Here is a 71,663-nt window from a genome sequence, read left to right as displayed (position 1 = left end):
CAACACACTGTTAATATACCATACTTCCATAGCAGTGGCAACGGCAAAGGCCTGGCTATTGAACTGGTTGCTGCCTGTGAGCTATTTCTACTATGCAGTACAGATCAGGAAGCAGGACCATCTGTTGACTTCATTTATCCAGGGCATTGACTGCAGCGCCCAAGGACTCTGAAATGTTATTGATGCTATTAGCAGTATATGTACGCAGCTCTATGTAGCCATTATGAAGACGTGCTATACAACAGTTATGGGAAACAGTCCTCCTGAAATGGCGCACCACCGCAATGAGATGATACCTTTTTGTTTTGCTTTGTTTCTTTCCACCACATAGCCACTAAAAACTTTTAATGGCTTGTCTGAACTCATTGCCTTCTTGAGATGATAGTAAAGGCAAAAAAAACTAATCCAGAACTCTCTGAGCACGATCCAGTAAGGTTAAACACACTTCTAAATGTGTTTATTTGTTTATTACATTTAGATTCCACCTTCTCCTCCAAGAAGCTCAAGGTGGCACCCATGGTTGCCACCTCCTCATTTAACCCTCAGAACTACCCTGTAAGGGAGGCTAGGCTGAGAGCAGGTGACTGGCCCACAGTCACCCAGTGAGTTTCATGGTGGAGTGACGACTAGAACTATAGTCTCTTGGAAAGAATTGAACTACGGCATTCTCTTTCTCCATTGATATGTTTACTTTTGTCTGGATTGTGTCCTTGATTTGCATCCGTTACTTTACTACACATGCCAGTGCCAATGCTTATTCTAAATTCTATTCCCTTAACTTTGTTGCACAATGACATTGTCCTTAGTTTTACTACAAACCATACTATTCCAATTCAGTGCTGAAGAAAAACATGAGCTACAGTCTACAAATAATGGAGCTCTGGTATACAGTGCAATTTTGTCTTATTGAATTTCCGCCTTTGTGTCACGCTGCAGGCTGGTTCTGATTCCCCACCTCCGCCCAGCAGGCAAAGAGTGGATGCTCAGTTTAGTTGGAATCCATCTGATTATAATGAAAACAGCACTGTCAGACCAATGCAAATAATCTCCTTCAAGAAATGTATCAGATTTAATAGCAGATCTCTGGAAGAATGTTAAATTATAACTCACCCTTCTTTTTCAAATTGGGTTAGAGAGTTGAAGTGCTGTGCAACCCAGAATTAAGAATCACAGAATTAGGCAGGACTCCCAGATGACTCAGAGAATTCCTAATTTAGTCATTCAAATTGAACCACAATCAAGGGCATGAATCGGTAGCTTTTTTTAGGCAGCTTTCTGAATCAAGTTTCCTTACAGGGTGGGTATTCCTGTTAAACCACTGAGCCTCTTGGCTGATCAGAAGATTGGTGGTTCGAATCCCCACAATGGGGTGAGCTTCCATTGTTCTGTCCCAGCTCGTGCCAACCTAGCATTTCAAAAGCACACCAGTGTAAGTAGATAAATAGGTACCACTGTGGCAGGAAGGTAAACGGGGTTTCCGTGTGCTCTGGTTTCCGTCACGGTGTCCCATTGTGCCAGAAGCAGTTTATTCATGCTGGCCACACGACCCAGAAAGCTGTCTGTGGACAAATGCCAGCTCTCTTGGCCTAAAGCGAGATGAGCATTGCAACCCCATAGCCGCCTTTGAATGGAATTAACCGTCCAGGGGTCCTTTACCTTTTTTTTTTTTACCTTACCCTTAGTTTCAAGGTTTGTTTTTTTACCTTACCCTTAGTTTCAAGGTTCAGGACCTTCAGAGTGCTCAAATTGAAAGGTGAGAAGGAAAGAAAGAGTGTACAGTAATATGATATCTTATCTTGTCTATTTGTAGTTTTCAAATGTCCTACCCACAACAACATTTCCATGTGGACTTGCTTGCTGAGGAGCCCACACACATCTACCTGGGTATGTCAGAAGATTCCAGGCTCAATTAGGCTCCATACTTCATTCATGAACAATGACAGCCAGGCTTCCTGTTGCTCCAGTGAACTGAAAGCATACTCAGGATATGCCTAGTACTTTGCTCATTGCTTACTATTCGCAATAGTAAGGCAGCTGTCTTCAATAACAACTCATCTGCTGTTACTAATCTTATCTTAAAATGAGAACTTGCTGGAAAAAAAACTGGGGGGGAGCCCCTGTTCCGCTTCAGAGGAACCCCAGAATTTCCACACACAAAATTGAGAGCCACTGCTCTGCATCCCTTAGTTATGTCTGTCTATCTCATGGGTGGAGGACATTTTTTGAAATCAATGTCCACATAGAGTGCCAAAACCAAAGGTCCCTGGGGAATCCCTTCTCTCTCAGCCATCCACCTTATTCCAGTTGCCACATACTGTGCATACTGTACTTTCTACCAGATTTTTCCCATTCAGCATTACTTCTGTGTCGGGTGGAGAAGCAGCTGTTTTTCTGTCTTCCAGACCAGCAAGTGTGCTAGGGCAGGAGAAAGGCAAAACAAACATCTGTGGGAAAGGGCATGTGCAGGGCAAAAGAAGCAGGCCAGAGATCAGGTGCACATGGTGAAGCCAACTGGCCACAGGCAGAAGGTCTTCCCTACCTGCTCTAGCTGAAGAGTGAAGAGCTTAACTCTAGCTCAGATGGTCTACCTCCTGGTTCATTTGCACAGAGAGCACCCTCTTACTCCAAGATAAAGGAGAGACCTTTCAGAATGCCAGGAAGAAGTACGTCTTTGGAAAGTACTGGTCTGGACAGACCACTAAAATACCGTACCTTGACAGGCCAGACTCAACCTTTGGGTTCATCACCCCTATGCTAAACCATGATATGATGCAATGTAAGCCCCAAGGCTTACATGTCACCCCTACCTTTTGCATGGCTAGGAAGAGGAATTCCAAATCTTTCCCACTTGATTTCCATTAACTGCAGGGTTGTTGTTTTTTGTTTCCCAGCTAAGGATCCTGATTTATCCCTAACAATGGTTAGTTGCAAAATAAGCTAACTTCAGACAATGGTTGGTGGGGTGGGGGATGAGAGGCAGCTAGGGTTGCTTCACGTATCACTAAGCCGTGGTGCCCAGATGCAGCCTAGGCCAAACATGTCTAGAAGCCAATGGGCACAACCTTACTTTCCCTCTTCTGCACACATTCAGATGCATGTCTGAGTGATCCTGTATTGTTTAGCCTGGTTGGTTTGTTGGTGGGAAAAATGCACATATAGACACCAATCCATCTGGAAGTTATACGAGTTTCCTTTCCTGAAAGTGTAATGTAGCTCCATTTACACAGGATTTATTAGAAAAGCCATCCTATACTTTTGCCCTAATTTGGCATTGCTTCATCTGTTGCTGCCACTATTGAATTTTCCTCCCAATGATCCAACACTGGGGACCACCCTTTAACTCCATATGGGACATGTTTGGCATCTGCAAGAAATCAAATGCCAACTGGAATGTTTTCGGCAGCAGCAGCTGGAACTGAGTCTCTCTCTACTTGGCTGCTTTCCTGGATGATCTCGGTTTCTTTTCCTTATTCAACTGCTGGATGGGGTGGTGCCTATAGCTCTGCTTAAGGGTTAATCCATGCTGTAACATAACCAAGAAGCTCTGGTCCGCCTGCCTTCATAAAAGCTAACAATGGGTTCTTTGGGCAGCAGAGATTTTGCTGTCGGGCAAGAGATCAATTGCACTCCTATGTAAAACAATGGGCATTTTAACATCAGGACTTCCAGTGGCATCAGGCCAAGGTCTGCATTGTTCAATTTATTGCTATAGTGTATCTAAATGTTTTGTCTTTAATTCAGCTGAATTTGGCTTCAATTAGCAAATGTGGTTCTTATATTTATGAGCATAGCTCAAGAGCATTCAAGGCAGCCGGCAAGGAAAGCACAGCCCTGTCCTGATCTCTTTCTAGGTTCTTGCAAACATTGAACTTGATATATTTGCTACAGCTGTTTAGAATAGATCAGACTAAAGCATGGATGGCCATATTGTTGAATTCCAGCTCCCGTCAGCCCCTGCCAGCTTGACCAATGATGAAATGTCATGTGAGTCTTGAGTCCAACAACAATTGAAGGGTCACAGGCTGTACATTCCTGTCCTAAAGTATCTTCAACCTTAGGGAAATCTATTGGAAAGGCTGCCAATCATCTAAGAATCATTTTAGAACACTAGACACGACTAGCAACTGCATACGTCTGGTCAATGGGTGATCAAGCCACTAGCCAGGGAGCAGGAATCTTGTAGAGAAGGGAGCTGAAGACAGTAACCAGGTCACCTTTTATTTAAGTAATTAACAACAGGCTGGGTACTTTACAGTGCTAATTTTGTTCACAATGCTAACTGCAGTACATTAATGCTTACACACAGTGCTTTTTTCCTAGAAAAATAGGTGTCAGTACTCACCGTGAAGCTGTTACAGTAAGTGCCACACTTTTTAACAACAAAAAAGAGCTGGTGGTACTGTGTACCCTTGTGTACCCCCTGAAAAAAGCACTGCTTACACAAGCACTCAACTGGGGGAGAGGGCAGCTTCAGTGTTGGTGATTTGGGCTAAAGGGGAGTCATGGACAATGCATCGCATAGCTTTAACCAGAATCTTGTTGCTGGGTTGGCCACCAAACCCAAAGTTCTTGACAATCTTTATACTGGGAGTTTATGTGACTCAGGTATCTGGGCTAGGAAATACCTCTCTGGTTGATTGACACCAATGGCCTGTTTTCCACATTCCATTAGCTGTTTCTCTATGGCTGAAGTGTCCTTTGAGCCTCTGGTTCTGGTTGGTGTTATGACATCCTGTTGGTTTCTTCAGCTTTTCTCACTTTTCTGGTACTTCAGAGACTCTCAGCCCCTTAACCCTTTCTCTTCAGCCTTAATAGTGGGGGTGGGGGGGGGACTCTTCTCCATTTGCACTCTCACTCAATTATTTCTATGCTTATAATCATTTTTCATGGGTGAGTGTAAAACCATGGTTTGTGTTGACCGTAGTTAAGGACCCACACCATAGTTCTTTTAAAAAAATTATACACATGCACACTGAGCTTTATCAAAATGGATTCTCAGGTAGTTTATAATGATAATATATGGCATTATCCATGTAAAAATATTGCACACAAAGTATCATGGACAAATATCACCTGGAAAGTAAATAATACAATATTTGAAATAGCTAGCAAAAAAACCAATATTTACAGCTTGGCACCTAAAAGATTAGGTGAGCCTCCTTAGGAAAGGCATTTCACACCAGGGGTGTCACAGGCAAAAAGGTCCTGGAGGCTGAGCTTCTAGATGGACGAACTATGCTTTTGAGCTCCTTGTTTCCCATCTATTCAGGACACAGGTTTCAAAAATCCACTCCTATCTCCATGACTCAGCAGCTTCCTGAGCAGAATAACAGCCCTAACTAACTGAGTTTTGTCAATGGTCTGTGAATACAGATTTATTATGTTTTAAAAAACTTAAAGTTAGCACAAACTTCTGGTTTGCAAACTGCTTGAAATTGTGATTCCAGGGCCTAGTTTGCAGTCCCAAACACACCACAACTTGTGAACAGGGTCAGATTCAGATACTGAAATGAAGCATGGTTTAGTGAAGCAAGAAATGAAGCATGGTTTTGTGTTAAATCTAAATAATAATAATAATAATAATAATAATAATAATAATAATAATAATAATAATTTATTATTTATACCCCGCCCATCTGGCTGGGTTTCCCCAGCCACTCTGGGCGGCTTCCAAAAGAATATTAAAATACTCTGGTACATCAAACATTAAAAGCTTCCCTAAACAGGGCTGCCTTCAGATGTCTTATAAAAGTCTGGTAGTTGTTGTTCTCTTTGACATCTGGTGGGAGGGCGTTCCACAGGGAGGGCGCCACTACCGAGAAGGCCCTCTGCCTGGTTCCCTGTAACTTGGCTTCTCGCAGTGAGGGAACCGCCAGAAGGCCCTCGGTGCTGGACCTCAGTGTCCGAGTAGAACGATGGAGGTGGAGACGCTCCTTCAGGTATACTGGACCGAGGCCGTTTACAGCCATAGTGATCTAACCACTATTTCTAGTGTCCTAAAGCAAAAGATAGGGACCATGGGCTGTAGCATGCATGCCGCAAACTTCTCATATTGGAAAAATATCTGATGTGTACTGTATTTCATTATGTTATGCATTGGAAATAATATTACATAGATATATTTCAAATCTGCAACGAATTAAATAAGTATTGCAGAAATCTCCTCATGACCAGAGACTTCACAATGCAACATAATAACTGGAAACATATGGCAATAAAATCTCTTGGTGAGGCAACAAGAACTCTACGCTTCCATGATTTGCCATACTCACACATCTGAGCTATGACTGAAGACAGTTTGGGGGGTGACAGCAAAAAGACTGCTAAATCGGGTCCTCCTCACAGACGGCACGTGTTGTCGTTAGATCATCAGGACTGAACTCATTGTTGTGTGGGTGGGAATGATTGGATAGCCACAACAACCCAATTGGTGGTCCCTCGGTTGCTGGGCAGATGTGGCCAATGGGATTTTTTGTGTATTAACCGAGGGACCTTTATATATACCGCTGCACATTGCGTTGAGCTTCCGTTTTTCACTTCGTGCATCGGATCACCTGCCCACCCTTCCTATATTTAGGGTCTTGCTATGACCTTGCTATGCTATTGCGGGTCATCTGTTCTTGGGATAGGGGCCCAGTAGGAATTTTCCCATTTGGTTGATTGGCTGGTGCCACTTGGGTTTCACCTGCTGTGTAGCAAATCATCACAACTTTGTAAGGTTTGGCAGTTAGGTATTGGTTCAAGGTGGTCTGGAGGGGAGGTCATAGAACCTGGCCCCTCCAATGAGCAACAGGTATTCCATTAAAAGAACCCAGGGACTCGGCATGCTTTTGTCGACCACTTTCAGGGGGTAGGGCCATGCAAGAGTCCCTGGGAGCATTTTGGGGTGAGCTTGAGTCATGTGACCGTACCAATGCTCCCGCACGGTGTACTGACAATATGGTGGGGCCCAGTCGTCAGTACTGTCCTGCTGAGGTCAGGTGCAGCTAGTCGGGAAACAATGCCTAAACATACCACTCACTATCTGTAATCAATAAAGTTGTGGCCAAAATTATGCCAATAACCTAAAACTAAATTCTGTGTCAATTGTGTCTTTATTATTGGGAAGCTCCTGGGGATCTTAACACGCAAATAGATAAAGCCATAGGAATACCTGGATGGACATTGGCATGGAACAGCCAACATGGAAGAGCCAGTGTGGTGTAGTGGTTAAGAGCGATAGATTCACAATCTGGGGAACCGGGTTCGTGTCTCCACTCCTCCACATGCAGCTGCTGGGTGAACATGGGCCAGTCACACTTCTATGAAGTCTCTCAGCCCCATTCACCTCACAGAGTGTTTGTTGTGGGGGAGGAAGGGAAAGGAGAATGTTAGCCGCTTTGAGACTCCTTCAGGTAGTGATAAAGCGGGATATCAAATCCAAAATCTCTTCTCTTCTCTCTCTATTGTAAGGATTATAATTTAACAATGCACCATTGGAGTCTGCTTCAGAGACCAATACCCCAGTCTTGGGAATGAAGAGTTGTAAATTAAAATTGCACCACATACTTCTTTTGTGTACCATAGCACCTTGCTCTCAACTCTTGACGTGTTAAGGTCACACCATGTTTATAATTTTTTTACTGTACTGTTCTGGATGAGTTTACACTTCCTCTGAAAGAACATCTATATAGCTTGGGAGAACTCCTTAGTCCAGAGGCTCAGATCTCAAGGATTTGATGCAGCACTAGATTTGAGATGACTAACAACTAAATCTCCAAGCCGCTGTGGGATCTATAATAATAGAAAATATGCGTTGTAATTTGCACCAGGCATTTTACAAGATGAGCTTTTTCAAATGTTGCAGCTGAAGCCTCATAAAAGCTCAAGGACTTTGAGAGAGTTTAGTTTGATGGATCACAAAGGCTTGAAAGTGCTTGCTTCTCTCTTCCCCTTCCCCCCAAACCTAGAAGGCTTTTGAACGGGCCAAGACAGCAGCAGGTGCTCCCAAAACCCAGGTAGAGCATCTTTTTCCACCAGGAACTGATACTGGTCCCAGTGAAAAGGACCAACACAGCTTGATTGGAAAACCTGCCACATATTTTTGTTTCATTTGTTTGGGTGGTATATTTATTGCCTTGCATTTTCAGATAAGAGCTCATGTCCTTACTGGAATGTGCATTTAATGCTTCATTCACATTTAAATAACTGTAGAGGGAAAGCTTTTAAGAGCATTACATAGCTCACACTATAAATAGAGTCTTATATAAAAGAGGAAGTTTCCTAATTTAATGAGTTCCAATCAATATTATCAACTTGACTCTGACTGGATTCATTATGCTGCCACAGAAGGACTATATTTACCTTTCGAACCAGCTATCATCCTACTGGTGTCAGTTAAAACTCCACTGAAATAATATGGTTTGGGGTTGCTAATCTCACATGGTTTGGTATATCAGATGCTGCCACTGTTTGTATTTTCCAGAAGTAATGCTTTGTTCCAGAACACTTCAGATAAGTTCATGCAGTTCTACTATACTTTTGCTCAACTGCTTTCAGGCATGAGTTATATGATGTGCCATCATCTCATAGACATAGGTGCTTTAGCTAGGCTCCAAAGGCAAATTTAGATAGCAGGTTAGTCTGGGAAGGGATGGGGAATCTGTGGTCCTCCAAATGTTGTTGGGCGACAACTCTCATCATCTCTGGCCACTGGCAGTGCTAGCTGGGGATGACGAGAGTTTGTTTTATTCATATATTCCCCAAAATGTATTCAACTGAACTGCCAGGTGTCCTCTAACCTCCCATCTTGTTTACAAAGAAGTTGTAACTGCTGGCTTTGCAGGGAGAGACAAGGCAAAAAGAGGAAGCAGTAGGTAGCAACAGGGATTGCTTATGCTAAATGCTGATAGCCAATAGAATCATAGTAAGTATTAACGAATGTAATTTAACTGTATAAATTGCATGAGGATGCCATGAAAAGATGTGCAGGATTTGGAACTTGATTCCCCTGTCCCTTCTTACCTCAGTCTGAATAAGCCCTTTCTTTTTCTACCCCGGTGTGATTATTGACTCGTCACCCCAGCATTGGACTTTTGTCCGTAACAACATGGTGGTGTAACAGCAATATATACAATAAAATATAAAACACAGTTAAAAGGTAAAGGTACCTCTGCCCGAACGGGCCAGTCTTGACAGACTCTGGGGTTTGTGCGCCCATCTCACATCTATTGGCCGGGGGCCAGCGCTGTCCGCAGACACTTCCGGGTCACGTGGCCAGCGTGACAACGCTGCTCTGGCGAGCCAGAGCCGCACACGGAACGCCGTTTACCTTCCCGCTGGTAAGCGGTACCTATTTATCTACTTGCCCCCGGGGGTGCTTTCGAACTGCTAGGTGGGCAGGCGCTGGGACCGAGCAGCGGGAGCGCACCCCGCCGCGGGGATTCGAACCGCCGACCTTTCGATCGGCAAGCCCTAGGCGCTGAGGCTTTAGCCCACAGCGCCACCCGCGTCCCTAAAACACAGTTATATGAGTACAAAATGATCATTAAATGACTGAGTTCAACAGTATATGGAAGGCCACAACTTCCCCATCTCTGGCCTAGCGTAAGGTGTGCACTGATTGCACATGTGTAAGTTTTTGCCCTGGGCCCTTCCAGAGAATTTTGTGTCTAAGTGAATTGCTGCAAGGGCAATCAAACACTGCAGCTCTGTTCTAGGCATACACAATGAGCTGATGCATGCATGTTTCTCCAAACAGAAATCTTCATCACACAGTCTCAATCAGATTTTAATACTACCACCACAGGCTTGGGGGGTCCACTGAGCCCTCAATAAGTGATCAGTATTGTAAGCTACAAACTTACTGGGGTTGCTCACAGGCAAGTGTGGATCCAATAGGTTTTTATCCTGGAGAAATGCACATACAATACCTTGCTTGTGCAAGTGCCTTTGGGGGCTGGTATGACAGTAGAAATGCATGGGCAAAGTGCATATGGCCTAGGCAGACCACGGTTACAAGAATGCCAAACAAGGACAGATCCCACTGTGGACCTTACCTCCCAGTAGCGGTGTCACTGCTGTATACCGGGATTGGGTGGGGCAGGGCCATGGTGAGGTCAGGGTGATTTAGCGATTCTGGTGCTCCTACCGGTGTGCCCAAACCATCTCAAGCTTGCCACCATGCACTGTCCCAACACTGTCCCAGTGTGCACCAGTGACAGCACTGCCAGGAGGCCAGGTCCTCTGTGGGGTCCCTACCTGCCAGCCACTCCTGACAGTTACTATGGCAAGGTGTGAGAAAGTGAAAGTAAGGAGAACAAGAGTAGATTTAGTTGAACGTTCAATTGTAGCCACTGGTCTTCTTCTGTCTTTTCCCCAACAATGGAGGGAGGTTACATTTGGCTGGGCATAGCTTTACTGCTAGGGTATATGATGACAGCCTCAATTAGCAGCCACAGAGCAGAAGCTAAAAGATGACTATAAAATGTGTTGGCCACAATAATTCTTTAGTTATCTGAAGTTAAGGTGTTCACAGTCCAGTTGTGTGAATGGGAGACTTTGGAAGCTGCTCTGAGATTCCCAAAGGAAGAATGGCCCAGGAGTATAGTAAATAAATGCACAATATGGACAAAATGTTGCACAACAGAGAATGCTATGTTAACTTAGCCATATTTAAAGTTTACAATGCATGTTCTAAAGCTCAAGTAAAAGTGTGATAGGACCCATTTTGGTTCATCTTTTCATTCTGGGTTCACCTCCAGCATTTTGTGGCAGTGGCGTAGTGTGGGGGGGTGCCAGGGGTGCCAGCCGCACCGGGCGCAACTTCTGGGGGGGGCGCGCTCGCTGCCTCCGGAGTCGCCAAAGAGCCTCGGGCGCAGGCTGTAGCTGGCAGCGGCTCTCAGCGCTCGCCGCGGTCCCCGCGCGTCAGGGCCATGGAGGGCGCGCCAGGCAGCCCCTCCTCACCGACGGGCAGCGTTCGCCTGCGGGGCTCGGCCAGCGCGCTGGGCTGGCCGCGTGGAGTCGCCGAGGAGCCGCCGCCTGCCATGCCGCCCTGGCTGCTTCAACCGCGTCCGACAGCCGGCTCGAGGCTCCTTCCGGCCGGGTCTCCCGACGGGGCGCTGCGGGCGGAGGCTCCAGCACCAAGCGCCACGCCGCCCAGGCTCGGGTCGCTGTCTGGATGCGCGCAGCCCGCCAAACGCGCCATTGGCGGCGCTCTAGTGCCTGCGCGCCAAGACCGCCCACCCGCCCCGACGGGGCCCCCCCACCCGCGCCGGAGGTCGGCCTCCTCCCAGTCGCGAGGCTTTCCTGCGCTTCTCCTCTGGCAGGGGTATGGGCTGACAGATTACTGTCTGGGGTATGGGCTGCCTCCTGGGGCGAAGCTGGATTCCCCCTAAGGGCAAAGGACCTTTTGCTTGAGGGAGGGGGGAGGGAGGGGAGCCCTGGATCGCCCTCTGTTTCTGTCTTGCAAGAAACAAGGAAACAGGAGGATGCATTGTATCCGCTGTTGCTACATTTTGCAGCGCGCTTCTTCCCCTCTTTCTGCTCTCGGTTTCTTGCGCTCTCCTGGCGGATCGCGCGCTCCAGACACGGGGCTGCTGCTTCCTGACTTCGGATTGGCTGCCTCTCACCTTGGACGATGCCCATTGGTCAGCGATGGTTCTTTGAGAAATCCTGATGTTTCATTGAGGGGTTTCGGGACTCCATTGAAGGGTTTACAAGCCTCTTCGCTGCAGATCACTAGGAGGGGAGTTTATAGGTGGAGGGGCCCACTCTGGCTCGTCGTCCTGCGTGGGTGAATGGGATTTGGGGTGTTTGGATGGCCTCTTAGTCCCGGCTCTACCAACAGCTCGAGGGGTGAAAGCAGTGGCGTAGCGTGGGGGGTGCAGGGGGGCCGGCCACACCGGGCGCAACATCTGGGGGTTAGGGTTAGGGGCGCAAATCCACTGGTTAGGGGGCGCAAATTACTTGCCTTGCCCCGGGTGCTGACAACCCACGCTACGCCACTGTTTTGTGGAAAGGATTCTAGCACATGCTGAAAACACAGGGATATGCAATTAAAGTGCTCTGCTGCTCTAGCACAGGATATGCACATAAAAAACAACAACAGACTTTTTATGGTTAGGAAAATGACTGGGAAATGCATTGAAAAGTGTGGGTTGAACGAATGATAAAGGGAAGATGTATAAACACAGCACAAGCAAATTAGGAGGAATGTTCAGTCAAGACTAGGCGTGGTCCAATCCCTCTGTAAGCCTTGTACAAGCAAATCTGGGTGAATGCTTAATTAACAGAAGACTTCCCTCATCAAAGCCTTTCTCCACCCAGTTTGTGAGGCAATCTCATTTGGGCAGCCTGCTATGAGCTCTTCTTGTGTGCTTCATCTGAGATAATTCTTTACTCTGGCATGATTCACACATTCAAGACATGCCATGGTTCATGAGTTGTTGTTATTGCTTTGGCTCTTGTTTATATGCATGAGCATGGGCACAATCCTTTCCCAATCACAGACCACGTGTCTTTCAAAAGGAAATCAGAATAAATGTCACCTCTGATGCTTTACTCATATTCTGTAATCCTCCTGCTTCAAAATTCCAATATGGCTTAGATGAAATGGTCCTTGTGAAAGGGACATAGCCCAGTGACAGAGCACAGGCTTTGCAAGCAATCATTCCAGGCATCATCCCTCTCTCGTCCTGGAGAACTGTAGCAGGCAGTGTAGGCAATATTGAACTGGATGCGCAAACGGTGTGACTTGGCCTTACATGGCAGCTTAGTGAGTTCCTATAGCCTCTGAGAAGCAAAGATACATTACAGTCTTATTGTTATTTTTACATGTTTTGCAAATCCAGTGAGATACGACATGGCAAGCTTACACTGCTGTCCTCTAGATTGCTCTCTCAGGCTTTCCATTGCCACATACTAGCATACTGTGCCTCCTCAGATTCTCCTCTCCTTGGGCTTCAGCAGGAGAGCATCCTCCCACTCCTCTGTCCAATCAGGCCTTGCCGGCTTGCCCCCCCCCTTCTCAATCACGCAGAGAAGGAAGAGAATTAACAGTTGGTTCCTTGTGTGCGATCAAGTTGCAGCCTGCTTGGATTGTAAAGAAAATGAAGAACTGATGTAGCCTGCTTGTTGGATGAACGTGGCGCAGTGCGAAATATACTGTAAAAGCTAAATGGCTTGGAATGAGAATCAAGAGTGAGCATCCTTCAGTGCTGACAAGCTTTGTTCTGCAAGACCTGTAGGGCAGGTTAACAAGGCCTCCAGGAGCTGATACAACACAGTTAAATGGAGCTGAAGTAAGTCAGAGAGCAGGAAGACTGCAGTGAGCTGCTTAGCATCTGCCACAGTCAAATTCAATATAGTTATCAGTTCTTTGGGCTGCCTTGTAATGACTGGGTCTGAGGACAAACGTCAGCCCTCAAGCACAATAGCACCATTTTATTACGACTTGCAGGAAGAAACCTCTCTTCTTGATCCTTAACCCATCATTGCACATGTGAGAACTTCCAGTCTCAATCGTAATGCAGCGTCCTTGTTATCTCAAGTAGGCATGAAGGAGGCAGGACCCAAGTCAGTGGTCCTTTTTCACCTGTAACAACTTCTAAAGCTTTCTTTCTTCCTAGCAGGGTTTACAATCAGCAGGGAAATAAAGAAACCAAGAATTTTCTACAACTGATAGGTGATGGGTTAAGCCATGGGTAGGTAAACTAAGGCCCGGGGGCCGGATCTGGCCCAATCGCTTTCTAAATCTGGCCTGTAGATAGTCTGGGAATCAGTATGTTTTTACATGAGTAGAATGTGAGCTTTTATTTAAAATGCATCTCTGGGTTATTTGTGGGGCATAGGAATTCATTCATTCCCTCCCACCCCCCAAAAAATATAGTCCGCCCCCCCCACAAGGTCTGAGGGACAGTGGACCAGCCCGCTGCTGCAAAAGTTTGCTGACCCCTGGGTTAAGTTGTCACCTCTCACCTGCCCAGCTTTAAACGTTCTCCCTTATTTGATAGGGATCCAGCAGCAGACCACTTCTTCATGCACATGTGCTGCTATCATGGCTAGATCGACTCACATTCAAACTATTCTCCTGACCTACAAGTAAGCTTGCACTGCTAATTCCCGGTTGGCAACAGGCTGCTGTTCCTTTAGCACAGTCATTTCCAAACTATGCACTGTGAAAGAACAGCTCGTGTACTTTGAGAAATAAGCTCATTCAATCATTAAAAGCTGCTACGAGCCCTAAGTATCCACCCACAAGGGAGGCAGTATATGCATCTATGGGGGGATTACTATTCTGGCCTTGCTTCCTTTTAATCAGTTTCCGCTTGAGACGGGCAGTTTTGCTGTGTCTCTGCCCTGGGTGTGATTGATTTAATCACTCCTGAGCCACACACGGGCAGTATTTACCTGCCCTCAGAGGAAGCTGCCTCCCGGTATGAGTTGCTGCTCTGAGATGGCCTCCTGCTAATTAGGAAACACACACCAGTGACCTACATAAACACAGGGGTTGAATATCAGCTGCTTTATGGTATCATGCAAAATGGGGTGTTTCCCCCCTCTGTATATGTGTGTGTGTGTGTGTGTGTTTTGGCAATTTCATTGCAGATTGTAGTTTTGTTTTTTGTTTGCTTGTTTATTGGCTGAAGATGCTGCAGTTTAACACAGTAATCTCAGCAGTGAACATAGCACATGCATAAAATGGCAGAAAAATACTTAGCAAACATCTGGATTGTGATGCACAATAAACAATGGTTGAGCTAGACACCAGAAAGGCCCTGTGTAACCAAAAGAGAGCCCTTAAGCAGCCCTCCAAATTGAAATATTGAATGGTGCTTGCCTGCTTGCCATTCTTGCGAAACAAGAAGTTTTACAACCTAGGTGCCGCTGCACTAAATGCTGTCTGGCAGAAGCAAGGTAATCATCATATGGCACCTTTAACAGCACCTCTCTGGTTGAATGTTAGCACTGTATATATGGGGCAAGTAAACTGACTTTACATACGAAGACCTTGAATCTGGCCTGGTAGTGCAGCTCCTTAAGCAGGGTTTAAGCTATTCATGGAGTGTTTGTTTCTTTTAAAATACAAAGCCTAATAAATAGAAATGAGAAAGAAAATAATTTTACAAACAAATCTTTCTAGATTGTGATGTGGAAGAACAAAAAAGCATCAATCACAAATGCATCTTGTGCATCCCTGCCAAAGTGAGTAATTTGGGGGTTGCATTTTCTTCTTGCTGCTGCCAGACTCACTCTCAAGCTCATTAATTCAGCTTCAGATAGTGGCAGCAATATAAAGCACTTTTTCTATCAGCAGGTTCCATACAAAGAGGAAAAAAGGTAAACGATAAGAGACCCAGTTCTGTTTTCTGCACTACAATAGAAGAGTGCAGTCCAATTTCCATCTCTTCAAACCACTGTTCACTGTGGAAAGGAAGTAGAGAGCCAGCCTTATCATTAGGCAGAGTTAGGCAGCCATCTTAGGCATTGAATGTTTCAGGGTGAGAGCAGCTGCTGCAGACCTCTCCCCAAGCTATTCTGCTTTGATAGTCTCTTTATGATGAAGCTGTATATGCCGTTGTAAAAATAAATTAAATAAATACTATACTCCCAGGACGCACACTCCAGCAAGCATCGTATATGTATCTGCATTGCTTTTCTCCCATGATGCATGCCTTGAGCTGGCACCGGCATTGCTGCAGTGCAGCATTGCACCAAGTAGTGAGTAAGCACTGTCTGGAACAGGGACCAAGCAGCAGACAGCATCAAATTATAGTGATATTAGCTCTATGGTAGGGTACAAGCTGTCTTTTTGCATAGGAACATTGGCCCTGGTTGTTAGCATCCATTTGAAAGAGAGAGAGAGAGAGTACAAAGAGTGTGAATCACAGCAAGATTGAAACCAGAGCCAAGAGGGAATGCTGGTAATGAAGGGGAATGCAGCTCAGTGGTGGAGCTCGTGCTTTGTATGCAGAAGGTCTCAGATTCAATCTCCAGTCAAAGGGATTGCACCAAGGAGAGCTGCTGCCAGTCTGGGGCCTTATACATTTTTGGGACTCTCATCTTTCCCAGCTTGGCCTCATGACCTCTGGATCAAGCAGCAGTCTGGGTATGGAGTTGGGATTGCAGGGGCACCAGGCTTATTTCAAGGCTCTACGGTGATGTTTGGAGATCAGGAGACCACTGCACCTGAGGCTGGTAGACAGGAGACCCCAGGAGGACCTCCAGGGCCTGTAGGACCAGAGCCAGAACCCTCACTTGCATGAGGAACCCAGTGCCTCCCACTCTACCTCAACGGTCCAGCAGTGCAGGGCATGCACCAGGCACAAGGTTAGGAAATGTAAGATAAGTCCATCTTCAGGCCAAAGGGTTGACCCTTTAAGAATCATCCTTTCTCCACAAGGGGTTAGAGGTAGAGCCTAGAAGAAGTCATATGGAGGCAGAGGCTTAAAAGACCTATTTCCGCTCTCTGTCTTTGTTGTTGCAGGTTACGTACCTGGAGCTATCTGTGGTTCTCCTTGCCGTTCCTGTGGAATCCCACATCAGACCAGAACGTGACATCTCCAATGGCTGTGCTAACTGGGGCTGATGGGAAATGTAGTCCAAAATACCTCAAGGACACTAAGTTAGGGAAGGCTAGAGCTGCCAATATGGGGCTGATCCAACTGAAGTAGCTTCATCTGACCAAACGTTTAGGAAGATCCTAGGAGAGCTAGCCCATGGGCGTGCTGGTCGAGCTGGAACGTGAATGGATGAGGCTATTTGAAATGGATTGGGCAATGAAGCTGGGAAACACCAGGCAGGAGACAAGAGAAAGAGATGAGACTGTGAAGAAGGGCAGCAGGCCAGCCTTGAATAGTGCCAGGGCTCAGTCCCAGCATTTGTTTTCATTGCCAAGGCTCAAATCCCTGGAATTGATGAGCTGATAAAAGTGCCTCTGAATAATAGAGCAAAGTGCATATTCCTCACCCCCAAGTTAACTACACAGAGTCTTCATGTATCAAGGACTACCTACATAAGGGCTTTCCCGAGGCTTACTTGAGACCCACATCCTTTTCAAGAAAGCAAGCATGGAAGTCAGGCAGGAAGAAGAGACTTGCAACAGTGCAGACAAGGCAGGAAGGTGCCGCTTAAACAAAGATCCAGGCAGGGAAACATTTAAAGTACAGTAGTTTATCATCAACCTCCATTTTCTTGTCAAAGCAATCCTCTGCCAAAAGCAGTTACTGTATATGTTACTGTATATGTTGCTGTCTTATCATGAAATAATTTAAAAGCCTGTTATCTACTACTCTTCTCAGGGTGGTTCAGTGAGGCTGTTTAGTCAATAATGCGACACATCCTCTCTCATTTTCCCTTGGGCTAGGAAATTAGATGAGGGGAAGAAATCAATGCATGCAGACAACGCAGTAATTTTACCTCATGTTCTCTGTGGTTGCCCTTCTGATACCTTGGCCTGTAGTGGTGCTTTCACTTATGTAAATTTCTCTATGAAGGCTGAATGGTAATTCAAGACACTAAAGCTCTATTAGGCTTCAGAATTAATCCAATGACTCAGCTTTTATATGGCTAACTAAAACTGGAAATAATGGAGGAAAAAAGTTTTTAAAAAACACAAACACCAATAGGCAAGCACTTTGGATTACTGCACTGTATTTTCCTTGTATATTACACAACAGCAGCGTGCTGCCTCTTGCATTACATCAGTTTGCTTCTCCTGGGGTTAATTGAGTTTGTCTCCTATCTAAAGAGAACAGTCTAGACCAAAAGACAAATAATTATAACAGGCATCCCATGCACATCACTGAATCGTATCTCCCAGAAAAGAGAGTATCTGGCTTTTAAGGCAATTTTCTATAATTTTAAGGGAATTTTCTATAAATTATAAGGTTTATGATTACACAACCCTTCTGTGCTCCCCAACACTCATTTTTTCACACATTAAGAAATGCTTGATTTCTCAGAACTTTTGAAAAGTCTCCAGTTTGCAGCTGATGTGATAAACCATGAATGATCTTTATCATTCTTTTAATTTTGTTTTATGATTGACATTATCTTACAGATTTTTATGTACTGTTGTTCAGCTCTTACATGTTTCGGACAAGAACAACTCATCACATGACAAAATATGGCACGTGGAAGGACTTTTAAGTCTTAAGTAGTCTTAAGTAGTCTCCAAATGGAGCTTGTGAACTACAAATCAGCCACAGAATATTTGCTTATATTTTGTTTGCTTATAGATAACATAGTTTGGGTAACGAGTTACATGTTTGCAGGAATATGGGGATCCCACATACACCATATATTACTGTAAGCAACTCTGAGTGTCCTTGACAGATAGATGGTTAGGATATAAGATTCAAAATGCTTGATCAAGTGTGAGATAGGATATTAATACCGGTACTTTCTTTAATAAACCCAACATGCTAGTTACCAAAGTGTATGAGGGCTGACACTGACTGATGTCTGTACTCTAACTAGTGAACCACTGAGGATCCTGTCACAACTTTGAGATCAGATGAAAATGGCTCAAGGTAGTTCTTGCTTTGAAAGGCTATCTGTGAAAAATGATGATTGGCTGATCCTTGGCTACATACACACCATATATTTAAAATGCACCCCCCACCTCACCCCGAAGAATCCTGGTTACTGTGGTTTGTTAAGAATCCTGGGAATTGTTGCTCTGGGGAAAACTACAGTTCCCAGGATTCTTGGCAGAGGTGTGTGCTTTAAATGTATGGTGTGTATGCAGCCTTTTTTTATATATAATCATGAAGTATCTCCTCCCGCACCTTCCTGTCAGACTGCTGTACACTCAGCACATACAATTTTCACATGGATAGTTTGCCCAAAGCTTGGCCAAATTTCAAGTTCCTCTTCAACATGTATTAGAACATATGAGCAAAGCAAATGGAGGAATGTAAACATGACCAAAACCATATTTTCCTTGCCATTCCTCCACCCTCTCTGCTCTTAAATTCTCCTTCTGGTATTTTCCACAGGCCTCGGGGATAGCATTTTACCATGGAAAATTAATTAGTTGTCATTCTCTGGGATTTTATTTTTATTTGTCTTAAGATGTTTGTCTTTCTTTGGCACAAAAATGAGCTGTTGCATTTGTGAGACTAGCTCAAAGAGGAAATTCTAAACACATTTTGTGAAATAATAAATGGAACAAGCTATAATCTGCCATACAACTGGAGGAAAACAATTATATCGGATATCCTCAACGCCAAATGCACTTTTTAAAAATAAAAAAATAAAAAAGTAGTAACAAAAATCAAGAGTCGCTGCAGATGCTCAGGTCATGTCACAAAGAGATACATGCCAGTTTAAAACTGTGTTAATGAGGGAGTTTGTAGCTAGTTAAGATGCTACATTAAGAAATGGTTGTGGCCTCTCTCTCTCTCTCTCTCTCTCTCTCTCCATATTTCCACATTATCAAACCCTTTCTGCACAAACACTCTATATGTGCCATTTCATTCCAGATACTTTTGCTTGAAGATAATGCAGGTATAAAACTTCTGCAGCCTGCCACCTCAAGAAACAGTGAGGGCAAGGACAGATTTGATCTGGACTTGAAATGTCAACAAGATTTTGTTGCAGAACTCATTCGTTGGTTTAGATTACAGAGTTGTATGCTACACTTAATGATTATATATGAATGGGAGGTGACGGAAGATGCAAAAGCCTTTAGCTGATTGTAGTTTCACTTGCCCAGGAACAACATGAGAGAACGAATATTTCAAAAGGCCTTGTTTCACGTTGGTTGACAAGATTAAAAGTTAAAGAAAAAATAAAAAACATATTTAAAATCCCCCTAAAGGTCTAGTTCAGATTATTTTATTCTCCAATGCAGAAACATCTATCTATGTATTCAGGGGCTATTTCAGATTTCATGACGGGAATGTGAAGAGATTTGATAATCAGTGTTTAAAGGCCCACACAGTGGCATTAACAGTTAAATCTCTCCCCACCCCCGTCCATGCAATATACTTTGAATACAGTTGCTGTGGTTAATAAGATCTGCAATAATTAATGTAATTGTACAATAACCTCTCTTAAAAAACTAAACAAAAATACAAAGTCACACCCACATGGGCTGGCAAACCTTTCCTATTTCCTTCATTGTACAATGTCACTTTGCCAACAAAGGTCCGTATAGTTAAAGCTATGGTTTTCCCAGTAGTGATGTATAGAAGTGAGAGCTGGACCATAAAGAAGGCTGATCACCGAAGAATTGATACTTTTGATTATGGTGTTGGAGGAGACTCTTGAGAGTCCCATGGACTGCAAGAAGATCAAACCTCTTCATTCTTAAGGAAAACAGCCCTGAGTGCTCACTGGAAGGACAGATCGTGAAGCTGAGGCTCCAATACTTTGGGCACCTCATGAGAAGAGAAGACTCCCTGGAAAAGACCCTGATGTTGGGAAAGATGGAGGGCACAAGGAGAAGGGGACGACAGAGGACGAGATGGTTGGATAGTGTTCTTGAAGCTATGAACATGAGTTTGACCAAACTGCGGGAGGCAGTGGAAGACAGAAGTGCCTGGCGTGCTCTGGTCCATGGGGTCACGAAGAGTCGGACACGACTAAATGACTAAACAACAACAACAATGTCACTTGTATTCTTATACCCCATTTATAAATTTATCCATTTCATTCACTCCTGATTTTTTATTTTTCTTCTTCTGACTTTATTATCAAAAGGTCCTTGTGTTGAACTTACTTTGCTGATAATGTTTATTTTTCACTTCATGTGCATTGTCCATTTTTGTTGCTCAGTTATAAAGAAACTGGGCAAAAAACAATGGAACAACAACAAATTGATTTAGGTCTTGGGCATATATACCAGAACAGAGCCATGTTATTGTATGGATTACACCGAATGGGTGAATTGGATCCAAATTAAGTATTTTCACATTTATTTCAATGAGATCCAGATTCAAGTAATGTAGCCCAAACCCCAGTGAATTGTCCAGAAAAACCAGTGCTTCTGAGGTATAATCACATTTCATCTGAAACACAGCCTGACTTCTTCCAGTCTTTCCTAAATGAACCCCCTATTCTGTCAGGAGTTACTTCCTTTGTGAAGAAGGTTCATCCCATACAATGGAGGAGGGTATCCCATCGACATGTGTTTAAAGCTGGAGAAGTTGCAGGTCAGCAGCTGAGTCCTTTGTGCCAGAGATGGCAGGTGCCTTTGCTGGTTTCAACACTTCAATTCAGCCCCTATCAGGTTTGTAAACCACATGTTGGATTTATTTCAATGGCTATGTAAACCGCAACAACACATTTCAAAAGCAAGGCAGCATAAGAAAGCCTTAATATGTGTTTGTGGCTAATTTTATTTTCAAAAGGGCATACATCTGCACCAAGACACAGGATGGGAAAGTGGAGAATGCTGTCTTGAGTCTAGAATCCCCCTCCCAATCCAGTTGCTCACCAGATATATTGAACTACCAAATCCATCAGTTCCAGCCGGAATGGCCATAGTGCCTAATTGTTACATTTCCCCCACTAACTTAAGCTGCTACAGGGTCTTGGGAAAGAAAATGACTTTAGTTCAAATTACTAGTAACTGGTAGACCTTCATGCCACACTACTTTCCGTCCTCGGTTTTCCCTGAAGTACCCTTCCCTGAAGTACCCTTTCCCTTCTACCACCAACTTCTTTTCCTAACCCTGTGATTATGGAATCAACTCAGAATTGGTTGGCTCAAGGCTGTCGCAGGAATCGGGGAAGGCATGCTGAACCCATCACCAATGTCATGGTCCTCTGTGTCTCAAACTATTGTCTGTGGTCTTCTTTACCTCTGAAACTGTCCTCCCAGAAACAATTTGGGTTGCTTCCTTGGAATTCCCAGCAGGACAGCACCGCATATTTGAAACTGTACACCACACATTTCAATCACAATCCTCCTTTATACACTCAACTGCTAAAACATTTCATTCCATCGTTGCTGCTTAGAAGAGCTATAGCTATCAGATCAGACTGAAGCTTCCTTTGCAAGCCATCAGCTGCTGTTTGCCATGACAGCTCCATTTAAACAGGCTTAGTGGAAGCGTCTAAAATCAACACAGCCAATGAACAATCTACCTATCTGCATATTGAATTCAAATGCCAGGTACTTATCTAAAAGCTAAAACAAACAAAAAATGGACTACACGTTATTTAATTGAGGAAAGGAGAACATCCTATTCAATTTGCCATTGATCGATTTAAAATTAATTACCACAAGGGTTTCTTATGGTGTAGTTCAGTAAGTAAATACCATTGAGTTCAATGGGACTTTCCAGGATAAGTGGGTATAGGATTGCAGCCTTAATTAGGTCTATATACAAGGGGATGCTACCTACTATTCATTAATCTTACATTGTAGCTGTCATTTGGTAAAGTGGCAGAAATCAAAAGCAGACTAAGCTACCATGCTATCATTTGATGAACAAGCTTTGAAAAGATAAGCCAACATAGGTTAAATGGAGGATTTACTTCATACAAGAGTGCAGCAACCTTTCCCACAGTAATTCAAGCATTGACATAGATTTCCAAATGGTTTTCCTGTCTTTGCCTTCAATAGCCTCTTTTGGCATGAACCTGCTATGGATTAAACTCCACATCTGAGACCCTCCTTTGGATTTCACCTCTGAGACAGGTTTGGAGAGCAGCAGCAATAATAATAATTATTAATTATTATTAGTTATTAAATTTGTTAGTTGCTTAATCTTAGTTGCTCAGTTAATTTCATTGTACACTGGTTGTACATTGACAATAAAGGTTGTATTATTATTATTATTATTATTATTATTATTAGTAGTAGTAGTATTATCTTGCCCAGGGCAATCCAAAGCAATTTACAACCAAACAAGGGACGGGGCCTTTTCGTTTGTGGCTCCCTGCCTATGGAGCACTTTTCCCACTAAGGCCTGCCTGGAACAAATATTACTATTTTTGATTTATTTATTTTTTAAAAGAATCAGGTGAAGACATTCCTCTGCTCCCAGCCATTACAATAGGGTGTTTGTTATTATCTATTTCTGATGATAGAGGGACGCGGGTGGCGCTGTGGGTAAAACCTCAGTGCCTAGGACTTGCTGATCGTATGGTCGGCGGTTTGAATCCCCGCGGCGGGGTGAGCTCCCGTCTTTTGGTCCCAGCTCCTGCCCACCTAGCAGTTCAAAAGCACCCCTAAGTGCAAGTAGATAAATAGGTACTGCTTTATAGCAGGAAGGTAAACGGCGTTTCTGTGCACGGTGCTGGTGCTGGCTCGCCAGAGCAGCTTCGTCACGCTGGCCACGTGACCCGGAAGTGTCTTTGGACAGCGCTGGCCCCCGGCCTCTTAAGCGAGATGGGCGCGCAACCCCAGAGTCGGACACGACTGGCCCGTACGGGCAGGGGTTCCTTTACCTTTTTTATTTCTGGTGATCTTTGGCTATTGATTCTTTCTTGTGCTGATGCTGATTGTGTCGATTTTTATGGGGTAGGGTGAGGTTTTTTATATGTTGCTCTTAGAATCATAGAATCATAGAGTTGGAAGAGACCACAAGGGCCATCGAGTCCAACCCCCTGCCAAGCATAATGGTATTATTTCAAATGTTGTATGTTTTGTATTTATTGGAAGTCACATCGTCTTTTTTTAAAAAAATGTGTCGGGAGGAAATTCAAGTGATGATTTCCCCAATATGCCTAGTGGTAGAAGCTTCACCAGTGAACTTTTACATGCCATGAAACTTGTCACGAAATAAGTTGGCTCCTGTAGATTAGTCTCATGTTAATTAGAGGGGCGGGGGAATCCTCTCTGATACCTCACAGGCAATTTTTTAAAAGTTTTTATCATAATTCATTCACAAGGCAAGTCAGCTAGATCATACGTTGCTTGTTCTGCCAAGAATTGGTACAATTCTACAGTGTAATCTCTGGTCACTTTTCAAGTATTCTGTGAATGTTTCTGTCAAAAAGAAAACTGCACAGTAAATAGTCAGCATGATTCCCCCTTCAGACAAGATCAGCTCGTCTGTGGGATCACTGTGAAACGGAAATAATTTGGAAGAGGAATAATGGTGCACTGGTGCAGGTGTACACAATTACTGACTGTAAAACTCTCATGTAGCAAGTGTTCCCTCACTCATCAGCTGCTAAACATATGAAGCTGCCTCAAAGTAAGATAAGATTATTGGTCCATATATACCAGTACTATTACCTGAGATTCTTTTAAGCAACAGATCCTGAGGACAGATCTGTGCTTGTAGAGCTGGAGAAGCTTCTGAAAAAGGCAACCAAAATGACAACAGGACTAGAGCAACTCATTTGGGGCTTTTCAGTTCAGAAAAAAGTTGAGTAAATGGGGGTGGCACACCTGATAGAAGTGTATATGTTTACACATAGTGTGGAGAAAGTGAATAAAGAGAGGCTTTTCTTCCTCTCTGCTAATGCTAGAACCCAGCATCATGCAATGAAGTTGAATGTTGGTGAGATTTAGGACAGACTTCTCCATATCATGGAATTCAATGTCATGAAATGCCGTGGCTTTAAGAGGATTAGACAGATTTGTAGAGGATAAGGCTACTAGTTGCAATATTGAGGTTCTATCTCCACTGCTGGAGGCAGTATGCCTCTGAACATGTTACTGCAAATCCTAAGTGAGGGGTCTGCTCCTGCACTCATATCCTGCTTGTGGGCTTCTGGTGGCAACCGGGTGGCCATTGTGAGAACAGAATTGTTTTAGCTTTCAAATCAGTGGTGGAGGACCTGTGTCCCTTCAAATGTTGTTGGACCCACCAGTCCTAGCTAGAACAGTCAATGATAAATATTTCAAGCCAATAAAATGTTAGGGTCTGGTCTGTTGGTGGGTTAATGTGGCAAAGAATTTTGATTTCTTCTTTTTCTTCAAGAGGGGTGGTGTCTGACTTTTCTCATGAGAAGAGTAATAGTGTGACTATTTTGGACCGACCTATTTCCTTAAAAATATTACGTTCACCCTAGTATTCCATGTGGGTTGCTGTTCATTTCTCCTGCAAAATTCTCAGAGAGATGAACATTCACGACAATGAAAGCAGCATTTTTTAAATGACACTTAACAAGGCAGTTCAGGAGGATCTATATTTCATTCAGACTCTTAGGAAGAGTGTATAAATTGAGCTACGCACATAGCATATTAACAGCCAACAACATAGAGACAGATGATGGCAAATACATGCTTCTAATGCCATCAGTCTAGGATTTCTGGCACCACAGCAATCCTATCTTGATGCAATATTTATGTACTCTATGTCAGGCTTCTGCCAGAATGAAAGCTAACCTCATAACCGAGAGCCACTCATAGCGCTCATGGGAGCAGAATGTGGCAGTTGCCTTGGCTCTCTGAAGTCCTCCAGTACTTCATTGGTTGATAATTCTTCTGCTTTCATTTAAAATGAAGTGATGAGCTCCATCTTGCTAGACTTGAGACTTTGACTGCAGCCTGGACAATCATAATGGGGGAGGGAGTGGGGATTGGCTCAAAAGCACAGCTTAGGTTAAGCCCTGCCACTTGCCAAAATCCTAACATTAATGGTAAATATGACTTAGCTACACTTTTATTACAAGTATTTCAGGGGAAGTGGAAGTGTGCAGAACCAGCATGCACTCATGTTTAATAATAATAATAATAATAATAATAATAATAATAATAATATGCTGTTGCCCCAGCCACTCTGGCATGTTCTCCTTCATGTCATGGAGTTCATCTTACTACATGTCTGGGCAGCATCAGTGTGTGTTTCATCATCTCAATTCCGCATCGCTGACAGCAGTCAGCAAGGAAACCAACATGTCAACATGTGGGTTAAGTTGTACTAGCAGCCCTGAGGCCAGTGAAGGTATCGTTCTGCCCTAAAGCTTTTAAAGCCAGGATTTGCCTGACTTCCATGCACCTGTACACAGCCTTCATGCACGTAGGGAAACAAGCCTGGAAGCAGTATCAACCAGAGTTCCCACATGTATGTGACCCAGGAACTCTTGTTAATGGCTTCCAAACAAGCAAGATTCATAGGTTTTAAATCATGGCTTGTTCAGAAGCCATTAACAATTGCTTCCTGGCTTGTTTCTTTGTTTGCATAAAGGGAGGAGCAAGTGGCAGGAGGGAGCTGCACCAAGCTCTAGCATAGTGTGGTTTATAAAGTCAGGATTTGATAGTGTAAGTGCAGCTGTTGTCTGGATATCCGTCTCAATCTTTCTCCTCTGTTCAACACACATGGCCGGTTGAACAAATCTCTTAAGAGTCCAGTCACTGAGTAATGTTATAGCAAATGGCAAGCACAAGCATTATTTTTTGGAATGTCTGTGCACTGATAAAGGCCTAATGTAGGTGTAAACACTAGGTTTTTAATTCTGAAACATAAGCCTAGCATAGTAAAGTTTAAAGAAGTGACGTTTAAATAAGCATTAATGAAGACATGATTCACTGAGCAAAACTGCTCCTGGTACATACCATAAAATGCCTTTTCACTACAGTTACCCCCCAAAACGCATTTCTTAGTTTTTGTATATCAAATACTAGACCTGTGAAACCTGTAAAAGATATACAAAATATTATTATTGCCTAGGCTATATGCTGAACTTTCAAAATAAAACAGAAACATTTTTATGTGTATATGCAAGTATATAAACAAATGTTATAATTTCAATATCAGCACTGGAACTGAGTTTCTCTCACCTAAATACAGTTATGCTTCCTATTTCAACACATGCACCTACAAACACATGATCATGCATACAGCATTTCTTCCTGCTCTTTGTGGGGAAAGTAAGAATATACAGGATTATACATTATGTAATTTCTTTTTTAAAAAAAGATTGAGGCGATAACTATTAGCATATGTCATCCAAAGGAAAAAAATGGTTGCGAATTATAAAATCATATATACATATGAGGAAGGGGCATCCTTATCTAGTTGATAAAAACACTGAAGACTGTGGAAGGATGGTCTAAGAATTGAAACAGTGACTCCAACAAGTCCAAGGGCAAGGTCACTGTTGACCAAAATACGATTACACAGATCTGGTTGTGGTCAGGAACGTGGAAAAGAGAGTCCATATGGAGATTTAATAACAGCACCAGATCCATTCTTGAGTTCAGAACCACTGAGATCCCACAACAGAAGTTCAAGAAAGTTCGTTCAAGGCAGCTCTTCTCACAGCTGGTGGGGCTGATGGCGACCTGGAGGCCCACCTGGAAGGCAAACACCTGTTTGCTGGCCGAGCTGGCCGAGAGAAGCCTTTCGCATTTGACTGCTTAGCTGGCGCAGACACCTACAAATACAAATGTGGCTGCTTGGGTAACAAAGTCAGAACAAAACTCCTCAAAAAGCATTCGTGGAATTTAAAGAGAATGACTAGCCTTACAACAGGTGGCCGCTGGCTATTAAAAGGTCCAGAGAATGTGTTGTTTACGATAACATAGCATTGCAAAGATGTAAGGACAGAGGAACTCCTGCATGTGTCAAAGAAATATGTGGCACGCTAGCAAGACACAAAATATGCATGGGAGACTCTAAATGAGAGCTAAAACGAACAACCCTCTCTCTGCACACGGCCAAAGCTGGATGAAGTCAAGCAGGTTGCGGAGCAAACTGGTTGTGTGGTGGCTCCATCCCTGATGCCACTCACACCTCTCAGCGTACAGTCAGGTTTTCAAAAGCTTATTGCATGTTGATGGGAAACTGACTGTGTGATGCAACCAAATGCCCACTGTCTTGCAGGGACAGCTGAGCTGTGGCTAGGCACAGAATTATGGGTGGGCAGACTCAGCACCCAACTTCCTATTCTGCAGTCACAAATTTAATTGTGATGACTTTGGAGCACATCTGGTGACTTATCTGAAAGTAACCTGATGTGTTCATTTGGAATCAGTAGGGCCTCTGGGGACCATTGCACTCCCAATGACACCTTTCAGAGCATGACAGAGTCTAGAAGACTCTCTGAAATGTTTCTCTGCCACCACCTTTCCCTAATTTATCATGGTGGGTGTTGATAGATGACTCTTGGGAAATCATACAGTAATGGCTCAGGCTTCAGGCCATTCAGTGGCGGGGGTAGAGAGCAGGTGGGGGCATGGCTGGAGCATGGCATACTGCCTGGGGCATGGCATGTGTTGCAGGGGTGTGGCAGGCTGCCTGCAGGGGCATGGTGTGCGTCCTGGGGGTGTGGCGCCCAGCGCAGAGGGAGGGCAACCGTAATGGCACCCCACTGGGATCGTGGTGCTGGGGGCAGTGCACTCCCCCTCCCCCTCTTCCTCTGCCAGTGAGGCCATGGTCAATGCTGTGAGCATGTCTAGGAATGCTCTGAAGTAGACAGGACCATAGGAAGCCGCCTCATACTATTAGACCATCTACCTCAGTATTGTCTACCATGACTGGCAATTGCCCTGCCTGGAGATGCCAGGGGTTAAACCTGGAGCTTTCTCCATGCAAAGCAGTTGCTCTGAGAACATAAGAATGGAAGAAGAACCTGCAAGATCATGCCAACAGCGGTCAACCAGACGCCTGTGAAAAACCTGCAGCCACAAGAGCATTCTCCCCGCTTGTGGTTTCTGACAACTGCTACAGCTCTTCCACAGAAGTACACTCCTTAAAATTCCCCCTTTTTTAATTTGAAAAGCTGTTTTTAGAAAAGGACTTTTGGAGTGGGAGAGTAGGGAGGGATATGCTCCATCTTTTCCCGACGCAGTTGCTTCTCCACCCCTAAGCACCCTATCTTTCAAGCAACTTTCCAAGCTAAACAAGGACAGCTAGGCTACCATTTAGCATGTAATGTCTAGTTTCTGCCCTACTCTTTACCTTCTTCCTATGGCCAATGTGGATATCTGCTCAGTGGCAGCTTGCGGGGGGAGGGGCAGGCAGAAGCAGTGGCGTCCCCTCATTGGCAATAGCACTCATAGAACCATAGAATTGTAGAGCTGGAAGCGTCCAGATGGTCATCTAGTAAAATCACCCTGCAATGCAGGAATCTTTTGCCCAATGTGGGGCTCAAACCATGTACTGATTGAGTTATCCATCATGAGCCATTGTGCTAACTGAAACAGGGATGAGGTGTCACCACTGTGCCAAAGACTCCCCAGTCTCACCATCTAGCCTCCCCCCCCCGCCATCCTGATGAGTGCAGCAGTGTCCCAGGAGAATGCCACTGTCTTCACACATGGACACCCTCAGCCACCGCTGAGTCTGCTGTTGCTTCCATTATCAATCCTTTTCATTTCCTGGCTCTTGGGATACAACAGCAAAATTGCTTCTGTATTGTATTCCCAGAAGCCTAATGACATGGCAAGGAACTGGTAACAGCATAATAAAATTACTTCTCCTTTACCAGGACCTTGTTATCTAACTGCTGTTACAAAATGAATGGCTAAGATATTTTCTTGCTGCCTCGGAAGTGGAAGAATTATTAAAACAAAGGCAGACTCTTAAAGGAACATGGCAAGCTTCTCCTCTTTGTTCTCTCTATGTGCATCAAGGTCTTTAGACCCTGGAGGAGTTTTGCTCAGAAGGGCAGCCTATAAATATTTTAAGGAAGACAAGTAATGAATAATAAAATGAAATGTTAGCATGGTTCCAGTAAAATCAATGGAATATCAGCAACAGGGATGAAAATGAACAATCTGTGGGTTGCACAAAACGTATATTCTTCCCCGCTTTGGCCAATTTGGGGACTATTTTTACAGGAACTTTACAATCAATTCAACCTTACTCCAGCCAGCGATCATTTCTGGCTTTCAACATGTACTATTTAAAGACATTTGATTAGATGATGAATGCCAATCCACCTTGCTTGTACATTTATTTTCTATTATTTTTCATGCCTTTTGAATCCTTTTACATCAAGGAGTTATTATCATATCCTTGCACTAATCCTGTGATGTCTTATGGGGTCAGGGCTCCAATGAGCAGATGGAAAACCCACTCTGCAGACCATTGTTCCTAATTCACACAGTCTGTTCCACAATGGACTGAGCATCCAGCAATTGGGAAGCACTTTCTGGCAGCGTCAGATTGGGAATTGTAATAAATCATCCTTGAGAGCTCTGTCTAAAATTTCTCCTATAACAGATGGTGCAAAATGCAAATGGAACACTGAGAGAGCTGTGTATGCCGCATCCGATACTGTATTTGATTTGTTAAGGAACCAACCCACCCATCCCACTCATCTCTGAAGCTCACTAAGCAACTTGGGCTAGTCACTCCCTCAGGCTAGCCTACTTCACAGCACTGTTGTGTGGGTGCAAGAGGCCCAGGGACTAAGAAACTCAAGGAAGGCCATATTGGACAACATGTGCCGTCTCAAGCTTCTTCAAGGAAGCATAGGGTCAAAATGTGACAAATGGGTCAACTTTCATTATAAAGGCATACCTCGGGAAATTTCTGCTTCTCTTTGCCATGCTTGGCATAAAGCCCCACATGCCGGGTTGAATTCTTCGGCTGCTCCTGCTTCCCTTGATCTGTCTGGAGCATTTCAAAATAGTGGCCCAATTTCTCGCAGCTGCCACCCACCAATTCCGAACTGGGCGGCAGCCAGCGCTCTTTGTGGAGCTTTGAGTTCCATGCAGCGGTTGACTTTTCATAGTTCTTCAGAAGCTTCTCGACAACCCCATAGTTGGATCTGGAGTCTGCGGATCGCGGGCGGCCAGACAAATTGCTTGGCTTCCAGTCGTGTTCATGGAGCATATGCTGGTAACCACTTAGGAGTCCATTGAGCTGCCTCTGCTGCCCTGTGGCTTTGGCATTTTTGCTGGGCTTGGAGGCTTTCTCGTCCAGTCTCGAAGAGAGCCTGGGATTCAGAACACAGGCTGGCTCTTCCTTTTGCGCCCTGCTGGCCACACCGTCCTGAACTATGGGGCGGGGTTTGGGGTCTCCAGACAGCACTGGCACCACGGGGTTCCGTTCCACACACTTGTGGCCTTTATCTGTGTGAAACACGGTTCTGTTGAACTCGTCAATTTTTGCCTCCAGCGTTTCATTTCGTTGAGTCTTTCCAGTTCCATAGCCAGAATCACCCAGGGTGTTGCACACAGGGGCATATAAGTCACTGCTATAATGCACACTGCTTTGCGATATAGGATGCTGTTGTTTCTGGGGCACCATATTTCCGTCAGAACAGCTCTTCTGGACAGAATGTGAGGCAGAGTCCTTTTTAGGACTATTCCCAACCTTACTTGCATCATGAGACCAAGTGTTATGAGAAAACCCTGCAGGCAGCTTGCATTCAAGGGACTGATCCCTTTTCTCAGTGGGTACCGTGGTAGCCATAGCAGGCCCACTAACAGATTTCCATTCATTTGTCAGTGGCATTGGAGCATCACATTGCTTTGCAAAAGGCAGGCGAGTCAATGCACTTTCTTCCTGGTCCTCCTGGGTCTCGCAACTGCTTTTGTGCCCTGTTTCTTTTGCTAATGCTTCAGAAACCTGTGCGAGAGAGCTAGCCAAGTGCCGGGAAGTGCTTCTTGGAGGCACAGGAGGGGCTTCTCTTTTCTGCCAGGGAAAAAAGCCTGTTTTCTCAACTCCAGCAAGAGCGCTCGGTAGCATCTCCTTTGAACACCTGCTAATGCCCATCAAGTTCTTCTTGTTGTTTTGCTCTTCTGTATCAAATGCAATTGAAACTGTTTGTGGGTCATGGTTACACCCATGGTTCATCTCTTGTGTGATCAATGCGTTTTCAGTTTCGGCAGATTCTCCCAGGAAAGGAAACAACTTCTTTCTACATATGTAAGAAAAATATTTTAAATTAATCAGCAGTGATTTAACTATTCTCTCCATTACACAAATCAGTCCAGCAACAGTTTCAGAATGTCAATGTAGGACTTGAAGTGGGGACTCAGTCCATGTTCTGTTTGTTTGTTTGTTTACCTACCTACCTACCTATATCAATAGGCCCACACCTTTATGAAGCCCATGAGGAGAGTGATCATTCTACACAGCAAATATCTCGAAATCTCTTTCTTTTCAACGTGCCAGGGTACCGAATCAGCAGCACAAATAACAAAACACATTGTTGCCCAAGGTTCTTGTAATCTCATCTTTGATCCCTTAAGAGAACTATCCTAGGAGCCCACCAGCATCCCCCAGAAGAACTGGCTAACCTGAGTGATGTTCGTATATATTTTTGGCAAGCCGTTCCTTGGAGAGAAAAGGAACTTTAATCAGATAGCAACAACACTTGCTGGATTACAGAAGCACTTCCTACTTCTCTGTGAATCAAATCCTGTTACCAAACGAGAACTTAGGTTAGTCACAGCTATCCAAGGCACTCGAGTGTGACTAACTGTCGCTGCCTCAGTGCGAAAGAGATAAGACCAATGTGTCTTTCACCCTTGAGCTCCACAGGCAGCTAAAGCTGGGGGACAGCCTATAAAGCATGCCATTCTTTTTATAATGTCTTTAATGTCGGAGGAAGAACTTTTGGGAGCGAGTCCCTTGAAAGGATTAAAATGTGGTTTCACTGCTCAGCTGCCTCAGATGAGGGGAGGATTTTAACAGGAGCCTCAGGCCACTGTTTCTTTCATAACCAGATCTAATATGTGATGTGGGCATAGCTTTCAACCGGATTTAAGGTAAAGCAATTTTATTACAAGTAGAAGAGGCTAGAAATTTCTCTCTCTCTCTCTCTCTCTCTCTCTCTCTCTCCAAGGACACTTAAAGTGATGATGGGGGACCTGTGCCTTCCCTGCCCAGATGTGGCTGAACTACAGGTCCCATCATCCTTGACCATGCTGGCTGGGGCTGATGGGAGTTGGAGTCCAACATTTGGAGGGCCACAGAGTCTCCACCCCTGATTAAAGACTGAAGTATTGTCAACATTTCTCCAGCTCACATTCAACGTTTCCCAGTTGCTTGTGTGTGGCCCTGTGTCTCCAATGTGCCCAAGTAAGAACATCTAATGTAGTGATACCTTTTGTGGTTGGACTTCTTGCGGATTTCCTCTTGGTAGCTGCACAAGTCTTCGCTTACTTTGGCAAGTTCTTTAAGAGCCTATAAATGCAAATAGCAATCTTTTAGTGTGATCAGGTTCTTATCAAATTTCTAGAACGGCTGTAAACACAGCTGTAGCCTATGTTTTCCATTTCAGAGGTAATTAAAGAAGGGCCACAACACAAAAGATACAGACCTGGTAGAGCCATAACTTCTCCTATCTGCTATTTACATTATTGTGTTGTTATGTCTGTGATTTTGATCTTTTATTCTACTGCAAGCCACCTTGAGTACTTTTTGTAAAAAGGCAAATAAATAAAGCAAAACCCCTGCACACCATGGTTTACCAAATCAGAAGCTAGCCTTATGAACAGGCCACAACCTTGCCTCACTTCCTCCTCCTTCCCTTTCCAAAGTATCTTCCCCTTTCCCCAAGACTTGGTCATCAGCCCAGGTCCTCCTACAAATTGTAAATTGTAATTGTAATTTCTGGAAATCACAGGTATGAAGGAATCTGTGACTTGAACTGATATGTAATGGCAAACCAAGAAAAGGAATAACCGGGAGAAACTGTACCACATGGGAAAGGAGGAATCGCAGAGGGCACTTATTTTTGAGGTTGACTTCCCACTTACAAGTACAGTTCACAGCAAATCAGTGTTATGTCTAAACCAGACCACAAAATGCAGCAAAAAGGCTATGCTATCAAATATTTTAAACAAAAAACAGCAAACAGAAGAGTCTGCATGGCTTGACTGACAAGCCCCGGAATCCTCAGCACCCAGGAGATATATTTTGGGGACAGAGGGCAGCGTGACATTCATTTTCTTAGATCTGTAGTTAGCATGTTTTCACACATATTCAGTTCAGCTCAGGACAGGCTGATCTGATCTTGTCACCTTCCAGTGGACTCGGAATAGACTCAGATGAGCTGAACACATCAAGTCCATCCATTAAACAGCCACTTATAAAAAAGTGTTGACAGGTAAGGGGTTGAAGCCTCAGCTACCTTCTCTTTCCCTAACTGAAATACCCATTACTGGTTTACTCACAATATTGAGATCCTGTGTGTAATTCTTGGTTGTTTTCAAGCCTGGGCAATCTTCAGATTCCTTGTAACTCTCAAAGGCCAGAGTATCATTTGCAAAAGCATGGTTTCTTCCCTTGTTTTTTGCATCCTTGCTCTCCTTTTCTGCCTTGCCGAGAAAACTCTCTTTGTCTCCTGAACAAGAGTTCAGTCCTGGTGTGTCACTCCATACTGAAGAGGGGGAATGTATGGGTCGTGTCTGTGCCTTGCTATGAATGGCCTTAGTCTCAGAGGCATTCATATTGCTCTCACGCCTTAATTTTACCTCCTGGTAAAGCTGGAAAGGAAACAAAACGCCTCCTATTAGACCACAGTGATCTTACCAGTTTGATGAACAAAGGATGATATCTGCTTTCATGTTGAGCTTGTGTCATCAGACTCCAAAGTCTGGATTCCTCAGTGGGGTGGAATATCTGGAACTTTTTTTGCTACAGCATCATTTCTTTTCACAAGGAAGTACTGCAATTTCCAAAAATGGTGTCGGTTTCAAACATAAAGCACATGAGTATGTGGCTGTTGCATACTGGAACAAGGTCTGAAAAGATTCCCATTGTACCACACTAACTCTCAAATGAAGCATCTCCCAGCTGGGCCAACTCTTGGACATCAAAACCAAACCAAAGACATGGTGCACCACAACAGGACATGATAATTGGTACAAGACTGTGTAGAGAAGGCATGTGATATGAGAAGCAGAGCAGAAGAGCCACTCAGATCCTATTTGTGGGCTTCCAATCAGCACCAGGTTATCCACTGTGAGCACAGGACTCGACTGTGTGTGTGGTTACTGTTTTAGTTTGTTACTATGTTATGTAGTTTTGTGTTTTTATATTGTAAACTGACCTGTGATCCTTGGATCAAAGGTGGTATATAAATTTAATAAATAATATAATAATAGATGGGTCTTTGGCCTCATCCAGCATGGTTCTAGCTGCTCTTCCATTCGTTCTCAGACTTGGAAGCAGTATCCCTAAGGATTCCTGACCAATTGCTATGGGAAGCATGAGTTCAGCTGTGACCTCTACCACCATAGGCACAGATTGCACAACAGCCTGTTAGGCTTCCTTTCCAAGGGGAACAGACAGATTTAACAACTGGTGGCTGTTCTGCATTTCACCTCTGCAGTGACTGACAGATATCAATTTCACCTCCCTCTTCAAATTCTACCTTTTCATCTCAAATCAGTTTACAGATTTAGCAAGGCAACAATATGGAATGGTGATGCTCTTCCATGGACGAACGAAAGATCTGATGGGCGAAGCAATGGCATCATTATTACAAGGAATACGGCTAAGGGAGCTTGTTAAACAGCTACACTTCACTCTGAAGGCACAAAATGGCAGAGATCCAGTGGGGTGCATCAGCCACCTCAGCTGCAAACCGCCAGGCAGATGAATCAATGCAGACACATATTGTGAATGTGGAAAACCAACAAAGCAGATACAGAATCACCAGCAGGAATAAATTCCATGTCCTGGTAAACAAAATACACTGCTAAAATGGCAACTCAAGGGAGCATCAGCAATAATTATACTAAACTCGTCCCATGGGTTAGAACTGTGCGAAGACTGGCAGAGAACGAATGAGTGAAGGGTATATAAATACAGTTTGTGTCTAGCCTGCGGTATGTTGTTTATTGTACTCTCTTGCTACTGAATGCCATCAATAAATATAGCAGGGCTGAGCCAGAATAAATGTGTCCTGCTCTCGTGTCCCTGGATTCCAAATTCAAGACATTCCTTTACATGCTACCAGTTACAGATGGGTAGCCGTGTTGGTCTGCCATAGTCGAAATAAAAAGAATCTGAAGAAGTGTGCATGCACACGAAAGCTTATACCAAGAACTAACTTAGTTGGTCTTTAAGGTGCTACAGGAAGGAATTTTTTTATCTTTACATGCTAATAAACAAGGTTGCTCAACATTAATCTCAGAAAGCAATGTCCAAAAAGGCACACCTAGATTTGGGGTGGGCAGTGGGTGGCACCCCAGAGTGTGTTGGACTTCATGACCAGGCATGATGGAAAATATAGTCCAACAGCACTTGCAGGGCCGCAGCTTGCTACGTGGCACCTTTTTTTTTTGCATGGATTGCTGTTCCATAATACAAGGGTATGCTCATGACCCCTTTAGTTTTAAAAGCACAGTGCAAATTCTTCCAACACCCTTTCTGGCATCCATATCATGTTAGCATTAGCATGCTTTCTACAGCAATGTCCCAAAAGGCATCATGCTTCAATGTTTATACAATAAATGGTGCCTGAAGAACTCCCCACCACCACCCCTGCTTCTGAACAGTGGCATAGACACAATGGCTGATTCATTCCAACCCTGTGGATTCTTTGGTGAAATCATCTTTTTAAGTTTTGGGACTTTGCTTAAGACAGTATCATCATGTTAGTTGCTGACATGGAAAAGAACCCAAAAATACCTCTTCTATTTTCTTCTGCATGACCTTCCACTGGCATTCCCACTCTTTTCTTTCATTGTCAAAGCGCTCCAGAAGCTCCATCTTCTCTTTATTCCAGTTCCTCTCAGTTGTGCTCTCCAGTTGTGTCCGTAGGTCCATAGCTGCAGTGGCTGAACAGAGAAATGTCTGTGCACCTCTTTTTTCTTCTAAGACTTTCCTGGAATGTGTGGGAGTTACGGAACGGCAAGCCTTACTTGCCCCTGGCTCCAGCTTTTGGGTCAAGCACAAAGGAGAAGAGCAAAGAAAAAGGGAAATCAAACAATATGCATTAAAGGTTGGTTGCAGAGTATAATTCTATACCTTTTGCTTTAAAATACATACAATACAACAACAGGGCAATCTGCTCAGTTGTCCTGCCTGAGCTGGCCTCCTACTGAACAAGCGATACACAGGTGGATTTTTCACTAGTGGAGACCAGAGAAAGCTCTGAAACAGGGCCTTCCAAGGGAAGGACTCAGCTGGCCTGGGATCCACTAGATTCCAAGCCAGTCTCACTGTCATCACATGATGGAATTGGACTGCTGCAAGAACTGGGCTTGATCATCCACTATGGCAGCTGGCAGGAAGGGTGGGCGTGAGTTTGGATTCTGCTCTTAATCTCTGGCAAAATGGAAATGGAGGAAATTCAAAATCTGTGGAAAAAGAGCAAATGCATGACAGCTCCTGTAATCTCAACACATGCAGGGACCTTTTTATTTTTATTTTACTCCAATGATATTTTATATTCACAAGACTACTAAAAATGCAATGCTGAACATGTTGATTTTTTAAATATTTCTAATGGTTTTGCAAAACCATACAAGGTTCTCGGAAGATGTTTCAAAGATGAAACAGGAGCTGCATAATCTATATTCGCCAGGCAGAGCATTTACATGATTTGCACAATTTAATTAAAAGCAGGCACAGGATCTTGGTAAGTAATTTCTTAGCAGGTGCAAAAATGCTTATCGTAGAAGCATGGTGCAGAAAGATATGGAATGTTATGATGGGTAAACTACTTACTATTATTAAGACATGGTTCAGCACTAAAGCTCTGATTAACTTTATGAATGCCTCTGATTAACTTTATGAAAAACATACATTATGTTGGATGAAAAATAATCCAGACATGTCTATACATGTCTATAGATTAGCAATGTCATAAAATTAAGCATTTGGTCTATCAGAACACAAGCACAGTTGATTGACTTATTTAAGTATTACATTTTTGCATTTGCAATGTTGTATTTGGAAAAGTAGTTTCTTTGTCTTTAATTTTAAACATATTTTTACAAAATACAAATATTTTTAAAACCTATGCAAAAAGAGATGTGTGGCATGATCACCAAAGGATCCTCTATTTGTCTAAATTAAGAAAGAGAGAGTGTTCATTAAAATAAAAAGTACACATTCAAACGTGAGCAGCTGTCCAGGATTGTGATACTCAGTCTTGCAAGGTAATGCTGAGCAACCTCTGTTCTCCCTGGTGCCTGGCAGTGGAAACCAAAACCCTCCAGCCTTGCTAGGCCTGGAATAACCAAGACACAGTCCATGTCCTACTATCTCACACTCTGTTGACAAGGCAGCCAAGAATCTAAAGATAGTAAGTTTGCTAATGAAGATGATTTGGAACTGATGCAGTCAATCTCTCCACCTGCTCTTCCCAATAAACAAATACACACACACAGACACACACACGGAGGGGCGATCTATACAACAATGGTGGGTTGACTTCAGTCTTGCAGAATCTATACTTTTGCTTCACAAGAATCCCCGCAGTCAACCATGTATATTAACTGTGCAGAGCTCATCCGTCTTAAGTGTTTTTGAGTATCCATTACTGCTTAAGAATATAGGAGATAGCTTGCAGGAGCAGACCAATATCCCAGCAACCAACAGTCACCAGGTGATTATTGGTCAGTGGTCTACTGCTTCCCTGTAGTCTACCTATCTCCATCCCACAATAAGGATGCTCTTCATGCTTAGAATCATACTATGATTTTATTTTCTGAATTCAAACTAACATTGTCAAGGCTGGAGAAAGGATGACCATAATAAAATTTTAGGCCTTCCTTATGGGGGCTAAAAAAAATGCTACTGTATATTTCTGATGTCCCAACCCAAATATAAAAAACTATTATATAAGCTGTATTCAATTAACAAAGTCCACTAACAGAATCCCACACAATAATTTGTGCTAGCACAACAGTGCTTCTTCCTTTCTCCTTCTCCTGTGCCCCCCCAATTGGCTCAGGGGGGACACCCCCAGAACAACGCACAGGGAAAATGCTTTGCCTGCTGAGCTAAAATGCTTGCACTGACAGAACAATTGCCACAGTGCCACACTGAGTTCCTCCCTACATTTTTTTGAACGACGGTTCACCAAAGCCCTGGTTTGTTTGTACAACAGATTTATAGGGTTGGGATGACACGCACTGACCTTGCATGGCCTATGCGCATTCTGTAGTCCTTCTGAGCAGACTCTATATGTGTGCAAATCATAGATGAGATCGAGTTCTTTTCACAATGGGGTTTGGGGCTTAGGGAGCACCCCTTTCACCCCACCCCTTGTGTCCTTCACTGTACATGCCAAGAAGTCAAGGAAGTTGCTTAGGGGAATTCTCTCACCCCCCTCAAGACTATGGAAAGCAGTCTTGCTTGGCAGCCACAAACAATATCTAGAGCTACCAGAAGGAAACATCTGTCAATTCCCAAGGAATGGGCGATGGCCTCCTTTGCCCTCCTGAGATTTCTGCATTGCAGGGGGTTGGACTAGATGACCCTTGTGTTCTCCTTATATTCCTAAGCAACACAACCTAGACGCAGGCTTGATACCTCAGTGACAAATAAGTATATTTTTGATTGGTGTTTTGCTGCCTGCATCTTAGTTTCATAAGTTGGAAACCACCCAGGGGTTACGTCAACATGATGAGTGATCTATAAATGAAACCAATAAATAAATAATATATTCCTTGGGGAAGGAAAGTAACCATAGACAAGTATGTATTTGCAGCGTGAGAAGGGAATGACAAATTCCTTATCGTTTCTCTTCAAAGTCATATGTATGCTACTGAGTGTCTCTCACCTGCGTGATGAAACATTTAAGCCCTTCTTTTTCTGGATCTCACCCAGACATTTCACAGGACTCTGAAGCTCCAAGGGGCTTGCTCTTTTCTCCTCTCTTTGCTTCACTTTCCAAAGCTGACTCTGGATCCAGTAAATTCTTTTGTATTTATACCTGCCAGGAAAAAAATGCAGGGCAGCTTTATTACAAATGAGGGTCACTGCTGGTAACTGAGCTGTTCAAATACAACACAATATTCTTAATAAAAAAATGAGGAGTGGCCAAGAGGGACTGATTGTTTAAGCAAAGGTCTTGGCTTCAACTAGGAAACAGTCAGCAGATAAAGCTTCCACGATTTCTTAGGCCAAAGTTCTAGCTGACTGCCAGGGGCTGAAATGACTGTTGCTCAAAAACAAATTCTTACATAAAGTTTCCACTGCCCTGAAAGCTCGTTTGCAGTCTAAATGTCATTTGAAATAGAGCTTGTGCAGCCATTTCAATATTTTTAAAAGTTTACAATAATGTAAAATCACTAGGTTTGATTTTCTAACAAAATGAAGCTGCACAGTATTTGGAGGGGTGCTACAGTTACCTCTGAGCAGACTTATTCAAACACACTTCAGATGAATTACAAGACTTTTATTACTTTGACTTCAACTGTATGAAGACTGGTCAATCTGCAGGTTCCCGTGCAAAGCAATAAAATAAGACAATGTAAAAAAGCTATGAACTTGAGAAGCATTAAGATACAGATGCATTATAGGACAAGCACAAATATAATGCATTTCACCTTAATGTGTATTGATTGCGCTCTTGCAATGCATGCTTTTGCAGCGAAGCTCAGTAGATGTAAAACAAAGGAGCACAAAGCTTTTCTGCAACTATTACTTGGTTGCTTAAAGCAATCCTTGCAGTGTACAATCTGTTTCCCACCAAACTACATTTCTGAAGCCACACTGGAGACCATCCAAATGAAATCAAGTTCTGGAAGAGCACCACGGGAGTCACTGCATTACATGTAACATAGAATGGGATGGTTGGAAAAAGCTGGAGGTCACATAACTCAAACTTTTGCCCTATGACAGGTCCCACTTTACCCCAAGCATTCTCAGCAGATTAGCACATGTCAGATGGACCCGTTGTTAGAGAATTGCCTTGGACTCAGAAAACCTGGACCCAAGTCCCTCTCCTAGTTGAGATTCATTCCGTGGCAAGACACTATGTGACCTCCAGCTTCTCCTCTGTAAAACGGGAACAAAAGTTACCCTACTTGCAGGGTTACTGTGAAGGTAACAGCAATAAAAGCTGTGAAGCATTTTTTTGCAAATTAATCACGTTATAGTACAGTGGTACCTCGGGTTACATACGCTTCCGGTTACATACGCTTCAGGTTACAGACTCCGCTAACCCAGAAATATTACCTTGGGTTAAGAACTTTGCTTCAGGATGAGAACAGAAATCGTGCAGTGGTGGCGCAGCGGCAGCAGGAGGCCCCATTAGCTAAGGTGGTGCTTCAGGTTAAGAACAGTTTCAGGTTAAGAACGGACCTCCGGAACAAATTAAGTACTTAACCTGAGGTACCACTGTACTAGAAGGCTTGAGCAAAGTGGTCATTGTCCTTGAAGGGCAACTTAGTGAAACACATCCAGATGGCCCAACCAAGCAACATCTTGGGTGATATCCAACTGTGCCCATCTGCTAGCAGAACAGACTTCCACTTGCACAACAAAACTCCTCCTTCCTCTCCCTCCCCCTGCAGCCTCATATGCACCCCCCTCCAAACTGTTTCGGAGGGTTGGGGAACTGCAGGAGGGTGGAGAGTAAGTGGAGGCCTCCTCACACAATGCTGGATACTGCCCCCCTTTTATATATATTCTCCCCTTTCATTCATGTTCTCTACACTTGCTCCCATTGCTGTTTATGGATCTGCCACATTTTCTTGCTAATTGCTCCCATTGATGCTGACACTCAAGCATGACATTTACATGTGGAAAACTGGGTCACTGTTTAATTTTGTACCAAATTCTCAAGCTGGTATTATGGTGGATAAATTCCTTAGGGGACTGTCCCTTATCTCCATCTCTTATTCTCCTCAGATGACCCTTTCTTCCCTGGGAGGGCAGAATTAAATTTCCCTTTCCTGTATTATTTGTACCCATATGGTCAGGGAAAAATAAAAAAAAAGGCTTGGTTGAAGAATCATGGCAGATAATTTACATCAAAGCTCATTCTCCATGTAAATAAGAAGCCTTTTCCTTTTAAAAGAAATAGCTAACATGCAGTGTGTGACACAGCTTTTGTTTCCCTCGGGGAACAGCAGGGCGTCCATCCTTTTCGACATGTCCTAGACAAGGTCAGTAGCTCAATACAGCAGTAAACTGTATGCCGACAATCAATGACATCTGCACCACTGGTTGTTTCCTATGTCAAGCAAACAAGTTTTTCTTTTTTAAAAAAAGAAAGCAAAACCGTATAGCATTATACTCTCCTTCTATCCCACTCTCTCTGCATACAAACACACATACAAGTCCAAATAGTTTGAAATAAATACGGCAGCAGCTAAAAATAACAGATGGTGACATCAGCCAAGGAGGTGTTATGTTTTAACGGAGATGAACAAAAGTGGTTGCACAAGTCAGCTCTCTGGGAGAGCTGTCTTTTGATTTATCAGCAACGCAGCCATTCAGCTGCGCCAGATAGTTAGGTACATGCTACAAAACAGTTACTTTTGATCACAACTGCAGCCAGCTACTGTGCACTTGAACACACGCATCCAAGACTCAAGCAGTGAAAATCAAGAGCCAAATGATTAAATAAAAAAACACTCCCTCTATCAAAAAGTGCACCCAGCCTTTCCTTAAATAATCCATTTCTTAGTAAGATGATTACTGACCTACATTCACATCAAGAGGAAAAACTAGACAGATGTCAAAATAAGCCGTTGGACACAATGCTATAGCCCCTTCTCATTTTATGTTTGTTTTTTTAAAATTCACATAGTCTAAAAATGTGTATAAACAATGAGGTTTAAAGTAGGAGAAAAACCTTACCTTTTATAGAGGAAAAAAACCTTTCAGAAGTATTTCAGTCCAAATGTGAAGTAGTAGTGAAAGCAGTGAAAGTCTTCCAGTTCTGAAAATACTGAAATCGTTTAAAGAAAGGAAAAATAATCAGCTTCTCAACCAGGAGAGCTCTTGGAACTCTATTAGATCAACTTTGCAACTTTTTGCAAACTGAAGAACGGTTCCGTTTAGCATCATCCCAACAGCTGGTTTCCATGTGACGTCAGCACACGGAGGATGGTTTTAGAATCTCTTCCAATCCCCAGCCCTGTAACTTTATATCTTCTCATATTATATGTAAACAACTTTGTGTCCAGGACATTTTTAGGTTTTATAGTGGAGCCCAGTTTTTAAAACTTGCCAGAGCAGCCTGTGTAAATATTAGAGCAGTGACAATAGCCAGTTTTAGATTTCTTTTATTAAAAGGCAGTAATCTTTTTTTCTTTCTTTCTTAAGAAGCATTCTTTCCCTGGAGAATTTTCAGATGCACAGATAGGATAGCAACGTTCCACCACATTTTTAAAAAAATCTACATATTTTCTCCTTCTTCAAAATAATAGCTGTGGCTCAATCTTTTATTGTTTTAAAAAAGCCTCCTCTCAATAGAGAAGAGCAGTTTGAAAAATATTATCAAACTCACAGTGCCCTGCCAAAAAAGACAAAACTTTAAATGAGAACAAGAATCAAACCTAACAATCTTCCTTAATGCCTGTGTGCTGTGAACTCTGTGTGGTTGCCTTTGAAGACTATTCAACAGCTGCAGCTGGTGTGGAATTCAGTGACCCCACCTCATGGTGGGTGGAGGGGTCACTTGGAGCAGAGAAGAACAATATTCCAAGTCTCCACTGGCTGCCTGTTGCTGAGCAGATCAGCACAATTTAAGGAGCTGGTTTAGATTCATAAGGCATGAAACAATGTGACCTCTGCATACTCCATGGCCGTTTTATAGAATTTGGTTTGAACATGCACTATCACACACAGTCAAGCATTGACCTATAGTGCTTAAAAACACATACTTCATAGGAATATACAGATTACAGGAAGATCTCATAAGTCTGTGGTATGCACTTGTATTAGAAGTCTCACTGGCTTCTGTGAAGCTGTTTATTTTCTCCTACTTGATTTCCATTGCAATTGTTTACTCCAGACCTTCTCCTTCTGTTTTCCATTACAAATGCGTTGGTCAAACAGCAGAGGGGCATTTTCAGTGCCTGCTCTGAGGATCAAACTCTCCTTCTCTCCACCACAATACAAGTCTGTATCATTCCAGAAAGTGTTGTGTAGAATCTTTGTTAAGTAAGAATTATACTGCCCAGGATGGGTATGAAGACTTGAAAGAAAAACTTGCTTGCCTTCAGACCATGGAACCCTTTCTACATCAGCTTTTACCATGGATTCTTGCTCATCTGCGTGGAATCCCTGAGCATTGCAGCTCTCTCAACCACAGTATGAAAACCAATGTTTTAGTAGCATAACTGTAACCTGCATGTCACAATATATTATATATTTTTGTATTTAAAATTGTTATCTTCTCTGAGGTAGAGTAGCCACTCCGGTGGTCAAAAGCCATTTGAAGGAAAAAAATGTAATGTATTTGTAGCAGATGTTTTTCAGCATTCAGGAACTCACAGGAAATGATTGGCTCAAAATACTTGTATTGTTGACTCATTTTTAAATAGTTATTCTCTTCCCCTCCCAACCTATTAGGTTTCAAGACACATTGTCAACTATGTAGTCCTTGGCAGTGCAAAAACACCCATTTGCTTCCATCAGATTAAAAATGTGTGTTTCATTCCATATTGAGGGGCACAGAAGAGTGTATCTGAAGGTTGTATTAAGCCTGATAAGTACCGTATTTTTCGCCCCATAGGACGCACTTTTTCCCCTCCAAAAATGAAGGGGAAATGTGTGTGCGTCCTATGGGGCGAATGCAGGCTTTCGCTGAAGCCTGGAGAGTGAGAGGGGTCGGTGCGCACTGACCCCTCTCGCTCTCCAGGCTTCAGGAAGCTCTCCGCAAGCCTTGCAAGCCCGGCGGGAGTTCTCACAGGCTCACAAGGCTTGTGGGCAGCAGCCTGCAGCCCGAAGCATGGGGCGCCCTCCGGAGGGCTCCCCGTGCTTCGGGTGGGTGTCCACAAGCCTTGTGCGCCCGGCAGGAGGTCCCGCCGGGTGCGCGAGGCTTGGGGCGGCAGCCTGCCGCCCGAAGCACGGGGAGCCCTCCGGAGGGCGCCCCGTGCTTTGGGCAGGTGTGCGGAAGGCTCAGGGCGGCAGCCGGGGCTGGGGGGGAAATAATTTTTTTTTATTCATTCCCCCCCTCAAAAAACCACGAGGTGCGTCCTATGGGCCGGTGCGCCCTATAGGACGAAAAATACAGTATGTGCTTATGATTCAGCTCTGCTATGAACTCTTGCACCAAGCATAAGAGCACATTTGTACAATGTCATCCTAAGCTTTTGGTTCTGTGTCTTAGCAAAACCAACGTGACTGTTATCAGGATTTAGGCCTACAGATGGCCCTTTGTGAGAAATAATCAGCCACCTATGAGATAAAAGGCTGGCCTTCAGCTTTTGTGCCACCGCTGAGTACCAGGCAAAGGAAAAAAGTGAAGGAAGACCAGACAGACCTACAAGAGCTTCATGAACATCAATATGACATCACAGGCCAAAGCCTGAGCATAGAGACCACTTTTCCAACACGGTTCAGCTTGTTGCTGCTCCTTTTCACAAATACTGCTTGCCCAGCCTATCTCACCTTGTCTCACACAGCATCTTTGTATTGTGCATTGTTGCCTAAATAGCACCCCCACTGACTTCGCAGAAGCTCTCTCAGGCAAGGATCTGAAGCCAAACTTTGGATGCTGGCTTTATTCACTCCCCTAGGTAGATCATGCTATGCTGTGCATGCAAAATCTATGACTAAAGGTGGTGCCATAGAAGCGCAATTGTGGACAATTGTCTTGCCCTTTCTTTTCCCTCCCTTCTGGTGGTAGCTGTTCATTGCAGAGCACATTTCTCAATCACATTGCTTATGCTGACTGGAACTCCAATGGAATATGCTGAAAGGTTTGTGAGTAAATAGTTCACTCCCTTTGGTATAATCTGCTTCAGTTCCAACCTGTGAAAATGGCACTGCCAGGATTTAGACAGACTGCAGAAGGTATTAAGTGGCATATTAGCAAATGGGCCAAATACACTTCCTCATAAATATTTTGGTACATTCAGTCTGATAAAACAAGAACAATGCAATTATGACAGGAAAGAGGTACATGGTAATTTCTTGGGTTCTAGCATAGTAATACGATTCCACATTAAGGCCTACTTCTCACAAACACTAGGTGAAGAAGTAAATCTGTTACTGGACTGTTCCACTACATATTGCATCCCTGAACATATACTGATACCAGGAAGAAATGTTCTAGTCTCATTCAAGAAATATACATATAGAGTTACGAGGCTGAAGGCTATGAGAAAATGAAAAGAACATTCTAGCCCTGGTGCACTGTAAAACCCTTAAGTACCAAAGAAGAGGCCTTCTGGATTAGGCCAAAGGCCCATCTGTTCCAGTATCCTGTTGTCATAGTAACCAGCCAGATGCCTATGGGAAGCGTGTGTGTAGGACTTGAGTGCAACAGCTGTCTCTTCATTAGTGACTCCCTGAAACTGGTATTCAGAGGCATACAGTGGTACCTCGGTTTACGAACAGTCCTGTTTATGAACTATGCAAAACCAGAAGTAGTGTTCCGGTTTGTGAACTTTACCTCAGTCTACAAACGGAAACTGAATGGTGGATGGGCACCGGCAGCGGGAGGCCTCATTAGGGAAAGCACACCTCGGTTTAAGAATGGATTTGGTTTAAGAATGGACTTCAGGAACGGATTAAGTTTGTAAACCAAGGTACCACTGTACTGCCTCCAAGAATGGATGTAAATCATAGCCACAATGACTGGTAACCACTGGCAGCCTTGTCTTCTACGAATTTGTCTATCCTTCTTTAAAGTTGGTGGTTTTTGTTGCACCTTGTGGGAGCCAATTCTGAAGTTTAACTGTGTTGTGTGTGAAGGAGTACCTCCCTTTGTCTGTCCTGAATCTTCCAACATTCAGCTTCATTGAGTTCTAAAATTATGAGACTGAGAAGTTTTTCTCCTGCATTTCCCCTTGTCATTCCAGAAGCATAGTTAATTCAGTCTATTCCAAGCCTAGTAAAGGAACTGGAGTGTGATGTTCTTAAGGCCCTGCACATGTTGTAAACAACCTCTGAAGGTCATCAGCAGTTCATCTTTCTTTTCATTATGACACATTCAGGCTCTCTTTCTGGCAAATATTTCTATATTCCAATGACTGGGTGTATTTCTGCTTCACAGCGGCACCTGCTTTCTTCCCCTCTGGTTCCAAAGTGTTGGTGACACATGTCACCAGATCCTTGTCTTATTATATCTGCGACCAGGAGCTCCAGGCACAAAATATTTTCAGAGGAAAGAAATCTCCATCTCCTTGAAAGAGAGCTTTCAAACCACCATTTAATTTGAGAGTGGCAGAGATGGCTTGCGCAATTAGGGTGGGTGGAGGGAGAACTGTGTGACTCATCCCACATTCCTTAATTTTCAAGCTAGTAAAAGTTACTCTGCCTAAGACCTGTGAAATTCTGCACGGGGTGGCTGCTTGCATAAGCCCATTATCAGGGATACCTAGGAAGACTTGTAAGTTTGGAAGGGCTGTAGATCAGCCGTCACACACATGCTTTGTGTGCAAAAGGCCCAAGGTCCAATTCTCTTTATCTGGGCTTTGCCAAATGCAAAGTGAAGCTGATGTGAGCCCAAGAAATTGGGTAGTATGCAGCCTAGTGCAATTGCTCTGGTTGTCTCGCCCTAAAACCACCCAGGAAGGTCTGTAATGATCGAGTTGCAGTGTGATCTTGCCCTGTTGTAAAAATGCAGCAGTTACAGTAAAATCTGACGTTTCTTGGGTGTGAATGCACAACCCGCCCTTCAGTGCTTAATGGCACATTTATTAAGGAGGGGTGGGGAAACAGAATTACCATTTTATTGTCAGCACATTTCTGTCATTAACTTTAAAAATATATATGGGTTTGTGTCATCGACTCTTAAACTGACTTCCCCCCCTCAAGGGAATGATAAAAAGAAAAACAACAACAATCCTCTCTGGTGCAGAGAATTTATGGGATACGTTTTGTCTAGAAGAGATTCTTTTGAAAGAGGGAAAGAAACTGGTGAATTGCAAATTGCCAGAAACACAGACTGTAGAGGGACACTGCCAAGTAATCTTACTGAAAAAATAAAAATGAGAGAGAGAGAGAGACAGGATGTTTAAGTTACAGGTAGGTAGCCGTATTGGTCTGTCGTAGTCAAAACAAAATAAAAAAATTCCTTCCAGTAGCACCTTAGAGATACTTCTTCAGAATCTGAAGAAGTGTGCATGCACATGAAAGCTCATACCAATGACAAACTTAGTTGGTCTCTAAGGTGCTGCTGGAAGGAATTTTTTTTTAGGATGTTTAAGAACTCTCTTACTCAGTGATCTGTCTGATGCCAAGGCAACTGGTTGTATCTTAAGAAAATGCAGAAATAGGGTCCACACAAAAAATGGAGAGGGAGTTGGACCAGATCATCACCACTAAAGTATATATGTAGCATTTCACAGAACTGGAGAGCTGGAAGGGACCACAGGGGTCCTCTAGTCCAACCCCCAGCAATGCAGGAATCTTTTGCCCAAGGTAGGGCTTGAACCCACAACTCTAAGATTAAGAATCCCTTGCTCTACCAACTGAGCTATTCCAAAAGGGCAATGAGATTGGCAAACATTCCAGTGTTTTTCCCAAACTGACTTGTTTTTAAGTGTGTGTTCACATTAATGGAAACAGAACACCTGGGGTGATTTCCTAATATAATTCATTACCTCCCTCAAAAAAAAATATGGCATACAGTGGTGCCCCGCAAGACGAATGCCTCGCAAGACGGAAAACCCGCTAGATGAAAGGGTTTTCCGTTTTTGAGCTGCTTCGCAAGACGATTATCCCTATGGGCTTGCTTTGCAAGACGAAAACGTCTTGCGAGTGTTCCGATTTTTTTCCGCTTTCCCCCCTTTTTCTAAGCCGCTAAGCCGCTAATAGCCTTTTAGCCGCTAAGCCGCTAAGCCTTTAATAGCCGCCAAGCTTTTAATAGCCGCTAAGCCTTTAATAGCCGCTAAACCGCTAGTAGCGCTAATCCGCTAAGCCGCTAATAGGGTTGCTTCGCAAGACGAAAAAACCACTAGACGAAGAGACTCGCTGAACGGATTAATTTCGTCTTGCAAGGCACCACTGTATTTGGGAATGAGATGGAATTAGATGCTTGCAACCTCACTGTGGGGTAGACCTGTGCAACCGTGACCTGCCAAGATGAACTAGCTCACTGATGCACAAGCAGATTCAATAAGCTTCTTTTTGGTCCAGTCTGCTTAGAGCCTGGCCTCACTGTTGTGGGGTGGGCAGGAAGAAAGCTGGCAAACTACAGCCTTCGCCTAGTGGGCTGTGTTCTTCTTGGAGGGTCACATATTGTGTATGCTTTCTGTGGAGACACGGAAACTGTAAAAACCAATTTCTGTGTCTACTCTGAAAGGCATGCTTAATTTCTACACTGATATGCTCTCTAGATGTACTTTAACGAAATGCACAGCTTATTCAGTCTTGTTTTTCCCTTGACCTTAACCCAGCAAGCTACAGTAAAGAAAAATAATGGCTAGAGGCAGAGTTGAGATATGGCCAGGAGGCTTCAGGAATACAGAAGAATATCCAGTAAGTGATGAGCTGACACAAGAAGTGAAATCCTTCATCGTTTTTCTATCTCACCATGGTTTTGGTCAATAAAGGCCAGATCTACATCATTATCCATGCTATTCTGGCATTTGTCGCTGACATTTTATACCACTCAGATATCACCAGACTCTAAACTAAACCAAATCTACATCCACTACAAGATGTTAAATCATTCAATGTTCCAGGGGATTGATCCTGGACTTAGGAGCTATACATTCAGTTCCCAAAGGATCCTGGTAGAAGCTCTGCAAATATATCAATTGCCAGGAAGTCAGGCAAACTCCATGTAAAATCAATTTTAAATTCACAGCTCTGTTCTGAAGAACACAAACTGCAGTGAGGACAATATAAGCATTGCATGGAGGGGAAACGTGCAACATTTCTACCATTGTATAGTTTACTAAATGTACTGTGAAATAGCTATTAGCTGTTTACAGCCTCATTCCCATTTCCCCCCTAAAAATAAAATAGATAAATAAAAAGAATGAAGATCTGTTTTTAACCTGCTTACCTAGCTTCTTTTTTTTATGACCACGATCAATTCCGTTGTGGAGATGGTGTCCTCTGTGTGTCGTTGCTTCCTGTGTGACTGCATTTTGGCACCTAAGGGCTGGTTTGCCTTCTTTCAAACAAGTAGTCTTCAGTGTTTTTACAACAGTAGTGATGGCTACAGAAACTTATAGCTCTTGCACTTCTTGTCTTGGGAGGGATGGACAAAACAAAACAAACTGAAAATAATACTACAATGAATGGTAAAATGATGAAAAAAGATCTACAGCACAAAGAACAGTGTGAAAAGGAAGACAAGCTTAAATATTGTTGTGTAAGAAAGGGATGAAAATAATACAAGGATGAGAATCAGTAAAATGATAGGCTGGAACATCTGGGAAGGTACAAAGACAAGATAATGCTATATTAATGAAACAATAAACAACAAATTTCCAGAGAGTGAAAAATCGGTATCTGGAACCTAGACCTGCAAAGACATTATGCTTGGGCTGACTAGTTTTAGCAGATCAGTTTTCAAAAGATCACTTTTATCTTGGAAACCAATTCTCATCAACGGTATTCTGAAGTTGACTATATTGTCTTAGATCTGAGATTACATCAAAATTGTCTTATGAAAATGCTGCCATGCTTTTATTTGCTTTTCCTTTTGCCAGTTTGTGAAATGTTTATTTCACTTTTCTTTTCCATCCACTTGCAATGGGCAGCACTACATTCATTGCATCCATGATTTACTGATAGAGGAAAGGTTAAAACCACATCCATTCATTAAACATGAAAGTCAGGACAAATTGAAACCTTGGCAAGCTGTTGATTTTTTGGGCGCATTGAGTCTAAATTTGCAACCTCCGACCATGTATATTATGTAGTATATGACCAGAGGAGCATGTATATGCATCTGTACTTCCTGACACATAATTCTAATGGATTTTTCTACCATCTCTAAAGGGGAAAATATACACATGCATTTGTCTCTCACCTCAAAAGTTTTATCCTAAGAAGGCATTGCTCCGCCACATACAAGAGCATTATAGCTGATGACAGCCTGGGCCAGCCCTAATTTTAAAAACCTTCACACTTAATGTAGAAATAAACCCTGCAGCTTTGACAAAGCAGAGGCACATTGCAATACATGATTTAGATTATTAACCCTGCATTCCAATGAATTATAAGATGCAGGGGTAGGTTTCAGAAACTAGTGCATGGGCTTCTGCAAGAGACTCCAAGGCAATTCCAGCTATTTCACAAATGTGAGGCTTTTTAAAGGCCAAATTGCCACATGGGGAGGCAGTGATTTTCAGGCAATGGGGAGGAGGTCAAAGTGCATGGTGAAGAGAAAGTTATTCCTGCTCACTTGCAATCTCTTCCCTAAAAATGTTGCAACTGGAGCAATTAGGATTTTTAAAAAAAACCTCATATTAGAGCCATTGGGGGTTTTTCCCCAAGCATAACTGATCTGTGATGAGAGAAAACATAGGGAGCAAGGGATTAACCTTCTCTCCCCAACTGTGACTCCCACCCCCCTTAAAAAAGTCCCTCTGCACAGTCAGAAAGCTTAAAAAGGACTTTCATTGGTACTTGTGATTTTTTTGTTTTAAGTAGTCTATTTGTTGCACTGAGCGGTTAGGGTAAGGAGAGGCATGGCAAGTGAGGAAAGGAACTCATGGGCTTGACTGGGAGGCCAAAGGGGATCGTAGCTACATTATGAGCTGGATGTTCCCTGCACCTGGATTACTGGATGTGGGGAGAGTCTTCTGCCAACCTCCACAATAGATTTGGCATGTCTTATAAAGCTGAATATTTTGCTCTTGTAGCCCTAGTGCTGACTCCAGGTTGGTTTGTTAATTTTTTGTGGGGGCACAGGAAAAAGCAGCAGCTCTCACTGTGAGACCACCTTCTCCTTTCTGCAATATGGTCTGCTAGCTCCCCCTTGCCAATACCACATGATTGCTTGCCAGGGCAGAAGCCAGCCAGCCAGCCAGCAAGCAAGCAAGAGAGCAGGTAGTGGCAGCCATTCTCTTGCCCCTTTGGGGCCTGAGGGAAAGGCCAGGCAAGGAAGCCAGAGGAGCCATTGGGGGGGGGGGGTCTTGGCAATGGGTCCAATGTGATTGCCAGTGCTGATGCCAGCCCCGCACAGTCTTGAGAATCCAATACAGTGGAATCTCTGTTGTTGAACGTAATCCATTCTGGAAGACTGTTCAACTTCCGAAATGTTCGACAACCGAGGCTCAATGGGCAGTTGGAAGATTCAATTGAGAAAATTGAGAAACGCGCCTCAGAAGCTGGCTGACACGTTCGAAAGTGGAAACAATTACTTCTGGGTTTTCAGTGTTCAAAAACCAAAACGTTTAGCTTCCGAGACGCTCGAAAAGCGAGGTTCCACTGTATTGTGATTGGGTTGCAGACATTAATCTGGCAAATTTACAATTAAGCCAGAGAAATGTAAAAGGAAGACTATTATATAAGAATTTCAAGAAAATGTGGCTCAAATATCCATGGCATCTTGGGCTGGATTTTTTTTTACCTGGATGGCTTAATAGGTAAAAATCTACCTGACTCACTGACAAAGGTTCATCTGTACTTCGGTCGTCCGAAGACTTCGGAACTTCTAGTCTGTCAATAAAGGTCTGGAGCTCTTTTCTGAACGCCTTCATTTGGGCATTTATCCGGTAAAGAAGTTCATGCTCCCGTATCCGACTGCCATCATCTTCATCATCCATAAGTCCAAACAGGTCCCCATTTGCCACATAAACTCTTGCCTCTGTTATTATGGTGCTTGTGTCTGAAATCAGGCGGTCTATCGTCTTGCCCAGGCGTTCTGCCTCACAACGGATGTCCTTCATTTGCTGCCGGTCGGTGAAGCTTTTCTGCCACCCTGCCGGCGTTGGGTAGAAGCTTCTAGTGGGGGTCAGGCAACGTATGTTGCGGACCTCCTCCGAGTCACTTTCCCCACCGATGGGCCCCTCACGCTTGCGGTGTGGGGGCCGAGAGTCATCATCACTTTCTTTTTTCCCTGCGTCACTTTCAGCATCGCTGTCTCTGGGGCTGCCCCGGATCCCCAGATGAGAGGCTAGATCATAGCGCTGCATGTTGGACATCAAGACTCTGTTCTCGTACTGGAGCTGCATGACTTTACCACTGAGGTCATTGATCTGCATGCGAGCAGCTTTGAGCTCTTCTTGCAGCGCATCCATCTTGACACTATCGTAGTGCCTTGAACTGTCGTGAGCCCCACTCTTGTATTTGTATTTGTTCAGCTCTGTCGTGATGCGCTTGTTTTGTTCTTCTACATCAGCCAAGTTCCTCCTCAGCAATTCAGTTTCGTCCTCAACTAGCTGAAGATGCTGACGTAATTCTGAGAGGGATTCGTTCTGCTCCCCCATGAGGGGGTTGGCTGCCCCTGAAAAATCATCCCCTCTTAAGTCATCCAGCTCTGCTTTCAGCCCTCTATTTTCCACTTCCAGCTCCACTATTTTCCTTCCCAGAATATTGGCTTCTTCTTCTACTAATCTCAGACGGAGCTTGAGTTCTGATTCTCTTGTGGTAGGCGGGCCTCCTGCTTCCCCTTTGGGTAAGGGACTGTCTAGGTCACCATAAAACGACCGATACTTCTGCAGGTCATGTTCAAACCTGTCCTTTTCCTTGTCTATTTTGGCCAGCTTCTTCCTCATCAGGGCAGCTTCCTCTTTGACAAACTGCAACTGGCATTTCAGATCTTCACTGTCCTCCTTACAAAAGGAAAAGGTTATTCAACAGTTACTTCATGTGTGCAAGCCAAAACACCACTTGGCAATTCAACAAAAGAAAATACTGAAGTGTAGAATACTGGCCCTTGAAGAATATAGTGGGAGTCTTCCCGCCCTACATTCATTTCAACAGAAGCAAGCCTCCATTTGACCCAGATTTCAATTATGAAAACATCTGTGCTGTGCCATAAGAGCAAAATCTGATGCTACATCTAAAGGAGATTCAGGAACCTTATTCATAGATAAAGCATAGCTAAAATCCCCCAAACCAATTAAAAATAAAAATATTTGTGTCCGATGCATTCACACATTTTTTTTATTTGTAGGGGTTTATCTACAATACGTTGACCTGTTTAAGTGCCCCTAAGGAATAGCTGAGATTCTGACCAAGGGATTCTTATTTCTGGCATTATAAAATGAAGGGCAATGTTATCCTACAAGGAATAGTATGTTACATTTATTGCCATATAATTAGTGAAATAAGTAGTGATCTATGTTTATCACTGTTATAGCCATTCAACAGTAGTCCAGGCTTTGCACTTTAGATGTATAGATACCGAGAATTAATTATAATTAATATTTGGGCCGTGTTCTTGCAAACAAGTCCCACAAAAACAGCAGCAGATTTCCTATGCTTGACTAAGGAAACACTTGCACTCATGGATCTTTGCATTCCATACCCAGTATGATGTATTGGTTGGAGTGAAAGACTGGGAGACCAGGGTTCAAATTCTCAACCAGCCATGAAGCCCATTGGGTGACCTTGTGCCAGTTGCTGGCTCTCAGCCTAACCCAACTCACTAGGTTATTGTGAGGATACAATGGGGAGGGGGAGAAGTATATATGCTAGCTTGAGCTCCTGGGAGAAAAGGTGGGGTAGAAAAGCCATAAGCTAGACCATAGAATAGGCAGGTACATCTGAGCTCACCTCGGTGGGTGTCTGCTGTGACTTTTTCTCTGATTTCTGCAGGTCCTTGCTTCCCCTTCTTTTCATGGACTGCTATAAAAGAAAGATCAGGGGCAGGACATAAAGGTCAGATGTAGCCAACAGATGTATGAAAAGTGTACACAATGCAAATCCATTAAAGCATCATTTGAAACAGACAAAACTTCCAGCTATCTTTTTCATAATATTTGTGGCTCTACAATCCAGAGACATTTACCTTGGAACAATATCAGGATAATGTCATACAAAACAATACCATTCTGTTATTATTGTTCTTAATAAATTAAATAGTCAAAGTAGTATCAGAAACAAATTATGTATTTTTTTAAAAAACTACCCCCTCCCCTTAAAAATCGACTTAGAAATCTTGTAGTTTAAAAGAGATCTACATGCTTTCATATCTTTTTTCACCACACCAGAGGTAGATGAGGCAACCTTAGGGTGCTGCTATACCCTGCAGTTCTGCATCGCTGAGTTGACAAATGCTGTTTACACTTCCCCAACGTGCCCTACATCTGTATGAATACTGGGGACCAGAGCTTTGCAAAAAACATTTTATGACAAGCCTCTTTTGCCTGCCTAATGCATAGGTTACCAAATATGAAAACCTTTTTTATCCTTCCTTTGAATATGAAGCATACCTTAGGAGTTATTTTAGTATGCAATATACTAATCTTTCAGTAGAACACCTAGCAATTTACCACTTTCCTCTATCTTCTTTTTAAAAAATCAAATGCATGTAGTTTAAGTTGCTTTTAGTATCATGTTGCTACTGAAAAACACAGCAAAATAAGGCCATCTGCAACTCAATTTAGCCATAGTATTTGCATTTACGGTACATGAACTTAGGGGTATCATCCATTTTACATTATCACATTGTGGCAATTCTGGAGCAAAGGAAATATTCATCCTTGTTGGTCAGAAATGGGAACATCCAGTCACACTGCAAGTTCTGGGAAGAGGGCCAGCACTCTGGACGATGTCTCAGTCAGGAACTCATCTGGAAGTCTAACAAATGACCAACGTTGCCCAGTCCTAGTATTGGGTGGAGTTCCTTGCAGAATGTGAGGAGGGAAAAGTCCTTCTCTTCAGGTTTACACTTTGTCTGCAATCCTAACCCCCGCCCCACTCACGGGGCTTTGCAGAGTGGCCATGGTGGAAGGTCAGGGGATAGAAGAAGATTGGGCTCAACCCCTGAGGTCTGGACCCAGTCACAGGCTGAGATGGCAATTGGTATCATGGCAGCAAGACTGGCACAGGATCCTGTGGATCCCAGGCCAGCTCAACCATGCCCCCTTCCCCAACTTCAGAATATGCCATTTGGGAACTTCCCGCTGGCCTCTGCTGACAGGAATGCCACCTATCTGTTGGAAGGGCAGAAAGGAGAGATCAGTTCAGTCAGCAGTGCTGATACCTCCATGCAATCCACACACACATCCAGCCTGGCGAAAGAGCTCAACTTAGTGAATACTGTAGGTATGACTAAGTCTGAATCTAACCCAATGCACATTTTGATAGAGCAAAAAGCAGACGACTATTCTTCTTTCTCTTACCCACCGCCCTGCCACACTTGTTCCTATTCACTGCAATAATCCTTTGTTATTATTATCAGGTTGACATCTGCTGGGCAATGTGTGTTTTTCTTTCTCTTGAGCTGTATGTTTCCAGGCCAAGTTAATCACTATGATATTACCAGGGCAGGGAGAATGCTTAACCCATGTTAAAAGGCATAAGATTAATCTGCATGAGGTATTCTTGAAAATCCTCCCCAACACACCCTGCTCCTTCCAAATGGAAATGTTCTCAAGACATGATCTTTAGCGCTATGAAACTATCAAGAGGTCCAAGTTTCCAGCTGGTAGGAATTCTCATCTCTTAACATTTTCAGTGCAAAAAGAGGCCCTGGTGCACTGACACGGTTATAATTATTACACTGAATCATAATATTGAGGATGCAAACTGCTGATAGCTATTTAAATTAAAAATGTAGTCAAACCTCTAGCATGGTATTTTTCTGGTAACTGAGCTTCCAGGACAGTCACTATCAATCAGGCTTTAAATGAACTTAAGTCTCTCTTTATTCTAGGCAAGCAGAATGGCAGCATGTGCTCAGCGAATACCTCCTAAGCTTGATGGCCAGCCATCTGAAACCTAAAGCAGGGAAGTCATTAGAGAGAAGTTTCAACTAAAATTATCTCTCAGGCTTCTCTATATGACAACTATCATGGATTTAGCTTTTCATTATAATTCAAGACAAGAGGGAAAAGACCCTCAAATCTAAATGGGTGGTTCAGATGTTAGTAAATAGTTCCACCTAGGGTTGGTACAGGGAACCACTGGCCCTCCAGATGTTGCTGAACTACAGCTCCCATCATCCATTGGCCATGCTTGCTAAGGCTGTATGGAAGAAGTAATATCTGATCTCACACAACTGCAGATACAGCCAACATTTCCTAGAGAGCTGCTTCATATGAGGGAATCAGTGAAACGTCTGCAGCTTGTGCATATTAACTGTGGGTAAGCACAGCTGTACTTGTAGAAACACTTGGTCAGCCATTACTTCCACCATAGCCCCTGGATCTTTTCCGGCACCATTTGAATCAGCCGTAAATGTTTCCCAAAGGATAGAGGTTTGATGCTCCTACCAGGAGTAACTATAGTAGGCTTCTCATATATTAGGAAGAACCAACAAAAAAATAGAACAAATTTCCACCTTTATAATTTCCAAGCATGGCATATTCCCTCATACTCACTCACAAATTAGTGAGAGTCTACCAAAGTTTACCTTTGGTACATAATACCGGTCTTGAAAGACCTACATTGGCTCTCAGTACATTTCTGAGCACAATTCAAAATGTTGGTGCTGACTTTTAAAGCCCTAAACGGCCTCGGCCCTGTATATCTGAAGGAGCTTCTCCACCCCCATCATTTTGCCCAGACACTGAGGTCCAGTGCTGAGGGCCTTCTGGCGGTTCCCTCACTGTGAGAAGTGAGGTTACAGGGAACCAGAGGGCCCTATGGAACGCCCTCCCATCAGATGTCAAAGGAATAAACAGCTATCTGATGTTTAGAAGACATCTGAAGGCAGCCCTGTTTAGGGAAGTTTTCTAATGACTGATGTTTTAATGTATTTTTAATCTCCTGTTGGAAGCTGCCCAGAGTGACTGGGGAGACCCAACCAGATGGGTGGGGTATAAGTAATAAATTATTATTAAATTATTATTATTATTATTACCTCCTCAGCTCTTAATAAACTCAGAGAAAATTTCAGTTTGATTTTTGAAGTCAATGGACTTCATAGATGGTAAATTTATAGAGCAACAGGTGTGCAGCTGCTCCCTATTTCTTGGTTAGGATCCATGTGTGTCCTGCACTTTTGCTTTAGGAATATCTCAACATTTCTAAGCTTTAAACTGCAATATGTTGCTTCTGGGGAAAAGATGCCATTAATTTCCCAGCTACAGGTGCTGCAGTTGTACAAATTGTAGCTGCATAAATAATAATGATCAGTAAGAAAATGGACCTTCCAAATGTTCCTGCTAGGTTGTGACACAACCTGCTCAGCCTGCAAAGGAGGGGCTTGTAGTTCATGGACGTGGTATAAAATCCAGCATTGCTACTAGCCTCAAAATTCCCATAGGCCATAAGGCTTTTACATCAAAGTGTGCTGGCTCTACACAGAGCCCTGCTTTGGCAAAGAGTAAGGGTGATTTTCCTTGTGTTAGCCTTTTTATTATAAATATATATATTACTAAAACAGGATTATCAAAAAAAGAGGGAAAGTAAGGAGGAATAAACATGACAAAGTCCCTAGAAGTAAATTTCATTTCCCTTCTCTGTTTAAGTCCCAACATTTTAATCTAAAAGCAGGCAGAGCACTGAAATGCCAGAGAATGATGATGACCTTTTCTTCCCATCTCAGTCTCTATAGCAGCCTTCCTCTCTCTCCCCTCTTGGGCATGTAGCCCTGGTTACTATCGCAGTTCAGGAATTCAAGCTTGCCCAGCAAGATCAAGTCTGAGCTGATGTTTCTCTGACACAGGCTCACAGATAACACTGTCAAACAGATTGTCTTCCAAAACACATCCATGAGAAAACAGCACAGTTCACATTGTTCACTAAACTCACTTCGCTGGTTACACAACAGTTTTCCTCTGGAGACTTTGATTCTGTGTTAAATGGCTTAATACAAGGTACCATCTGGGATCTCTCACAACCTGCCTAGACTCAAGCCAACCCCCTAGAAAAACCAGGTGTACGTTTCACAGGCAGGCATGTAACAGACTGAGGATAACAAGCCTTGAGGATAAGAAGCCCTGGCAGTGAAACCAACGAGATATTATATCCTTATTTACTTTAATCTTCTTTGCAAGCTTTTTATTTATTCCCTGCCATGCACTTGTTGAAGCCTCTTAAAAATTGCCTTGCTACTTGGAGGGCCAAAAGCGTGTGTGGGGGGGTATTTTTTCTTACACTGACCCATACTTAGGTGCAACACAGTATTGTCCTTCCTATGTGTATTTGTCTGAACAGGTGATCAGGGCTACTCATCATCTCATCACAGCCCCAGAGTATCTCTGCCATGAAGATGCTGCAGGCTCAAAAGGTCCTGCTTATTGAGATAATCTTTTTTCAGTTTCATCTGATTATCTGAGATTCTTTAAATGAAGATGCTGGGGATTGAACAGGCTAATGATACCATTATATGCAAATATCTGAAACAGAAAGAAAGGAAAATGGGAGAAAGCAGCTTGGTAGAGCACAGTTTGTTGTGGAGAAGAAGGAAGAGAAAGTATATGAACCCCTTCGTGCCCCACTTTTGCTCTCATGTTTAGAGGTGTTTAGGTGAATATGTACCTATATTTCTCCAAACAATCCAGCTGGGCTTTGAAGTCAGTTGGTGAGGACCTTTTGAAGGTACCACAATTGACAGAGAAAGAAAAATAGTCAATGACTCTGCAAACGGGGCCTTCTCTGCATTAGCAGATGTGGAATTTTAACCCCATCAACTTTGGTCGCCTCCTGATCTGTTTCGTTCCAGTGACAACTGAAAACTCCCCCACCTCCTGCAGCCCTTTGGATATTAATATGTCCGACTCGAAGACCTGTAATACATTTTTTAAAACCAGAATCTATAAAAAGTATTTGTTTTATCTGTTTATATTTATTTGTTGCAACCTGCTCCAACATCATACATGATGTGGGGTAGGCTATAAATCTTATATATTATAAAACAGAATACAGTATGTGCATAGAACATGGGAAAGAGAGTATGGTAGGAGAGGTCATTTGACGTGCCACAGCAGCCAGCAGGGAAATAGTTAAGCACCCCACCATCACCTTTCACTTCAAACCCCCTCCCAATGCTGCTTTTCTTAAAAACACATAAACAGCCTGTTATGTGCATTTCCATAAAACATGTAGTTAGGCCCTTCCATGTGCAAGGAATGCAATATATTACTGAGCTATGTACGAAAGTATTTTTTCTCTTCTAAGGCCCTGAAATATGTTTGCAAATCTTGCAGGGATCTGTGATGCCAGGATTCTTTTGCACACTGACTCCCATCCCTCACATATACCATGGAAATATTTTTTTAAAAAACAAAAAACAAACCAGCAATGTCATTAGCAGCTATACAAGCAGAAATAACCGGAAAACTATTCATGATTTTGAGCAGTTCTTAGCAACTAAATAGAATTTTGGATACTACATTTTAAACAGGGTAAAACATACATCTCTGGATCCCGCTTGAATAATTGATCATTATGGGTTGTATCCATCTAAGTTTTACTCAGGGTAGACCTAATGGGCCTAAGTTTGTGATGCTCATTAATTTGAATGAGCCCACTTGAGTAGGACTAAGGGACGCGGGTAGCGCTGTGGGTTAAACCACAGAGCCTAGGGCTTGCCGATCAGAAGGTCAGCGGTTCAAATCCCCACGACGGGGTGAGCTCCCGTTGCTCGGTCCCAGCTCCTGCCAACCTAGCAGTTCGAAAGCACATCAGAGTGCAAGTAGATAAATAGGAAGGAAGGTAATCGGCGTTTCCGTGCGCTGCTCTGGTTCGCCAGAAGCGGCTTAGTCATGCTGGCCACATGACCCGGAAGCTGTACGCCGGCTCCCTCGGCCAATAAAGCGAGATGAGCGCCAGAACCCCAGAGTCATCTGCTACTGGACCTAATGGTCAGGGGTCCCTTTACCTTTACTTGAGTAGGACTAACATTGGATACAACTCACTGTTGGCCAGCCTTGCACTTACTCCACTCCTGATCACAAGAGAAAAGAATAATGTCAAACCAACTACTTGGGTGTTATGCCACTCAGATGTTCCCTCTAACCCCTTCCCCCCCCCCCAATATGCTTGAGAAGGAAGTCCCATGAAGTTACCTACGAGTACTAGAAAGCTGTATAACAAATGCATAACACCCCAAGAGATGAAGTCATAGTCTTCCTCTTATTATGGAACCTCATAGGGTCTGTCATTCTTAATGAGGGTGTTAACAAGGGTGATTCCTTCAGCAACAAGGGGGCAGCTTATCTGCAACCACATCCCTTGTTCCCCAAAACGGGATTACAATATTAAGCATTCTCCAAAAGCCCAAGCTGAGATCCATTGCACACACTTTCTAATCCACCCAGGATGCCCATGGCTGGATTCTCACTGAAACATGGCAGGAATATATGAAGAAGCTGCTTTATTCAGAGTCAGACCACTGGCTCATCCAGCTCAGTATTGTCTTCAGTAAAGGGGGGTTTTCATAGCTCTGTATGGAGATGTCAGAGGTAGAAACTTGGAACATCTATGTGCAAGGCATGTCAACTGTAGGTCTTACTTACTGCCATCAACTTCATCATCATACCCAAACATATTATGGAAAAGACTTTTTCCGTATTCTGTCACAGAAAAACAAAAACTGAGAATTCAGTTACTCCCCCCGCCCCCTCAGGGTATTGCTAGTCTCAAGGTAAAACTTTGATTTTAATTTTCTGTGTGTGTTGTAGTCCGAGCATTGATTACCTCTTATCACTCATAGGCTACCTGTTGACACTGCCATCAAGAGAGGTGCAAACAGATCTACTGACTATTCACCAGTTTTGTGCCAAAGCACTTAATTGAAGCAAATGAACTGGTAAGCAAAAAGAGCTCAACACGCTGCCATTTCGTTGGTATTATCAAAATCCAACAACTGTGATTCAACGGCAAGTTACTGAGCAATCAAGAGAAGACTGAAATCCCCCAAATCAGGGTTCTCAATACTATTCATGATTTTTAAATACATCAATGATAGTAATTCCCCCCACCCATAACATCCATTTATGTCTTGACTATTCCAGGTGAGAAATCTAGTGTTTGAGCCTGTCTCTTAAATTTCACAAAACATAACTGAATCACCATAACAAAGATAACAGCCAAAGAAATAGATCTCTGGTGAAATATGAATCCCATGTGGGACTTGTCAGAGCAAATGCTGAAGCAAATAATGCAAGAAAGATACTCAGGAGTTTTATCCTGGCAGAAGCAAGAAAGAGAAGTCAACTGCAGTCGTTAGTTACTGTACAATCCACATCTAAAGAGGCAAACTGCTATTCAAAGGCTGGATTTCATGACTCACAGGGAAAGCAACATGCGGTTGCTTATTCAGTAAAACAGCAACTACATGCAAAACCGGCTTGAAACCTCTTCATGTTTCAAACACTGTGGACATTTTATTGCAGTTCGAATGAAATGCAGTAACTCAACAACTAAACCAACAGAAATGAGTTCACTTGCATGACAGACATCTCTCTCACAAAATAAAGAACTAGAAAAGATTGAACATTCAAAAGAAGCAGGATAGCAAAACTGGGCTGCAGCTGTACTCTGTATGCAGGTTGCCTCTTTCCATTAAGCACACTGACTGCTATTTAAACACTTACGAAATTCAAGGTGGAGCAAAAACTTGCCATATTCCCCAATTCCCCAAAGAAAGGGGTGAGTACTGACCTCTTTCATCTTGTCAAATTCATTCTGCAGAGCCTGCTTAGCGATCTCTACTTCGATTAGCTTCTGTCTTAGCTTGTCATTTTCATCTTCTGTGGTGGTACGTTTTTCTTCCACATTTTCCAGCTCATGGTGAAGTCTCACTGAAACATCCTTCGCAACCTAAATGCAACAGTATTTAAAACTTTAAATAAGCAGAAATTTATAGCAGAACTATGTTATATGAGTAGTCTGCCAACAAAAACTGAGTTGGTGTAGATAATTCTGAAGCTAGGGTAGCATTCTGACCAGTTAGGAGGTCTATTTTCACTAAATATTTCTAATGGTAAGAGTTGTATGACAGTGGAACAAATTGTATCACCAGGTGGTGGGATCTCCTGAGTATTTAAGCAGAGGCTGAGCAATTGTCTGTCAGGTTTGTTGTAGTTGCATCCTGCACTGCAGATCCTGCATTGAGTCTGGGATTCAACCACATTATCTCTAGAGTCTCTTCCAATTCTATTAGTTACATAGAATCATAGAATTGCAGAGTTGGAAGGGACCACGAGGTTCAATTCCATTAGAAGTTGAATAAATTAGTCTCCCCACCAAGAAGCCTAATTGGGGCTTAGTTCATGCAGTCCAATGTACTCCCGATTATTACATGGCTAAGACGTGACTGGAACTCCCACACCAAATACCATCTCTCTCCATTAGAAGACTAGGCACAGCCCAACCAAAAGCTTTATTTGAACCTGGGAGTCTTAGTTACATTCACTTTTCTCAGTAGAAAAATCTCCTTGACACTAACATGAAAACTGGGGCTGTACCCCTTGGTTGATGAATCCAGTAATGCTTTAGAAATCAAGGTTACAAATTTTAATTGGGCAGGAAAAAAATTTAACTGGTATGTCTGAGTAGGGCACAAATTGTTTTAAAGATGTGTGGCTTCTGTATGCCACTGTAAAAGTGAATTCAATGAAAAATACTTAAGAAGCCTTTTACTTCTAACAATGAGTGATTGTTCATAAAATTGTAATTTATCTGTTTTCCAAATTTACAGGCTTTGTCACTTTACACATTTACATGGATTTTACTCACATCTTATCTTCATACCCTGAAAGATCAGGTTAGGTTAATGGATATGAAGATAAAAAACTGAAGATATGTCAAAAAACTGAATATATTACAAAACAGTACATGTGGTGCTTTAAAATTGTAAAAACAAGCAGAAAAGGAACTATTAGACATCTTGGTGTAGACTTAGTATAACAACCATTAAAAGTAAAAATCTATCGGTACACAGCTCTATCTATTAACATTCAACTAGCCTTTTTAACATTTTGTTTAGCATGCTATTATATTTACAGTTTGATATCTTTTCAAAAAAAAAAATGATTACTTTCAATAGCCTTTCCCCCCAAACAAGCCTACATAAGATTGTGGCTTTAATCTTAGTTTCCCCTAGTTACAGCAAGTCGAAGGAAAGATGATTGGCTGGAAACAACCCAGAAACCTGCTATTTACCAGAAAGCAGCAGGAGAGAATGACTCACTCATTCTTATGGGAAACATAATTGTCTATGAAATACGGTTAATTAGAATACAGACTGTCTTCCAATCTAGGGATGAGAAAAGGTAGAAAACATACCACTGAAAATTTTAATATTGAAAGAGAATACAAATTTGGCTAACTAGTCATAATGTAGGAGGAAAAGATCTAGGCCTCTAACATAATTATATTATGTTGCAGTTTCTTTAAAGCAAATATGATTGCATCATCAAGGTTTGCATCACATACAGTGGTACCTCGCAAGACGAATGCCTCGCAAGACGAAAAACGCGCAAGACGAAAGAGTTTTCCATTTTTTGAGTCGTTCCGCAAGATGAATTTCCCTATGGGGAAACATCTTGCGAGTTCTTGCGAGTTTGTTTCCTTTTTCTTAAAGCCGCTAGGCCGTTAATAGCCGCTAAGCCGCTAAGCCGCTAATAGCCGCGCTTCGCAAGATGAAAAAACCACAAGACGAAGAGACTCGCGGAACGGATTAATTTCGTCTTGCGAGGCACCACTGTATTTGTGAGATATACCGTAGTGATGGTAGTGTAGCAACTACAAGGTTGGACCCTTTTCAAGACAAATTTGCCCATTCAAATGGCCTCTGTAGAGCCTTGGGTAGCTTTATACAGAGGTCAATGAAACAACTGTCAAAGCAACAAAGCAACTTCTTAGCCTAAGTGTTCTTCCCCTCACCAGCTCCCTCCACCATTTGCCAATTTCTGACCCCATGGTACCTTTAGGTCTTGCTCCAAGCTACGTAGAAGTTCTCCATCAATCTCCCCAGTTTGTGCATAGCGGAGCCTCTTGCGCTCTGCTTTTCGAAGGCGATACTGGAGGATCCTGCAATTTTTATTGGCCCTCTCCAATTCATGGCGCATTTCCTGCAGTTGGCAGGCATCCTCTTCGAAGAAGCTGTCCCTCATCTCATCCATCTCAGTCCTTAGCTCGTCTATCTCATTCTGACACCCATTCAGACAGGACAGACAGAAATCCACCATACAAGGTTAGTTCACATAAATTAAAGTAATAAATAAAAATAAATTAAAGTAACCTTTAGTGCTATTCCTAAAAGCTATAATAAACAGCACCTTCAGGTAATCTACATGTATTTTAGACAGATGTATCCATTGCTATCTTATGCCTGTCCCCATAATAGCTCTCATATGCCAACATGTATATTGGTAGGGAATCCATTAATAAATCATAAGTAAATGGTACTTATCCAGTGTGGGCAGCAACAAGAAGTAAACAGAGCTGTATCTACCACTAGATACTCAGTTGACTTACTAAAAAGTAATGGCCCTAATATAGCCAATTCCATTCATTTCAATGGGTTTACTCTGAGTATGACTAACATTGGTTACAACCCATAGTCTCCCCATTATTTGCACTTATCAGCTCTACAATGGCAAAGCAAGAGGCATGTTGGTCTTACCCATCTTATCACCACATAGTCATTCCTGATATGATAGTATGTAGCTCCTGAATATTTATCTACTAACTGTAAAGTGTAACTGTAACCTTAAGGAGACCTAGCATGTAATCCCTTCCCTAACAGGTGAAACAAATGGTAGCAGGAAAAAGCCATCTGATCTGAAAAGAATAATTACTTTAAAAATTTCCCTTAAGACATGTAAAGAAGATGCATTTGCACATGGCAAAATTTGGACTGCTTCACACATGAGAGGGGAAGAATGCACATGGATGCTCATGGTTTGGCATGTCAGCCATGGATGCTTTGTAGGGTCTGGCTGGGAACTACTATATTCTGACTGCTATTCCAAAAAGCTGAATTTATCAAATGCATACAATCCAATGTTTGATCAGGGGTAGCACAGGAGGAGAACTAGAGCTTCCCCTCTCAGGAATGCAGCAGAATATAAACATTTTCCTTTTTGATGGGAGTAGGTGGAATGTAGCAGCTGCTCATATTTGTGTCAAAATATGTCTCCTCCCCATTTTGTGTCTCCTCCCCATTTTGAAACCAGAAGGTTTAGCATCTATTGATCGATTGCTTTGTCTTCTACTAGTGGGGTTCTCCAGCTGAATTCCCCACTCTGGGCAGGCCCACACTCTTTTAGCCCTCCCCCCCTTTCTGCTCACCTTGAGGGTCTCATTCTCTTCCAGCAGTTTCTCCATCTCTTCCTGCAGCTCCTGCTGCTGCTGAGGGTTGAGGCTCAAGGCGCCTTCGGCGGCTCGGCTGCGCCCATTGCCCTCTTCCGCCCCAGCCAGCGCCATTGGCGACGGGGTCGACGAGGCAGGCTGAGGCTGCTTGGCGGCCGCGTCTTCGCCGTTCCCCGGGCTGCTGCCTTTGCTTTGCATCTGGGCCGCTGCCAGCCCCTTCCTGAGGTGGAACTGGATGAGCTCACTTTGCAGGCATCCTTCCTTCCAGTAGCCGCCGCCCTTCGCTGCTGCCGCGCAAGAGGCCGGAGGAGCCGGGGCTGCGTCCCCTCCGCCCTTCGGTAGAGGCCTGCCCGCTTTGCCTCGGCTCCAGCTCTTGGGTGGCAGCTGTGAGAGCGCGAAGGGGCCCTCCCTCTCCCCCTCCTCTCCAGCCGGCGTCTGCGGCTGCTCTCCAGCTCCGAGAGAGGCAAGCTCGGGGTCTCTGGGAGGCGCCTCCCGCTTGTCAGCCGCAGGCCTCGGCGCTGCCTTCGGGCAACCTCCTGCCGGGACCAGGGGCGTGGCGGCTTGAACTTCAGCACCATCCCCGGCCTGGACAGCTCCCAGCGGCGCCGCGCTCCTCGCTAGCGCAGGCTGTGCGGACGCCTTGTCCCCTCCCACTCCGCCTCCCTTCGCCCGGCCCGCTTTCTGCCCGGGCGGCGGCGGCTGCTGCTGCGGTGGCGGCGGCGGCTGCCGGGCGGAGCTTGCTTTGGAGGCAGCGGCTGCAGCAGCCGTCGCGGAGCGGGGTGAGCTAGCAGCCGGGGAGGGCTGGCGGACGGGGGAATCCTTGGGTCTGCCTGGAGAGGATGCTCGCTGCTGCTGCTGCTGCTTGTTTCGGCTGCTGCTCCCCTCTGGATGCAGGCGAGGAGAGGCGGTAGCAGCAGCGCCTCCGCTAGGCGGCTGGCTCATGGCTGATGCTATCTCCCAGGCGTCGCAGAAAGGTCCGGCCCCGCAAGGGTCATCGTCCCTCCCTAGCTGCCCTTCGAGCTGGGGAAAGAGGCACACACAGAGCGCTCGTAAATGACTCAACAGCCCATCACCAAGCCAGCCTGCTCGCCACAATGGGAACCGAGGGCCTCCAAGAAAGAGGGCGGAGTTGGAAGCGGCGCCACGAGGTTTGCGAAAAGTCCCAGGCGCAAAAAGTATCGCGCTCTCCTCCAAGGCAGAGTCGTCACTTGGGGGGTTGCTTTGAGAGCACTCCAGCTTTGCAGAAAAAACATTTGCTTTCCGGGAGGGGAGCCTTTTCTACTGCTAATTTTCTGGTTCCAAACGCTCAAAATCACCTCATCCGGAGAATTCCTCAAAGAATTAGTTCATCTAATCACTTGCTCCTAAGTACTTCTAGAGGGCAGTGGGGCTGGTTCCGTATAGTCGTTTTAAAATGGGTCATCCAGCCTTTCCCATCCCAAATTCCATGCTTACTTTTACTGCACTTTGTGCTAGTTAACCCACAACTCTGCAAAAGGGGTAATGAAAGGTTCTGGGTAGCGTACTATCTTACTAGTACACTATCAAACTAGTGTGCTATCAAACCATACAAACAAGCTGGGGGAGCTGTTCACTGGGTGAGCTTTGGTCTTGTTCTGATAGGCTGACAAGTTTGTGTGCCCACTGAATGCTGAACAACAAGTCTTGTACAACCCACCATAATTTCACTTTATAGTTGCTATTTCCTTTACCCTGAGCCCCAATAATAAATGTGAGTATCTATGGCTGCAATCCTATAGACACTAGCCTAAGAAGAAGACATGGACAAGATTTCACTGCATGTTTGTTCATATTCATCCCTGTCTAATCCTCTCCCCCCCCCCCACTGTCTTCCTTGCAAATTTAAATTGTAGGCCACTTCCTTTGTAGCTTCTGTATCACTCCAAGTACGTTGATGGTAAATAATAATAAGGGAACAATCAGAAGCAATAAGATGCAGAACTACTGCTGAAGTCGCACAAGGTTTGAATCTGTATATGGGAGCCAATCCATCCAAAATATACCCTTAACTTCTTCAAAAGAAGAAATAGTTCAGCCCTGTATACCTGAAGAGTGTCTCCACTCCCATTGTTCAGCCCACGGTTCAACACTGAGATCCAACAAGGTTACAGGGAACCAGGCCTTCTCAGTAGTTGCATCCACCCTGTGGAACGCCCTTCCATCAGATATCAAGGAAATAAACAACTATTTGACTTTTAGAAGACATCTGAAGGCAGCTCTGTATAGGTAATTTTCTAATGTTTGATGTTTACTGTGGTTCTATAATTTGCTGGAAGCTGCCCAGAGTGGCTGGGGAAACCCAGTCAGATGGGCGGGATATAATTATTATTATTATAATAATATTTTAATTATTATTGATAACCTCTGGACTTGGAACTCAAAACCAGGATCTCCAAGGTGTGAATGAAAATATGTTCCAAGTTACAACTAAAACATACTTATAATCATGTAAAACAAATCTAGTTATTCAGTAAAGCACTTTAATTTCTTCCTCCTCCCTGTCCAACCCAACACACACTTTTGTATTTCTTTTTTCTTCCCCAAGTGTAGGGAATTTTATTAGAATTGCTGAACTTCCCTTCTAACTTCCAGCTCTGTGCATTCAAATGCTAAAGACTATTTTTCTACAAAGGGTGTGTTTTAGCTGAAATACAGACACTTTTGTATTTCTAATCTACATTTTTAAATGGAAAGAATGGGCAAAATATATAGTAGAATGGTAGATCTCAAAGTTAATCCAGAAAAGTATAACCTCAATATGCAATATTAATCTCAACAGCACCTTATGACAATTATGACAAACTGAGCATAATATATATGTGCTTGAAGAGAGAGGGTGACCAAGAAAGTTTTACATGACACGATGAAATAGACAAGGTCTGTTGCCAGATTTTAGCAGTCTATAAAGTTAGATGCCAGAAAAACACTATCTAATTATTTGTTATCTAATTATTTGTTTAGGTGCCAATGCTGCAGATTCTTATTTTAGATGAAGTACTTAAAAGAAGTGAAACATTATTAATTTATTATAATGCAGGCAACTACAATATATCAAATGGGAGAAGATCAGTCCACCACCCGCAGTTTATTAGAGTGAATAAAATAAAACAGCCACCTTCTGAATTCTAGAATTCCCAAGTGTAGATGGGATTGCAGCCTAAATTAGTAAATGTTTTACATATATCTATTACAATTGTTACCTCCAAATTCTATTACGCTAAAGTCTGCAGGTTACCAAATGTTAGCAATTATTTGAAATCTCTGTTTCTCAAACACTTCATCTTCAATCTGAAATTCAAACTGGTTTTACTGAATGAAACTTCAGAACAAAGCAAAATCCAAAACACTACACAATAACCTTCAAGAGTTTGGATATACCTATAGGGACATATATATATAAAACCTACAGTCCTTCACATTAACAACCTCCTCCCACCTCCAAGTTGCATTGCAGCAGAGTCATCACTTTTACCAAGGACATCCTATGACCTCCTTCAAGTCTTCAATTGCAGCAGCGGTTGATGCCTCTCTATACAAACTTCATAACCCATTTTAAAAAATAAAATAAATAAAGTTACAATCAAAACCAAGAATCTCTCCCCCCCCCCTAGATCTCTGGGACATCGTCACGTGGTTATCAGAGAGGTGGCAGAATGTTGCGCCTCTGCAGATTTCCATGTTAAAGCAAGGGGTGGGGGGAGAGGAAGAGAGAGAAACAAAGAAGGAATTCCATACTTCACCATTTAGCATAGACTACCTTGAAAACAGCCAGCAGCTCAGAGGCGGCTCTATTTGTTCACTTATCTCCACCCCCCGCCGCCCCCCAGCAACGGTCTATTTCCAGTGTGTCGAGATTTCGAAGCTCTTTTGGAACTTTTATCCAGGTTTCAGCAGGCGGAGAGTTTGCACGCGCTCTCTCTACAAAGGATCAAGGGCTTTGTTAAGTTGCCCTGCTGTGCGATTGCCCTTTTTCTTTGCGAACAATGGCTCCCGCCGGCACCAGCGTTACTTACCCCCCACTTGGTGTCCTCTTAGGCTGGCTAAACTGCACACGCCCACGGATGCACGAGGTACCAAGCGGAGCCAGAGCTGCTCGGGGTAATGCAGCAATATTCATGAGCTGACCTCATTGGGCCCCGGAAAGGGAGAGCGGGTGGGGGGTGGGGAGAGGAGGGAGGGAGGGAGGGAGGGGAGAGCGAGAAGAAAGATCAAAAGAGAAGAGCCACGCCCGGGCAGGCCTCAGGGCTCCATTGCACCTCGTATTATCGGCACGGGGTAGAATTGGATTACAGCTCTCCGAGTAGGAAGGAGGCAAAAGACATGGGAAGTTTCCCTTCGAAATTCAGTCCAGACTCCAGAGAAACAGTCGGTTCTGATCAAATATTTATTCTTCTTTGAAGTCCGGATGTGCGGAGTGCACAGTGATGTCAGGCGCTTTTTGATGTTGCAGCAGCATCAGCATAATGACAACTGGGCTCTCCTTTGTTCTTTGGCTCCAGTGGCTGTTTGACTTGCATTTCAGTCAGTCTCAAGGAATCGGAGACAAAGACAGACTATAACCATGTTGCTCCGCTGCCTGTGGCTTCACTTACTCTGGATTCTCTTTTGTGAAAACTTAAAAAGGCTGACTATCATGAGTAAAGGCCGAATACCGTTTACCAAATGTGGTTTTAATTATTTGGTGGAAATTTACATTGAATTCTCTTGTAGTTTCAAAGCTATGTATGCACGTGTTAGGGTTCAGAGATAGTTCTTTCTTTAAAGCCGATAAAATCCTCTAAAATATGGATTGTCTGTTTCTTGCCTCTTGAAATCACCAACAGTAGATCCTGCATATTCTGTACAACACAATTTTCTTCTATCTATTGTGTAATCCTTATACATCTTCTAAAAAATAAAGAAGAAGAAGAAGAATGCTGAATGTGGCTGGGCCAAACTTCACTGCATAAAGTTTTGTCTATTTTTGTGTAGTGCCATCAGTGGACAGCAGACTCCAGTTCACACAGATGTAAATAGGTACCTGATAGTTTAGGATAAGAGGACTAAAATCTTTTCTGTCTGGTGAATCAAACTGGTAGGTGTTAAGATTGTCGACCTGATGAGGAATTTCACTATGGGTGATCTTTGGCTTGGGTAGTAGATGGTCATATGGAATAAAGGAACACAAAAGAGAAAGGGCTTTTGCATTTTGTTTAAAGGGTTTAAGTCATCGATAGTTTCATGTTTGTTACTTGTATGAATGGAACCTCCAGCTTTGGGCCAGTTCATGCAAGAATGGAGGTTTTTGACCTTACACATTTGATTAACAATTTGTTTATGCCTGTGTTCCAATAATTATTGGAGTACAGTGGTACCTCGGGTTAAGAACTTAATTCATTGCGGAGGTCCGTTCTTAACCTGAAACTGTTCTTAACCTGAGGT

General features: G+C 43.4%; 2 protein-coding genes across 8 annotated transcripts; both read right to left on the bottom strand.

The window, feature by feature from the left end:
• Window positions 1-25,063: 25,063 nt before the first annotated feature.
• Window positions 25,064-42,762, bottom strand: KIAA0408. 2 transcript variants are annotated; one of them, XM_082216119.1, is made up of 7 exons: window positions 42,564-42,762; window positions 39,535-39,687; window positions 36,432-36,680; window positions 33,968-34,279; window positions 32,896-32,975; window positions 30,360-31,704; window positions 25,064-27,267 (listed from the first exon to the last, which is right to left on the bottom strand). In XM_082216119.1, exons 3-7 carry the CDS (start codon window positions 36,567-36,569, stop codon window positions 27,121-27,123), a joined length of 2,022 nt encoding a protein of 673 aa, XP_082072245.1. In that variant the 5' UTR covers window positions 36,570-36,680; window positions 39,535-39,687; window positions 42,564-42,762; the 3' UTR covers window positions 25,064-27,120. The 2 variants fall into 2 exon arrangements, with proteins under 2 accessions (XP_082072245.1, XP_082072246.1); XM_082216120.1 differs by lacking the exon at window positions 42,564-42,762 and adding an exon at window positions 40,577-40,825.
• Window positions 42,763-49,898: 7,136 nt separating this feature from the next.
• On the bottom strand, window positions 49,899-70,368 carry MTCL3 (MTCL family member 3). 6 transcript variants are annotated; one of them, XM_082216078.1, is made up of 7 exons: window positions 70,256-70,368; window positions 66,201-67,241; window positions 64,832-65,056; window positions 62,565-62,723; window positions 54,564-54,632; window positions 52,442-53,617; window positions 49,899-50,265 (listed from the first exon to the last, which is right to left on the bottom strand). In XM_082216078.1, exons 2-7 carry the CDS (start codon window positions 67,161-67,163, stop codon window positions 50,155-50,157), a joined length of 2,703 nt encoding a protein of 900 aa, XP_082072204.1. In that variant the 5' UTR covers window positions 67,164-67,241; window positions 70,256-70,368; the 3' UTR covers window positions 49,899-50,154. The 6 variants fall into 6 exon arrangements, with proteins under 6 accessions (XP_082072204.1, XP_082072202.1, XP_082072206.1 ...); XM_082216076.1 differs by having other exon boundaries at window positions 54,564-54,635; window positions 70,256-70,366; XM_082216080.1 differs by having other exon boundaries at window positions 49,899-50,081; window positions 54,564-54,635; window positions 70,256-70,366.
• Between the last annotated feature and the right edge of the window lie 1,295 nt (window positions 70,369-71,663).

This window comes from Podarcis vaucheri (assembly GCF_965113315.1).
Source record: "Podarcis vaucheri genome assembly, chromosome: 3".
NCBI lineage: Eukaryota > Metazoa > Chordata > Lepidosauria > Squamata > Lacertidae > Podarcis > Podarcis vaucheri.
The sequence above is the reverse complement of the archived record's forward strand: the minus strand, read 5'-3'. Positions and strand labels throughout refer to the sequence as shown.

What these genes read in the sequence shown, in the direction of transcription:
- KIAA0408 (XM_082216119.1), bottom strand. Translation starts at nt 36,569, where the DNA reads ATGGACCTACGGACACAACTGGAGAGCACAACTGAGAGGAACTGGAAT. An exon ending in TGCAGAAGAAAATAGAAGAG is followed by an intron (nt 34,280 to 36,431) that starts GTATTTTTGGGT and finishes TTTCCTTTCCAG; the next exon opens with CTTTACCAGGAGGTAAAATT. An exon ending in ACACACAGGATCTCAATATT is followed by an intron (nt 32,976 to 33,967) that starts GTGAGTAAACCA and finishes TTGCATTTATAG; the next exon opens with GCTCTTAAAGAACTTGCCAA.
- MTCL3 (XM_082216076.1), bottom strand. Translation starts at nt 67,163, where the DNA reads ATGAGCCAGCCGCCTAGCGGAGGCGCTGCTGCTACCGCCTCTCCTCGC. An exon ending in AAGAGAATGAGACCCTCAAG is followed by an intron (nt 65,057 to 66,200) that starts GTGAGCAGAAAG and finishes AATGGGTGTCAG; the next exon opens with AATGAGATAGACGAGCTAAG. An exon ending in AATTTGACAAGATGAAAGAG is followed by an intron (nt 54,636 to 62,564) that starts GTCAGTACTCAC and finishes TTTCTTTTATAG; the next exon opens with CAGTCCATGAAAAGAAGGGG.